This window comes from Oratosquilla oratoria, chromosome 12 (genome assembly GCF_046742065.1).
Source record: "Oratosquilla oratoria isolate Oo_2021 chromosome 12, ASM4674206v1, whole genome shotgun sequence".
Lineage (NCBI taxonomy): Eukaryota > Metazoa > Arthropoda > Malacostraca > Stomatopoda > Squillidae > Oratosquilla > Oratosquilla oratoria.
The window spans coordinates 30,686,092-30,758,180 of NC_134788.1; the positions used below are offsets into that span (position 1 = coordinate 30,686,092).

General features: G+C 36.7%; 3 protein-coding genes and 1 non-coding gene across 9 annotated transcripts; 3 read left to right on the top strand and 1 right to left on the bottom strand.

Annotated features, from left to right (window-relative positions):
* The first annotated feature begins 2,471 nt into the window (after positions 1-2,471).
* Positions 2,472-18,847, top strand: LOC143031213 (uncharacterized). 5 transcript variants are annotated; one of them, XM_076194780.1, is made up of 7 exons: positions 2,533-2,557; positions 2,713-2,822; positions 5,357-5,760; positions 6,787-6,984; positions 12,738-13,091; positions 15,379-15,633; positions 16,153-18,845. In XM_076194780.1, exons 3-7 carry the CDS (start codon positions 5,412-5,414, stop codon positions 16,581-16,583), a joined length of 1,587 nt encoding a protein of 528 aa, XP_076050895.1. In that variant the 5' UTR covers positions 2,533-2,557; positions 2,713-2,822; positions 5,357-5,411; the 3' UTR covers positions 16,584-18,845. The 5 variants fall into 5 exon arrangements, with proteins under 5 accessions (XP_076050898.1, XP_076050895.1, XP_076050896.1 ...); XM_076194783.1 differs by lacking the exon at positions 2,713-2,822 and having other exon boundaries at positions 2,472-2,557; positions 16,153-18,847; XM_076194781.1 differs by lacking the exon at positions 2,533-2,557 and having other exon boundaries at positions 2,636-2,879; positions 16,153-18,847.
* LOC143030648 (uncharacterized) lies at positions 7,337-9,038 on the top strand. Its single transcript, XM_076193822.1, has one exon. It carries the CDS (start codon positions 8,502-8,504, stop codon positions 9,036-9,038), a length of 537 nt encoding a protein of 178 aa, XP_076049937.1. The 5' UTR covers positions 7,337-8,501.
* A 6,770-nt stretch (positions 18,848-25,617) lies between the features above and the next one.
* On the bottom strand, positions 25,618-59,139 carry LOC143031215 (uncharacterized). Of its 2 annotated transcripts, XM_076194785.1 has the most exons (4): positions 58,909-59,139; positions 37,917-37,982; positions 30,560-31,223; positions 25,618-28,954 (listed from the first exon to the last, which is right to left on the bottom strand). In XM_076194785.1, exons 3-4 carry the CDS (start codon positions 30,915-30,917, stop codon positions 28,134-28,136), a joined length of 1,179 nt encoding a protein of 392 aa, XP_076050900.1. In that variant the 5' UTR covers positions 30,918-31,223; positions 37,917-37,982; positions 58,909-59,139; the 3' UTR covers positions 25,618-28,133. The 2 variants fall into 2 exon arrangements, with proteins under 2 accessions (XP_076050900.1, XP_076050899.1); XM_076194784.1 differs by lacking the exon at positions 37,917-37,982.
* Positions 32,940-33,132, top strand: LOC143032084 (U2 spliceosomal RNA). The gene has a single exon (XR_012967069.1). It is a non-coding gene; the product is annotated as a U2 spliceosomal RNA (small nuclear RNA).
* Positions 59,140-72,089: the final 12,950 nt, after the last annotated feature.

Below are 72,089 nucleotides of genomic sequence, written 5' to 3' on the forward strand. Positions count from 1 at the left end.
TTAGTTCAGTTTGAATGAGTATATGGTCACTCTTTCCAATTGGTGTTTTGTATTGAATTTTGTCCACAATTTCTGGTTCTGTTGTAAATATTAAATCTAGTTTCGACGGTTCTTCGTTGTTTCTGTGTGTCTGGTATTTTCACTGACCCACTGAGTCATTGTGTATTCCATGGTCATATCTAGTGGTACATTACCCCACAAGTCGTCTCCTCCTCGCACTGTCATGTTTTCCCAATAAATTTCTTTGCAATTGAAGTCCCCCATAATTACCAGGTTACCCCCGCCCATTAGTATCTCGTTTAATGATTGCCTTGTATCCTCTAACATTTTCGTATGCTCGTACTCTTTCCAAGCGTTCATTTTTGGGGCACATAAGTCACCACAAACTTTCTACTTTTCATAATCTTGTCTTCGACTTTTATCATGATCAGTTCTACATTACCTTTGCCCTCCGCTATTTTTGTCACATTCAAGTTTTTCTTGGCCAAGAACATGATTCCTCCTCCCTGTTTCTTGTCTCTGTTTTTAATCCAGTAATTATATAGTCCATTTCCAACATCGATGGATGGTATTTCGCCCCTTAGTTTAGTCTCCACAATTCCCATTATGTCTGGCTTTTCTTCTAGCAGGTAATCATTAAGTTCGTTCAGTCCTGAAATTAATCCGTCGATGTTGGTATAGGCCACTTTCAATTTTTTTCTGTCTTTGGTTCGCCCATTCTGATGTACCATTTCCTCAGTCTCATGTCGATTACTCTCCAATGGAATTCCTTGCTTTCTGTCTCCGTTCTTTTCGCGTTTTCCCCCCTTTTACTTCATCTCTTAGTGTCTTTTCTTTTTCTAATTCCTCAGTACTCATTCCCCTTTTTTATTCATAACTTATTGTATTTTTCGCTCCTTGCCAAGTTACCTACTTTTTCAAATATGACTTCTACTGCCATTTGTGATCTTAGTTTTATCTTTAGGGGTCGATTTCTATCCTTAGAATAGCGACCGATCCTATATGTTTCTTCAAAGTCTTTACCTGCATCTTGCGCTTCCTCATGAACTTCTTTTAAGATTTCTATTGCCGTCTCTTTTTCTTCTTTTTCTCTCATGAATCTCGTCAAACCATGTTTTTCTTTTGGTCCATATACCACAATACATTTTTCCTGTCCACTGTGTCTCTGACCTAATTTGCTTTTTCATTAATTGGATAATTGTGTCTTTTGCATTATCCTGCATTTGTTGTAGGAGTATTTCTTAGATTTTTTTTTTCAATGTTTTCCTTCCATTTCTTAATCTTGTGTGTGTGTGTGTGTGTGTGCGTGTGTTTACCTAATTGTATCTTACGGGAAGGGGACCTACGATCGTGGTGTCCCGTCTTTGTATATCGCAGTGTCTAGTTTGCACACATTATTGTTTAGTCCAGTTTGTTGCAGACATCCACCACTGTGTGTGGAAAGCAGTTTTTATCTCTTGTGTAACTGTCATTTTTGAGTTTCTTTTTATGTCCCCTTGTATTGATCTTATCCATGTCTTTATCAAGGACTTCCACGCTTTTTATGATTCTATAGAAAGCTAGCAAGTCACCTCTTTCTGTGTGTGTGTATTTACCTAGTTGTATTTTACGGGAAGGGGAGCTATGCACCGTGGTGTCCCGTCTTCATATCTCATTTTATCTAAACTGTTTTTAAATTCATGTATTATTTTTGCACACACCACTTTCTCATCTAACTTGTTCCAAATGTCTATTACTCTGTATGTGTGTGTGTGTGTGTGTGTGTGTGTGTGTGTGTGTGTGTGTGTGTGTGTGTGTGTGTGTGTGTGTGTGTGTGATTTACCATGGTCTTGGATCACGTGTTGGACTCGTGATCGACAGCTATCACCCTTCCGAATGAGAGCTCAGAGCTCATAAATGACCGCTCCATAGGTAATGCTGTAACCTTGCACATACCTACTCTCTGCACACAAGAGTTGGAGTAACAACTTGCACCGCAGCGATGCTGAAATTATTTCAGCCCTGGGCGGGATTCGAACTCGGATCGCTGGAGTAGCAGTTTCGAACGGTGCCACTTTGCCGTCGAGCCGTATGTGTGATTCACTATGGTCTCATGATCGGCAGCTGTTACCCTCCCGAATGAGATCTCAGAGCTCATATGTGTATGTGTAGGTACATTTTTGTGTAAATGTACTAAATTACAGCGTACAGATTATATAATCATATAAATTGACTACTTTCGCACTGGGTTCAGGGTACTAGTAAGGAATAAATTCCGGCCAGTACCAATGTGTCATGTTTTTCTTCAGCTTGTCTTAATGTTTCAAAATAGTACTACCTTTGACTTATATTTTCTAGCAAAGCCACTTCAACTCATAATTTCAAATCACCGATTATGCATTATAATGAGGATCTAGTTTTGAGTAAGACAGACGACCTAATTTTTTATGGTTGAATGTTTGATAAAAAAAAAAAAATGAAAAACAATCATATAAATCTTTGGCGTACTGGAAACTCAAACATCTGATTATGAGCCCAAACCTGCTTACCTCAGGAAGTGAAACAATATTTTTGAAAAGTAACCCTGTTTAATGTTTTATGTTGTTACTTAATTAACAAAAAATAAATGATTCAAACTATGTTTTTTCGTCATACTCGCATTTGCACTTACGGGTTTTATCATTAGTAGAAAAATATACATTGCCTAAGGCCCCCATTATTTGTTTTTTATAGTTAGCGATTGTTAAACCTTCGAAATAAGAAATCATCGGAAGTAATGTCACAAGTGACCAAAAAGGACTCGGTTCAAAAGGAGTATTCTAAGCCTTCCACCAACCAGTCTGGTAACGTAAACAGTGACAACAATTTGTAGTGAATTATTGTTGATTCAATCGAAAATGGTAAAATTACTTCACTTTGTGTATGTGTGTGTGCAAAGAGTGTAATTCCAATAAAGAACTATATTAGGTTATCTGACGTAACCAGACTCCTAATGACCTATTTTAACACACCTATCCTAACCAAATCTTGATGACCCTCACAGTTTTAATATATTCTTATTTCGCAGTAGAAGAAATGCCGAGAGTGAATGTGAAAATGCATATAGCACAGCTTGCAGTCTTATAAATTATAATATCACATTTTTTCTTGGAAACGAGACAGTAGTTTCAAATAATTAGTACAAGTGCTTTGATAGCAGTAATTTTCCATAGGATTTTTTCCTCCAAAACCTAGGCTATATTGCAGATTTTTATATGGTAGGGTCATGAATGTCACCTAATTGCAATATATATTTACTAGTTTATTTGTTGTATATGTGGTTGGAGATGTATTCACAGGGTTTCTTGGCCTCCAGTCATCAAAATTTACCTTGAATTCATTTATGTTATTGGTTTGGATTACATTTTTATCCAACTTTTTCTATGCATCCCTGCATCAAATGGAAAACTGCACTTTATAACATCTTTCTGATAAACTTTCTCTTTCAACTCTTTATTACGACCTCTTGTTGATCTTTCATCCTAAATCTACAGATTGTCTTAATCCAGTTTATCTATACCTTTGTATGATCTTGATAACATTATTTATCATCTCGTATCTCTTGAGTCATTCGAGTGCAGGAAGTCCCAGTTTTCTCAGTCATTCTTCCTATGTCTTGTCATTTAGACTTCAAACCATCTTGGCTGCTGCTCATTGTATTTTCCCAGTTTTTTCTTTTCGCTTTCTATGTGGTTACTACACCAGTAGTGCATAGTCCAGTTTTTGAGGTTGGAGGTCATGGGGTTATGTTTCTTCTTCTTCCATCTATTAGATATTGTGTTTATTCATTTATGGGTCCTATCTGAATTATTATTAGTAGTAGTAGTATTATCGTTATCATTGTTATTATTATTATCATTATTATTATTATTATTATTATTATTATTATTATTATTATTATTATTATTATTATTATTATTATTGTTTCACATCCATATGGAAACTTCTTCCAGACATCAGTTAAACACTGACTTATATACTAATTCTTTTTTGCTATATTTTCTTAATGTTCCTTCATCCCATGCCGATAGGTCCTCTGTTTTTTTTTTTTTCTCTTTCCATTCCTTTCCCTGTTCTAAATAAAACTTTCATATTAACTTTTCTAATCTCTCATTATGTCTTATCAGCCCAGCTTCCAGTTGCTGTCATGTATTTTTTTTTTTTTTCATCTTTCAATCTAAGATGGATCATATTTTCAATTAACTATTTCATCATATCCTCATCCTTATTATGAAATATCACTTTACGTTCATTAGTTTATCCTCTTTTGTTATATCGTATATCTGTACAATTTATTTTCAAAGATCATCCCCTATTAAGGCTGCCAGTTCCTCTTCTCCCTTGCTGTTGCAATTATTTCATCTATTATATAGTTCTACAATGGTCTCTTCTTGTTTTGGCCCCTTTCCAAACTTTTGCAATTCTGCGTTGAATTTCATCTTCCACTCCTGATACCATTGACCTTAGCAAGATTTCCTTGCAGCAATTTGCAACCCTCTTCACTTTTGTATCATCAGTGATTAAGTTGATACAGCTGTCTCTATCATTCATCATGTTGTTGATGTATATCTTTAACATTACTGGTGCCAGCACCAATCCTTGTGATACTCTTATTGTCACCTTTCTCCAGTATAACATCTCATCCTTCACTATTGTTCAAATGTACTTATCCTTTCAAGGAGTCCTTTATTCATTCCAGTATGCTCCACATAAGTTCAAGTCCAATCTGACATCACATCCTTTACTATTGTTCAAATATACTTACCCTTTTAGGATAAGTCCAAGTCTATTAACATTCTCCAACTTTCATATTGTTTTATTTTATTCTATTATATGAAACTTAGTCAAAAACCTTCACATCCAATTCTACACAATCCCAACACTTCTTTTACTATCAATTCTTATAGCACATTAAACATTTTCAAATAAAGACTTGACAGGTTCAGCACACAGAACCTTCCTTTTCTGAAATCAAATTAAGTATTTACCTTCCCTAAGTACAGTATTTCATTTATTTGTCTTTCACAATTCATTAACATATTTTGGTTAAGGATATTAGTCTATAATTCAGAGCTTCCTCTCTTGTCGATTACTACTGCATTTGCAACTTTTCAGTCCCGCGGCACCTTTCCCTCTTCTAAGGAGAATACAATCAATTTGTATTATTGTCCACCAGTGTTCTCATTCTTTTAGTATCCAATATTATACTTATGAGAGTTACTTTAATTCTTCATTTATAGAATTTTCCTTTGCTGAATGAAATGCTTATACATGTTTGTACTCCTACCCTAAAGGATTAATCTCTAATAATATAATACTCTCTACTCTTTTTCCTCAGGTGGCATCTGCTAACAACTGTCTTGGAAAATACCTAGATTTAGAATAGCCACAACATGGCAGGGATCACTCCTGGATCTCTGCCAGGTCCAGCTGATAGAATTAAGGAAGAATTTGAAGCACAAGAAGAGTCCTTAGACCCAGAAGGGAGTAGTTCAACTTTCAACACAGTTTACATAAAGGAAGAACCTAATATTAAGGAAGAACCTGAAGGGTATGGTCAAGTAAATGAATCAGTTCCTGTAGATACTGGACAGTATTGCTCTGAAAGAGGATTGGAACTTCATCCTTCAAAGAGAAGATACAATATCAAAGTGGAACCTGAAGAGCACAATCACAACCTTAACTTTACTCAGATAGACACTGGACAGAATTACTCTGGAAGATTGCAACATGATTCATCCAGTAAGGATAGGCGTTTATTTATTTTTGTGAATTTAAATTTGAACAGTTGAAGTTATCAGGTAAGGCCTTTATTCTGTATAGGCAAAGGTGTTTTAGGTAGATATTTGAAACTTTATTTTAAAACTTCTTTATTTTCTGCAGTTTTGTTGGAGAAGTGGGGTGCTATCTGTGTCTGGTTTGATTATTCATTTCTAGTCATTTTCCTCTTTTCTGGAACTGTGGGTTTCAAACTTTTGAAGAAGTGTTTGTTAATGAAATTTTATTCTTGTTAAATTGAATAGCCGCTGATGTTGTGACGATCTGTGTAGCTGATCACTCAAAATTGCGGAAGACTTTTTTTTCCTCATTGTTCAATGTGGAACAGATGTTTCCGATATTCATCTGAATATCGGAAACTTCTGTTCTACATTGAACAATGAGGAAAAAAAGGTCTTCCACAATTTTGAGCGATCAGCTACACAGATCGTCACAACGTCAGCGGCTATTCAATTTAACAAGAATTGTATCAGAGAGATGATATTGCATTGCTATTTTGGTGATGGAATTTTTCCCTGGGTTGCTTCAACCACTGTTGTTTGTTACTCTCCTAAATCTCTTCTTTACCACATATATGACAACACATCTACAAGTATTCAGTGCAGTATTCCCTGAGGATAATTTCACTGCATATTACTGAGAAAAAAAAGAATAAATATTAGCATTGACCATATCTTTATATTTATTGTAGTTATTTAAGTCTTTGTGCCATTATGACATATGGAATTAAACTCTCCCACTGGGGTTTATTCCCTTGCCTGAGCGGCTTGCTTATTGTGGGACAAAAGCCATACCATTGTGTCACGATGACCCTTAGGAAATGCAGGAATGACACGTCATCCAGAAGGAGCCAAGATAAGAGGGAGGGAGGGGGTGGATGGGGATGGAATGGGTGGGAGTGGATTTTATGCCATTGTGTTTTGGCTACCTTTTTTGTAAGGGGGGAAAAAGTCTTTGGTATATGTAATGTCTTTGATATTTTTCTTCCAGACTGTGGTGATGAGACCACACCTTCAACTTTCAGTGATGATACCAGTCTGCCTTATGGCCACAGACACCCTACAGAGACCTCTGGCTCTGGCATACTTCCCACACCAAAGCAGCTACCTGCTAATGCCATAGACTCTCACTGCCTTCTCCGTCTTCAACCTGCCAGTGGTCATCCAAACCTCATTCAAGGACAGCAGTGTATGTTATATATTTAATACTCATTTGATTCATCTATAAAGATTTATTTTCCCCCAAATTTTAAAAGGTATATCATAACACTGGCCTGTGTTTATTTATTTATTTTTTCAAAGGTTAAAGGTTTTCCAACTGATTTACAATAATTTTTGCATGTTGAATTATAAATATATATATATATATATATATATATATATATATATATGTATATATATATATATATATATATATATATATATATATATATGTATATATATATATAATTTTTTTCTGGTCAGATCTGGTTTTTAAGATATGCTCAATTTTCTATTATGACATTTTCTTTATATGATAATAATAATAATAATAAATTTATTTGGCAAAGAATCAATATACGTGAAGTGTAGATAATGACATGAACACATAGTTTGAAATTATAATTGCAATTGCCAAGGATAACACAAAAAAGCATGTGCTATCATCCAAGGATTTTATGCTACTTTAAGCCCCCATTTTCAAGCGCTTACTTTCATTTCATGTGTCTCTTAAATTTTTCACCACTGCCTTTAATCATTTTCCCTTTCTTCACTTTCACCCACTTATTTTTCTGTATCTATAGATTTTTAATCGGTAGGCCCTGTGTCCACAAGTATTCCTTTTTTCAATTTATATTATACTTAAGACAAACGCGGAATTAAATGTTTGTAGATTTTCTTTTTTTGGATATTGGTTACACTGCATCCTTCTCCAGGTACAATTTTGGAATCCCCTGTGAACACGCATTGTTATATCCCAGGTAGGTTCTGCAGTGACGTCATGATTTCTTTAGTCCAATGATCTTTTACTTTATATTTAAGATCCTCCCCTAAAGGCATAATCTTACAATTGTGAACCAATTAAATTTTCTCCACCCTTTCTCCAATCAGATTATTTGTTACAAGTCTATATGCAATATTGTTTACTTAACCTCTTCACTACGGGGCACATCGCACATCTGGCAGCATTAGCTGCCCGACGTGTGATGTTGCATCATAATAATCGCATTATAAAAAATAAAGTCAGTGCTCAATCGTTCGTTCTCTTTCACCCGTGTATTTTGATAACCATAGAAAACTGATGAAGCCAGTTTAGAGAGAATGAAAATTACGTAGGTACGACTACAATAAATATAATCAAGATGGTGACGTCGGCAACATCGAGTACCCATTTGCTCCTCATGCCGCCTACGTAGGCGTCACCGTATGGAAGTGGTTAAGCAATCTTGAATCTCTGCATAACTTACTTAGGTTACATGTCAGCAAATCATATACATGTCATCAATGGGTATCAGGCCCCTGGCCATTTTTATTACTCCATGCAAACTTATACAACTGCTCGCTTATGAACTGTTGTTTACCAAACATCCAACTCACAAAAATGAAACCCTCACCATCTTCTCCACTTTCTACCATCTCTCTACCAGCCTCTTACAGCTACACTTGGTCATGGGTAACCTTTATTAATACATTTCTTTGATCTTTTCAGGTTTGAATTTCGTTACAATGGATCCTAAGTGCAAGAACCATTCTAATAGGTTTTGCTACATCTGTGGACATGTTGCTCTTCCAAAGTATCAAGCAAAAACCACAGATGTTGTGAAGAAGGCATATCATGCTTACTTTGGAGTCAAATTAGGAGACCAGGATAAGGCATTCGCTCCTCATATCTGCTGTAAAACTTGTGTGGAAAACTTATGGGATTGGAGGAATAAGAAAAGGAAGAGTATGCCATTTGGTGTCCCAATGGTGTGGAGGGAAGGGAAAGATCACATCACCAGCTGCTACTTCTGCATGACAAATCTAAAAGGCATCAATCACAAGAACAAGTACCATGTTCAATACCCTGATGTTCCTTCTTCCATAAAACCAGTCCCTCATGGCCCCAATCTTCATGTTCCTGAGCCTGATGTCACCATGGGATCTAGTTCTGATCCTGATTCTAGTGAAACGACAGATACAATTGAGTTTGGTGCCAACAAGTCAAAAGAGGACGATGGACCAGTGGTGTTGACACAGGCTGAACTCAATTATCTGACATGAGACCTGAACCTTTCCATGGAATCTGCTCAGCTATTGGGTTCATGTCTTCTGGCACCAGGGACAACATTGTATTAGTGTTGCAACCATGAGAAGGAATTTAGAAAATTCTTCATGTTTGAAGAAGCTACTTCACTGGTCTACTGCAACAATATTGCTGACCTGATGAAATCATTGGGTCTGAAATATGATGCCATGGAATGGAGAATTTTCATTGACTCATCTAACACAAGTCTTAAGGCAGTTCTTCTGAATAATGGAAATAAGTTTTCATCGATTCCTGTTGGACATTCAGTTGAAATGAAAGAAACCCACAACAGCATGGACTGTCTGTTATCTGTTCTCAACTTCAAGGAACACAAATGGTTGATCTGTGGAGATCTCACAGTTGTTGGGCTTGTCCTTGAACTTAAAGGTAGATACTCAAAATACCCATGCATTCTGTGGTTGTGGGACAGCCAAGCTGATGACCAGCATTATGTCAGACAAGAGTGGCTATCAAGACAAGTATTAGAATCTGGGTCACACATTTTGTTCCACCCTTTGGTTGAGCTGTGCAAGATATTGCTTCCACCTCTACACATCAAGCTTGCTCTAATGAAGAACTTTGTAAAGACATTGGACAGGGAAGGTGGAGGATTTGCTTTCCTCCATGAGAAGTTTCCATGAGTGAGCATGTAGAAACTTAAGGGAGCTTATCAGTGATGCTAGTTTTGATGAAGCTGTGAATCCTGCTGAACTCTCTGCCTGCTGCTGTCCCGTAAGTCAGTCATTGCAAACTTCCTTGACAACCATAGAAGTCCTCATTACTAGAAGAGTGTTGACAAGTTAATGGAGAATTTCTGCCAACTTGGTGCACACATGTCAGAAAAAATGCACTTCCTTTGGTCCTATCTGGACTATTTTTCTGAGAATTGTGGAGTCCAGTGAAGAACAAGGTGAAGACTTTCATGAAGATATCTGGTTGATGGAAAAATTCTATCAAGGACAATGGGATGCTAATTTTCTGGCTGACTACTGCTGGTGCCTGAAGAGGCATGTGCTGTCTGCTCAGTACAAACAGAAGTCCCTGAAGAGACCATTCATCCATGAATTATTTTTTGTGTATTCTATCTACTCCTCTTGCTATCAAGTAGAAATATTCTGTTAAAACCTGTGAATAAATCAGTAAAAAATTTGCTATTATGCGTTTCATTCACCCACAAGTAGATAGGAATTTTTGGTATGTGCTTCTACCTTAAAATCTTAATCTGATTAGGTAAAAAGCATGATTTTTGGATTCAGGGCAAAACACTGGCATTAAATCAGGTATTCTATGTTAGACCTGGAAAGCCATGCAGACCAGTGTAATCAGTCTATTATTAATTATCATTATTGTTAACCCATTCAACTCCGATGACAAGATGTCTTGTCATTTGGTCAAATAAAACAAAAAATCATAATAAAACAACAAAATGTTTGATGATCAAACAGCACCAGAAAAATATGACGTCATCAGTCCTCCTCCTCCTCGAGGAGGACTGATGACGTCATATTTTTCTGGTGCTGTTTGATCATCAAACATTTTGTTGTTTTATTATGATTTTTTGTTTTATTTGACCAAATGACAAGACATCTTGTCATCGGAGTTGAATGGGTTAATGCAATGTTGTCAGGTCCATTTGCGGAATAACTGTTTTATGCTACTGCATTTGATCCAAATAAGATATTTATGTAGCTATACAGGGTTTGAGCTGTAATCATGGGGTTATGTCACCAATTATCAAACTTTGTATAATATGTTGTTGGCCTAGATTCAATTTTCATCCAATTTGTTCCATAGATCTAAACATATGTGTAGAAAATTATGCTTTCTAACATCTTGTAAGCAATTTTTTTTTTCTTTTATATGTACATGACTTCTTGTTAATTTTCCCATACTAGTAGGTCATTTTCCATTCTTTTCTCCAATGTCCTTTATTTTTATCTGAACTTTATTATGTTGCCTCTCTGCTTTTCTAATGTGGGAAGTCCCAGTTTCCCCCGTCCTTCCTCATGTGTCTTGTCATTAAGGCTCAGTAACATCTTGTATTCTTTGTTATTGTCATACATCCTTTTGTATTTGTGGTGACCACATCACTCCTCTATATTCCAGCCTGGGAAAAATCAGGCTTAAGGATTATTATTATTATCATTATTTAATAATAATACAAACATACACCAAGGGCTTTTTCCCCCTGACAAGGGAGGTAGCCAAAGTCAAAAGGCATCAAATCCACTCCCATCCATTTCATCCCCACACACTCCACTCCCATTCACCACCCCTCCCTCCCTCCCTTCATATTTTCGTGGCTTCCCCATCTGGGGTATCGGCTGCATGTTATTGTGAGGTAAAAATCTGTAGCATGTGGCTGATACTTTAGAGACTATATGGAACAACCCTATGGACCAGAGCCACACATCATTTTCTCTGTACTAGAGGAAATGTCTATTCAGAAAATGTTGCTACTTTTGTGACTGTCCCTCCAACTCTTAACCCCTTCAATACAGGACAAAATCTTCTGGGTAGCATTAGCTGCCAGACGTGTGATGTTGCGTCATAATTCTCGCATCATGAAAAATAAAGTTACTGCTGTATTCCTCGTTCTCTTTCACCCGTGAATTTTGATAACCATAGAAAATATGATGAAGCCAGTTTACAGAGTATGGGGGTCATGCAGGTACAACTACAACATATATAATCAAGACGCCAACATCGGCATCCTCGCGTACCCACTTGCTCCTCATGACACCTATGTAGGCGTCTTCGTATTGAAGGGGTTAACCCATTAAATTCCGATGACAAGATTCTTGTCATTTGGTCAAATAAAACAAAAAATCATAAAACACCAAAATGTTTGATCAAACACCAGAAAAATATGACGTCAGTCCTCGCTTCGCGAAGCGAGGACTGACGTCATATTTTTCTGGTGTTTGATCAAACATTTTGGTGTTTTATGATTTTTTGTTTTATTTGACCAAATGACAAGGAATCTTGTCATCGGAGATTAATGGGTTAATACTGTCCTATACCACTTCTCTGAAAATACATTCCAAATTTTGCTAAACCCTGTGATAGGGGAAAAAGAATACTGCCACCAAGTGTTCCCACTTGAGTCGTAAAAGTTGACAGGATAGAACTAGGCATCCTACTCTCTGTAACCCAAAGGGGTACATTCCTAAAAAAATCTAGGCAGTAATAATAATAATAGTAACAATAATAATGATAATAATAATTTGAAAACCTGATTTGTGATGGTAAGGGGGAAAGAGCCCTCGATATATGTATATATTTTTATTACTATTATTATTATCATCATTGTTAACATTATTGTATTATCGTTATTATTATTATCATCATTATTATTATTATTATTGGTGAAGATAAGAGGAAGGTAAGGGGTGAATGGGAGGGGAGTATGTGGGGATGGAATTGGTGGGAGTGGATTTTGTGCCTTTGTTTTTTTGGCTACCTCCCATGTAAGGGGGAAATAGCCATTGGTTGTATCATTATTCTTAATTTTCATTGCCTCATTAGTGAAATGTAACTCTTATATTCATCAGCTGTTTATAAATCTCTTGTTATTTTCTTTATATAAATTGATAAGAGTATGGGCCACATATATGTTCAGCAGCTGGACAAAAACTTTTGGTGATAAATTCCAGTTGATATTATTTTTACAGGTATTGTGGACCCTAGAAACTTATACACAAGAAAGGACAAGAGAGAAGAGGCACTAGTACCTGTTAATTCCACTGAGTCAGATGAAGATTATAGTGATGATGATGAATATGAAGAGTCCGATGATGAACATGAAATTCTAATCACTGATTCCGATTCTGATGATATTGAAGTTCTTGGAACCCATTACCCCATAGATTCACAACATTTTACCACAGAACCTCCTTACAAAAAGCTCCGAGAGGCAGAATTGGTCACCCTTGATTATAGTGATGACAGTCCAGATGAGCTTCCTGATGGAAGTTTTGTACCAACCACTATATGGAAACGTAGAAAAAATTCTTGTGTACCACAAAGTAAGTATACTACTAGTAATAATAATTGTTGCCATGTGTTTCACTAACTGGAACCCCACAGCCCACTTAGTTGTTGTTGTTGTTGTTGTTCCCTAGACTGTCTGTCCGAGCAGTCCTGTCTCCCCAAAGAATGCCATGGTTGAAATGGGGTTTTCCCACAAACCCTTTATGGAGTGTATGTTGTACTGTTTGTGTGCATGATTGTGTATAATGCAGTCTTCCATGATGTGTTGAATAGTATGAGGTGAAGTGTTACATCCTGGGCATTTGTCCATGATGCAGTCATCCAGTCTCTTCTGGTAGCTTAGAAGGGCTGCTGGGTGGTGGCCTCATCACAGTCTGGCCCACACAGTAGTCGGCAACGGTCCTCAGGTCCTGACATAGATCTCTGGAAAAAAAGATTAACTGTTATTATGTAGTATTGGTGTACTTGTTTCTATGTCACTGGATGTTGATGGAAAGAGTAGAGAGCAGTCACTAGTTGTTCTCTCTCTTTTATGTGAAAAATTGAGGAAAGAGCGTAAATTGATGGGAGATCATTAACTTAACCCGCAAGATGTCAAGGAAGAAGAAAAGATGGAGTCATAGGGTTGTATGGGGCAGGTTTAACCACTCCAGTATGACTCATACTCTCACGTGCAGCATTGGCTGCCATACGTATGATTCATCACACTACTCACATTATAAAATATAAAGTCACCGCTGTAGTACTCATTCTCTTTTACTCTGAGTAATGATAAACACAGAAAATGTGATCAAACCAGTTCACAGAATCCAGGGGTAATTCATGTACAACTACAAAAAATATATATATGTATTCAAGATGCTGACGCCAGCATCCTCACGTACCCACTCGCTCCTCATAATATCATCGTACTGAGGTGGTTAAGGAGGGTTACTGAAAGGAGAAGTTAAAAATCATTAATATTATTACATTTGAATCTCCAATTATAAGAGAAACCTCCATTGCTCTGGTCCATAGGAGTGTCATTAATAAAGACAAGTTTTACTGACTGGAAACCTCTAGCTTCACAGTGGTTCACACTGGTCCTCAGACACTCCCATAGATCACTGAGGAGAGACTTTGCACTGTTGTGTGTTAATATGGGACCATTTCTGTATCAGTTAAATGTAGTAGGAGAGGAGCCGTCTAGTTATCAGTTCCCTGTATGTGAAAGGATGAAAGAGTGTTGAAGTTGGTAGATCTCGGGCCTAGTGGGAAGGCCAAACGACCCATGGAACTGCACCTTCAGATGGAAGTGAAGGTGTTGACAGGTTTTGGAAATGGGCAATAGGGAAAGGACCATCTTGTAGGACCAACACAATGAGGTATCCATCATTGTTATCAATGAACTTCCTTAAGTACAGTGAGATCTCTCATTAACGGATGTTAATTAGCTGTGTTTGCTGTGTTTTCGCTGTGTTTTTGGCGCTGATGTTTAGTGCATGCAATCACTATGCCACCCAAAAACCACTCCAAATCAACGGTTTATTCACATTAACGGACACCGTTACCCCCCCTTTTAGTCCGTTAATGAGAGGTAGTACTGTATTGAATAAAAAAATTTGTCAATATTCCATATAGGGAATATAGAATTTTGCTACTTTTTTTATTATCAGTACATACAAAAATGCATACACTCTTAGATCACAAAATGAATACTCCACAATAGACCACCTAGTACTATACATTACCAAACTCCTCTAGAAATCAACTAAACAGAAATAACACCCAAGACAGATCTGAATTGCACTGACATACTGCATTTAGGTCACCATCCTGTATTAAAACAGTATCAACACAGAATCAGCCTCACTCGTTCACCCAGATGCAACCACCATACAGAGGTTACAGAGCACTTTATACTACACTGACCTACATTCACTTCTGTTTGACAGCAACAAAATAGCACTTAACCCATTCAACTCCGATGACAAGATGTCTTGTCATTTGGTCAAATAAAACAAAAAATCATAATAAAACAACAAAATGTTTGATGATCAAACAGCACCAGAAAAATATGACGTCATCAGTCCTCCTCCTCCTCGAGGAGGAGGAGGACTGATGACGTCATATTTTTCTGGTGCTGTTCGATCATCAAACATTTTGTTGTTTTATTATGATTTTTTGTTTTATTTGACCAAATGACAAGACATCTTGTCATCGGAGTTGAATGGGTTAATTGAGTGACACATGAGCTGAGCAAGTGACTGTGGCCAGTTTCCTGGAGACCACAGGAGTCCAACAAGACTTGGAACAGGGATTGATTAATTTTGGTGTTCACAGGTCTGAAGGCCCTATCATTCAAGCACCCTCATCATAAGGAAGGTAAAAATGCTGATGGCGAAATCTCAAAGGAAACACGAGGTGCAATTATTGCTCTTCATTATGAAGGTCTTAGTAATGGCGAAGTGGCTCGGTGGACTGGTATGACTAAACCTACAGTAGTGAAGTGGATAAAATACTATGAAGAGAATGGAACCACAGAGGATGAATATGATTTGCCAATTCCTAAACGTAGTGAAGAAAACCAACAGAAAGGTAACTCACTCCCTGTATTTCATTTTCTATTTACTGTATGTCCTTTATGCATTTTTTTTACAGGTAGTTATGTTTTTATGTCCTAGATTATGACCTTACTGTACAATAGCATAAGTGAGTGACATAGTGTAGATGCTTACTTAGGCGTATTCCAACCTACATCCAAAAATTGATTCATGATGTAGGAATTGAACTCCATAATTTGAGGACCTGTATAGGGTTGAAGCCATGCTCATTGGGTCTCAGGTCTTTATTTGGACTTATCAAACTTTGCCATAAATTCATTGATGTTGTTGGACTGGATTGTTTCTTCTGGTGGATTCTACAAGTCGATACATTTATGTGGAAAGGTGTGTTTCCTAACATCTTTAATTTTTTGTGAGCTTTTGTTCTTTCATCCCAAATGAACAGATCTTCTTTGTCCATTTCTCCTATTCCTTTCTTTGCTCTTATTATTATCATATTCTCTTCATTTCATTGTGAGTAGTATACAAAATTTAATTGGTCATATTGTTGCAGGTATCAGTAATATGTCAGATGAAAACAAGCAGTCAGACACCATGCAAGGCAAAAACAACAATGAAACTTCCTTGGAAACACGAGGTGCAATTATTGCTCTCCACCACTTTGGTCTCACAAATGCTGAGGTGGCCCGCCGTACAGGTGTAACTAAACCCACAGTGGCAAACTGGATAAAACGCTATAAAACCACTGGCACTACGGTGGACCAGCCCAGGATGGGCCGTCCCCGCTGTACAACATCTCAACAGGATGAGGCCATAGCAGCTGCCGTAGAAGCTAACCCTTTCTCCAGTGCAGTTGAAATCCAGAAGCAACTTAATATACCATGTGCTCTCCAAACCATCAGGAACCGACTAATGGCAAAACAGAGGCAAGGCTGCACTACAGCAGAAAAACAAGAACAAAACAATCAGATTGCAGAGCAATGAGTGGCATTGTCCCAGAATATACAGGAAGGCAGTGCCACTTCTAGGGACATATAAGATGTTTGGTGAAAATGTGGTCTGTGATCAGATGAAAAGATTTGGTTTAGAAATAAGATATAGTAATTGTTGATACTTCTGTCTGAACTTTATGAATAAATAAATGCAACACTTAATTAGATAATAATTTAAGTTGTACATATTCCTTTGAAATATGTGGGGAGATATGTAAAATCAAAAGAGAAAACATAGTGAAACACTTCATATTCTTTATCCAAAACCATGTGCAAGGTCGTGTTTAAAGTGGCAGGAATCTTTAGGTATAATTTCAGGGAAATATTTTCCATTTGTTTCAGGAAGAGCATTTCTGTTCCCCAAACTGTTTTCATTCTCCTAGTTCAGGACAATTGCTCTATCTGTACAATATAAGTTATCAGTGTCCTTTATCGAGCCTAATGCCAGTTCCATAGTATGAACATACTCAGTATTAAGCTCCCATACAACCAGTGCACAGGACCTCACAGTATATGTCTCATATGGAGAACTAGTATACAGGACTGATCTGCAACTAAATTGCAGGAGAGAGTAAGAGAGCTTGGTGAAAACTGGAAATCCTAGAAAGCCAGAATTTAATAAAGTATCACTGCCGAGTTGGTTTGCCCTGATAGTGTTATTGATGCTTGTAGTATCTGATAAATGCAAAGGTTAATGTTAAATGCAAATGTTAGAAAAATATATTTCTATGATGTAATCATATCGTCATGTATATATAATGTGAAAAGTTCCCCTCAAGGTATTGAGTACAAATTCATGAACGGATGAAAACACTTTAGCATATAGCTTATAAGATGACCTTTGATTATACAAGATGTGTAGCTACATGTGGACAAAATGGTGCATGGGTTACAGGTAATTATTTTTGCAAATACTGGTAACTGGAGAATTTTTTTAGGTAATTATATAAAATGATGGTAACTAATTGTTGTGGAATTGTTACCTTTTTTAAATCTTGACCACGGCTAACATCATAATGTATTTTCTCAATGACCAACTTTTTTCTGTATGGTTACTCACAATTACTTGGTGCCCCAAGTTTCATATGTGTGTAGTGGTGAGTCATATTCCATTGTGGTAAAAAATATATATATAAGAATAATGAATTTTTTATTAATAAAATAGTAATAATACAAAACTGGTGACTGATCAGAAACACTTGCTATGCTATCAAAATAGTTATTTAGAAATAAATTACCTCTACTTCTAGTTAAAAAAAATATATATCAATTTATGTTGACAAAGTGCAGATTTATTATCTGACAGAAGATAACATATGATTAACTAAATTTTAAGCCCATACCAGGTGTGAATATGAACTGTGTTAAAAATTGTGAGTGAATTTTATATTCTAAAAAAAATTAATTATGTTTTTGATCGAGTTCCAGTATGTGTGAATAAAGTGGTGGAAACATGTAATTTGACATCTATATCATATACCTGCCTTTGAACTGATGACAGCTATAGCTCTTGAAGTACCCAAATCAGTGGCGGTGCCAGGGGGGGGCTTGGAGGGGCTTTACCCCCCTAAAAAAGTGGCCAGCCCCCCCAACTGAAATGAGCAAATTGAAAATTTAAAACACTCATTGAAATAATTTCATTAAGTGGAATTTTTAATTGCCAGGGCTAAAGATTTGTCAGCCATCAGTGCTAGCCCAACCATTAACCCCCTCCCCTTCTGAAATGAGGATAATATATGTGTATTATCATATTACTATTAGCCCCCCCAAAAAATTTGCTCAGCCCCCCCTTAGCCTCCCCAACTAAAAATTCCTGGTGCCGCCGCTGACACAAATTCAGGATGGTTGGGATCACTGCCAAACCAAGTAATAAATTTTGCAGACTTCTGGTCGTACCCTCATCCTCCATTTAAAATATCCTTTTCAAAATGTGTGTATTTACCTTGTAATACACCTAGGAGGTCCCTTAATCCAACACTCGCCAACCACCACTTGTGTGTACGTTTGAACCCAGGACAAAAACCCACTTTGGGAATTGGCCCAGGACATGATGAATACCATGACAGACAACTACCGGTAATCTGGTTTTGGAAATGAAAGGTTGTATGTACCCTATCTGTTAAGCTTTCAAGGGTGGTTGATGTAATTCAAGAATGGCCATGTAGATTGTGTGTATATAGACTTTGAGGAAGCCTTTGAGGAATTTGAATGTATTGGAGAACTTAAGGAAGGCTTCCCTGAATGGATGAAAGATATCCTGACTGATACTTAACCCATTCAACTCCGATGACAAGATGTCTTGTCATTTGGTCAAATAAAACAAAAAATCATAATAAAACAACAAAATGTTTGATGATCAAACAGCACCAGAAAAATATGACGTCATCAGTCCTCCTCCTCCTCGAGGAGGACTGATGACGTCATATTTTTCTGGTGCTGTTTGATCATCAAACATTTTGTTGTTTTATTATGATTTTTTGTTTTATTTGACCAAATGACAAGACATCTTGTCATCGGAGTTGAATGTTACTTAAGGGTATGGTGTGAGTATGGAGGTAATGAACTAGTGGAGACACACAAAGGTCAAAACTGATACCCATAATGTTTTTGATTTAAACAAATGGCATAATAGAAAGGAATGATAAGCTACACTACTGGAGAAGATTGAGACTGCAAGTTGTTAAAAAAGAAAAGAAAAAAGTAAACAAAACATACTGATACACTGTAAAAGATAAATGTGGGAAATTAGTTTGTCATCATCATATACCAAGGGTTTTTCCCCCTTACAACGGAGGTAGCCAAAGTCAAAAGGCATAAATCCACTCCTCCCACCCATTTCATCCCCACCCACTCCACTCCCTTTTACCACCCCTCTTTTCTTGGCTCCTGGATGACGGGTCATCCTTGCATCTTGCCCATTCCCCTCACTCAGAAGCAATGCAGCAAAACAGTGTTGTGTGAATGTGAGGATGGGGGGTCAAAGGGTACGAACATTGGTACCCCCCGAGGGAGAGTACCCGCGGATCGGCATGGGTTGACAGTACCAAGGAAGGACTGCATGTGTGTGGAGGTGCGAATGTGAATATGAGAGAGACTCACCCTAGGGGGAGGGGCTAGTATTAGAAGGTACGAAGGGATGGACACTAGAACGGAAGGGACCTTGCTGCGAGTGTTCCGAGGAGATGTAAGGACCAACCCAGAAGCAGCCGAAGGAATGGGATCGTCGACAACAAACCCAAGTACCTCATATATAGAATTATGAAAGGGAAGGAAATCCTTGACAGGGATGATCTACTTAAATGGGACAATAGAAATACAAGGGGACACAAGAAGAAACTTAAGAAGGATAGTTACAGAAGAGATCTGAAAAAGAACAGCTTTCCACATAGAGTGATAAGATACATAGAATAAATTAAAAGAGAAAACAGCGTGCTAAAACTATACACGACTTTAAGAAAGAACTGGATGCGGAAATTTACAACTGTGGGTCCCTATGAGCATAGCTCTTCTCTCGCAAAATACAACTAGGTAAATACACACAGAACATCTACAGCAAAGCTGCTTCATTTAATTGACAACTCCCCTCTCTATCCCCTCATGCTGAGAAAGAGATGATGGGGATAAATCCCTTCAGGCCTTGTCAAAATATCATTCACACATAACCACTCCCTGATGCCCCACACCCACTCCCTTCCATGCATCACAGCATCATCCATACACAACCATTCTCCACTCACCCCTATCCTCTGTCTTCTCCCTTCCTTGCTCAACAGACATCCCCCTCTTTCTCAACATTCCCTTTACCCCATCCATCCACCTCATCCTTGGCTGTCCCCTTATATTCCCTCCATCCACCTCTGCCTTCCACACTTCTTTTACTAATCTTTCTACACTTGTTCTTTCCATGTGTCCAAACCATCCCAATACTCTTTCGCCAACCATATCTCCCAACTCCTTTTCCAAACCCGCTCTCCTCCTCACCTCCTCATTTCTCACTCTATCCAGCCTAGTAACCCTTGCCATACTTCTCAGACATTTCATCTCACATTTAAACTCTTCTTCCTCTCTTATATTTTATGTTTCTGCCTGATACAGTGCTGTCTGCACAATCACCCCTTCACACTCTCCTAACAGTGAAGTTAGAGAGAATTATCCCCAGCAATGAAAGAAATAAATGTAACACAAAAAGAAATCAGTGATCAAATTAAAACCCTGGATGTCAGAAAATCACATGGCCCAGACGGAATAGCAAACTGGATACTGAAAGAATGCATGGAAGAATTAACTGACAAAATATATGATATAATTAAATCATCAATTAAAGAAGGAAATGTACCATTGGACTGGAAAAAAGCAAACATTGTACCAATTTATAAGGGAGGTGATAAGGAAAATCTATCTAACTACAGACCGGTCTCACTAACAAGCACAATAGCAAAAATTTGTGAAAGAGTGATCAAAAACAGGTGGGTTAAGTACCTGGAAGAAAAATCTATACTGAACCCAAATCAATTTGGATTTAGACAAGGGAGATCCTGTACAACAAATCTGATTTGCTTTTACTCAAGATTAATAGACATAATAGAAGAAAGAGATGGATGGGCAGACTGTGCTTTTTTGGACCTGCAAAAGGCATTCGATAAGGTACCTCATAGGAAACTAATAAATAAGATAGAGTCAAAAGGTGGCATCAGAGGAAAATTATTGGAATGGATGAAAGACTTTCTGATTGGGAGGAAAATGAGAGTTGTAATTAGAGAAAAATTCTCCAACTGGGAAGAAGTAAAAAGCGGTGTCCCGCAAGGATCAGTACTGGCACCGATCATGTTCGCTGTATTAGTTAATGACATGAATGAAGTAGTGGAGTGCTATATAATTTTTTTTTGCAGATGATGCAAAATTACTTAAGAAGGTAAAAACGGAAGAGGACTGCAACTCATTGCAACAAGATCTGGACACAATATGGAATTGGACTCAAAAATGGGAAGTAAAATTCAATATTAAGAAATGCAGCATAATGGAATTTGGAAAGAGTAAAAATAGAATATCAAAAGATTACAGAATTGGGGAAGAAAAAATAAATAAAACAAACTATGAAAAAGATCTTGGAGTGATGATTGGAAAGGACATGAAACCAGATAAGCATATAAACAAGATGTTCGGAGAAACCTACAACTTATTGAGAGCAATCAAAGTGGCATTTACCTATATGGACGAAGAAATGATAAGGAAAATACTACACTAATAAGACCAAAACTCGAGTACGCAGCATCACTTTGGACACCCAGTACCAAAAAGAATATTAAGAAACTAGAAAGATTACAAAGAGCGACAACAAAACTAGCACCGACACTCGCCGAACTAACATATGAGCAAAGACTATCCAAATTGAACCTACCAACTCTGGAACAAAGAAGAGAAAGAGGAGATTTGCTAACTATCTACAGAATAATGAAAGGAATGGAAGTTTTAGACAGGAACGACCTATTAATGTGGGACAACGGTAAAACAAGAGGACACGGAAAAAAATTGAAAAAGGATAGTTATAGAAAAAACTTGAAAAGGAACAGTTTCCCACACAGAGCGATAAATACATGGAACAAATTAGACAACAAAACAGTATGTGCTAACACTATACAAGATTTTAAGATAAAACTTGATGCGGAGAGATACAAAGACGGGTCACCACGAGCATAGCTCCCCTCCCGTATATTACAACTAGGTAAATAAATACACAATCCCCTCTTTGCATCCATTCCCAAATGTCTATTTCTCACTACATTTTTTATTCCCCCAAGGCATTTACTTGCTTCTCTCAGTCTACAAACTATCTCCACTTGCACTCCTTTTCATGCCAGATGTGACCCCAAGTATCTAAAGCTATCCACTTCCTCCAGCCTCTCTCCTTTAGTACTTCCAAATTGCTGCCATCATCTCCCCATATATATCTCATCACCTTTTACTCATATTCATCAACTTTCTTTCACACATCTTCCTAAATTGTCACAAAATTCCTTAATCCCTCCTCTGATCCTGCTACAAGTACAGCATTGTCAGCAAACAACAACTGGCTTACCTTGCATTTTTCTCCATTTTCTTTAACCATCTCCAATCCTTGCCCATTACCCTTACATTTACCTCCTGCACCAACCCATCCATATACACATTGAACAGTCATGGTGACATGACACATCCCTGAAGTCCTTTACTTCAAACCACTCACTCTCCATTTCTGATTCTAACACAGGCTCTACTACTTTCATAAAAACTCTTGACTGCTCTTAACAGCTTTTCTTCTATCCCATATATCTGCAAAACCTCCCACAGTGCCTTCCTGTCTACCCTGTCATAAGCCTTTTCCAAATCCATAAATGCCTAAAAACATCCTTACCCTTTGCTAAAGCTTTCTCACATATCTGTCTTACCACAAAAATCTGATCCATGCAACCCCTACCTTTCCTAAACCCACACTGTTCCTCACCAATTACTCCCTCTGTTCCTCTCCTAATCCTCTCAATCAAAACCCTCCCATAAGCCTTCCCAACTACACTTGACAAACTGATCTCTCGAAAACTACTACACTCACATTTGTCCCACTTTTTCCTTGCAAAGCAGAGCTATACAGGCACTGTTTCAGTCCTCTGGGATTCTACCCTCTTTTAGACAAACAACCAGTCCACCATCACTGCATGACACCAATCTAACAGAGGTACCTTGCCTGGTGGGGTCATCTTTTTGATAACTGCTTTCACCTCATCTTTTCTTATTTCTCCTCAATTTCCCTCACCCATCTCTGTCATTTTCTTAGCACCTCCCACTGCTACCACCTTTCCCTCCCTATCCTCCTCCACATTTAGCAACTCCCTAAAATACTCTGCCCATCTTCCTCTTATTGTCTACTCTTCCATTATCATCTCTCCATCTGCACCTTTTATCTTCTCTACTTGATTTGCCTCCCCTTCTTCTCTTAATTTTTTTCCAAAACATCTTTTTATTACTTTCAAAATTTTGTTATACTCTTCCCTCATTTTACATCTATTCTCCTTTTTGCCTCTTTTATGTTTTTTTTTTTTTATCTCATCCTATTTTTCAATCAGTCTGAATGTTCGCTTCTCTTCTATAACCTTTATTGCTTCATCATCCCACCATTCACTACCCTTCTATTTCCTCCCATCCTCCTTGTTCCACACACCTTTTTTGTGCACCTTATGACTCTCTCCTTGAAACATCCATTCCTCTTCCTTCCTCCCACTCTTTTCTCAGTTTCTTCTTATACCCCTCCTTTTCCTTTTCATTTAAGTAGTTTACTCTAAGCACTTCCCAACCTTCTGTCCTTTTCCTCTTTTTCCACATATTCTTAACTCTCAACTTACCTTCCACCAAAAAATGATCTGATATTCCTCCACTCTCTCCCCTAAGAACATGTACATTCAAAACTCTACCTACTCTTCTCCTAGACGCCACTATATAGTCAATTAAAGCCATATCTACCCTTCCATCCACCACCCTCTCCCATGTGTACTTAGCTTCACTTTCTTTCTAAACACTGTATGTGCTATCAACTCTCTAAACACATAAACTCTCCACTATTTTTATTCTGGCACTCCACACTTCCCAACCATTCCATCTATTGGTCCATCTCCTATTCTAGCATTGTGATGTCCAAATACCACTATATTGACATTTCTCCCTAAACCCTCTATACACTCATTTAAATCTATCCAAAACCCTTCCTTTCCTCTCACTACCAGGCCCATATGCACGTACAAAGACCCATATCTCCCCAGTTTCACTTTCATCCACATTAACCTTGAAGAAACCTCCTTATACTCCACCACATGCTTACCTATCTCTTCACTCCCAACACCCTTCCCACTATACTTCAAAACTCAAACTCACCCCTCTGTTTCAACTTATACTCAATGCCAACACATCCATCTTCTCATATACTGCCTATCTCTTACCTTTTTCTCTAATTTGTACTACACCCATGCACATTAAAAGACGCAAACCTTAGGGTTCTAGTTGGAAAATTCCCAGATCTTCTTATACCTTGACTTTTTTTAAGAATATACTCTTTAGGGCTACAGAAAGTAGGATGCCTAATCCTATCCTCCGTCCCATTTTAGTTGCCTTTTATGGCTCAAGTGGGAACACTTGGTGGCAGTATTCTTTCTTCCATACCACAAGATTTGGCAAAAATGGAAATGTATATTCAGAGAAGTGGTACAGGACAGTATTAAGAGTGAGGGAGACAGTATAACGGAGGGACAGTCACAGTATAATAAAGTAGCATAATTTCTCTGACACAGACAAAATCATGTGTGGCTCTGATCAATAGGAACACCCTATATAGACTCTAAGTGTCAGCTGCATGGTACCAAGCTGATCTTTACTTCACATTAACATGCAGCCAACACTTCAGACAGGGTATTTTGTACCCCCAAAAATTGCAAATTATTGGAGATGGGCAAAAATATAGTCTATCAGTGATTTGAAAGGAAAATTAGATAACTACAAAACCAAAAGAAAAGGACCTGAAAAGACCTAGTAAGGATGAAATGTCAATGTGAATAAAACGCCTACTGTTTTCTATGTTCACTTCACCACCCCATCTTGATATATTTATATCTTTTTACTGACATTTACTGTTAGGTCTTTGATGTGTGGGCTACAGGACATGTGGGTATCAGGAGTGAGACCCAGGATTTCAGCATTCCTGTTTGACAGGAGTCTGCCATTCAATATTATTATTACATATTTCTCTGATTCACAGCTGTCTTGGTTTGGCAAAGTCACAAATGACTTCTGAAGGGAGACTTTCCTTCTATTTTGTATAAGCCACTTTTCTAGTTTATGTTTGGGTGTTCTTAGCAGTTGTTTTGTAGTTGCTGTGCTCAGAAATTCTATCATTAGTTCTTCAGCACATCCTTACCCCTGTTAGATGTGCAGCTACAAAAGGGCAGTACCTGGTTTCTGGATCTGGCCCAGAAACAGATAGAAAATTCAGTAATTAAAAGAACTCATAAGACTTAGCACATTTAATCTGTTATCATGGAGGAACCAATGAGAAATCCCTGCAATTGGTGGTCCTGAAAGATGGAAATTAGAGAATGATCTCCCTGCCATCCATCTTACAAATCCATCAACATCCTCGCTTACATCTGGAGGTACAGCGCAGGGGTTGGCGCTTGGTCCAGGCTTATGATCTCTATCAAATTGTATTTCTTACACTTTTCCACATAGGGAGAGTTGGCATGGACGACTGCTCACCTCCCCATTCTACTACTAGCCCATGACACAAAGAGTCCAGCACTAATACAATACAGGCCAGAGATCAAGGTTTTCCCCAGAGATCTATGGGATGATCTAAAGACATCAACCACTGTGGGGCTGTGGGGTTCCGGTCACTGAAATTCAATGCAACAATCATTATAACAAAGAATACATATTTTTTGTCAGCCATTTTATCATTTTTTCTGTATATTTACATTTTAAGTAGTAGTCTTGTAATTACAAAGTTATGTCATTGTTATATTTTGGGTTTGGGATGGTGAGCTCATGTATGAGGAGGCTGAACAATGTTGATGATAATACTGTACTTTCTGGAATGTCCTTTGAAGTTCGACCCCGTTAGTGATAATAATGACATCTTGTGGGATGACACTTAATCTAAAGAAAATACATACTTAGATTCTGTCTTCAGTTAATAGAAAATTATATTGTTTTCTATACTGTAAAACAAATCTCAAAAATTTTGGATCCTCCAACCCCACTTCTAAGATCACTAACCTGGGGGCACTGACACAGCATATCTTCAGCTTCTGGGTGACAAAATCATCTGGCCATCTGACAACTTACAATGTTAGTTACAGGAATAAGGTATTCAAATAATATGGTACCTGGAATTTATTCAATTCAAAATAACTCCTTCCTATGCATCAATAAAATTATCTTTGACTAATTTAATGCTTATTTTGCTTTTACAATAGTTTTTCATACAATATCATCACATTAAGAAAATATAAAATGGTTTCACATAATGAGTGGCTCTTCCAAATAATGTGGTTACCAAATAGCACCTATATCAAGACATTCACCATGTAGTAAGTTGATCACAGGTACCTTCTCCCATTAGATTCATAAAAATCAACACAAATAACTTAATAAATAAGTCATGTTTCTGAATTCTATATTTTCTTAATTATAATACAAACGCGATGAGGAAATCAAGTTGAAAAGTTCACCGAGATTATGCCACAGAAAAATGAAGTTACTCAACACCATTAACAAAAGCTAAATTTTTTTCACAAGTGTATACAGTGACTGGAGTCAGCCCCATTATACCCATTCATCAAATTCATAGCCTCGGATTTTTCTTGCAGTAGACCTACAACCCCCCAGGAATTCAGCTGTAGCCGAGGTTGGTCCATAGGCAGTGGTGTGCAGGGAGGAGGGGGGGGGGACAGTGGCCCTGGTCATCCAAATGAGGAGGGGCATTCAATCAGATCATTTGGGGGAAAAGGATATACTTGGTTGGTTTACATTCAAACTGAAGAAAGTGTTTATGTTTCATCTATGTTTATTCAAAATATCTTTCTCATAATATTTCTTAGTACTTGGCTTTATACTTGAAACTTTGGGGCATACAATCAAGGATTTGGCCCCAGTTATCACCAAACCTCTGCATGCCATTGTCCATAGGTTACCCATATAATAATCACTTTCAATAGAATCCAACTACTATCAATTATACCCGGTGCAAACTCTTTACCCGACTGATATACCAAATTGTACTCAATGTTTTACTTTCATACAATGTTACTCCACCCTAAGGAAAGTTTTTTAAATACATTACCATACTCCAGTCTACAACACTAGATTCTCTACATTTCTTTTTTTACATAATGATCACAATAAAAAGGTAAGGAGCTCATAACAATAGGTGCTTGGCTGCAATCAAAGCCACTGTCTCTCCCCATTTTTATGGGGCAGCCATGTTAGGTGGCATCTATTGGTTTCTATATACAGTAGTTAATTCGAAATTTGAAGGTCACAGTGGCACGCATACAAAGACTGTCATAATTTCCCTGTTTGTTATGCTCCTTCATTCTACTGCATGGACAACATATTAGTATAATAAAATGAAATTAACACAAGATGAAGAAGAAACACTTTATTTTTCTTACATTTCAACTATTGGCTTAAAAGAAAGAAGAAAAAAAAGAGAGAAATAAAGTACTTCTACTTTATCTTGTAATTTCCTGGCCACTACTTCCATATCAACTCTCCCTTTACCCTTTCTTTGTAAGTTATAACATTACTACTGTGCATTATTTACTTCAAAAGATTACATGAACCACAAAGAACATTAATACAATCTCAACTATGAGAATTTTACATGGCCTCTTCACAACATTATGATCTGCATACTGTTTACGCTTTGCTTCAGGAAAATGTAAACTTAAAGGAATTTAAATTTACATGTTCACTGGAATGCACAAGTACCAGGGACTCTCCCTAGAGAAAGTTTTTGATTACTTTATTCATGTGCCTCTTCTGCCTGGGAGTATTCCTTTGACTGGGTGTTCTCAATTATTGTAAGGTTATCCTCTACCTGGATGTTATCATCTACTTCGACATGTTCCTCTGCTGTGATGTGTTCCTCTGTAATGATGTATACCTCTGCCTGCACATGTTTCTCTATGTCGATGGGTTCTTCTTTGATGTATTCTGTGTTGATGAGGTTCTCTCCCAGGGTGTGTGACTTGACATGAAGCTTGAGAGACCTTGTATCGGCATATGCTATGTCACAGAACGAACACTTGAAGGGCTTTTCTCCCGTATGCTTTCTGACGTGTCTCTTGAGGCTTGCTCCACTCGAGAACCCCACATTACAAAAGGAACAAGTGTGTGGCTTTTCCCCCGTGTGTGTTCGCATGTGGCTCTTGAGGTGAGAGGCCCGGGGAAAAGCGGCAACACATTGGGTGCATTTGTGCGGTTTCTCACCCGTATGCGACCTGTTGTGCACTCGGAGGTACGAAGCCTGAGCAAAGGCAGACCCACAGACTTCGCACTTGTACGGCTTTTCTCCCGTGTGTGTTCGTATATGCCTCTTCAAATCCGAGGACCAAGCGAACGAAGAATCGCACAGTGAACAGTGATAAATTTTCCCTTTTTTGGGTTTCCTGACAGGCTCATAGGACTCAGAAAGTGCTGTGTTATAGTTAGAAACTTCTCGAGACAAAAATCGACTCTCGTCATCAGATATATCACACTCACGGGATCCATTATTCATGTTCTTCATACCAAAATACATAGCATTATATCTTGTTGATTTTGTTCTTCTTCTTCTTCTACCATCTGAAAAGAAAAGGAAATATTCAATGTTAAATGATCAAGACAAGAAAATTCTTAAACTTTCTTTATGCTGCATATCTGTTGTATAACTTTTTTTCATGATCACTGTTTTTCTGAACCTGGAGTGTGGTTCCCATATTTTAACCCTTAGCTACAGTCATCCTACAAAAACAAAACATAGCCTCAACCCATTCAACTCCGATGACAAGATGTCTTGTCATTTGGTCAAATAAAACAAAAAATCATAAAACACCAAAATGTTTGATCAAACACCAGAAAAATATGACGTCAATCCTCGCTAACAAAATAATAAACCCCAAACAATTTGGTTTTAGAAGTGGAAGATCGAACACCACAAATCTAATCTGCTTTTACTCGAGATTGAGATAATACAAGAAAGGGATGGATGGGCAGATTGTGCCTTCTTGGATTTGCAGAAAGCATTTGACACAAAAAATAAGTAAAATTGAAAAAAAAAATAGGAATTCAAGGCAAACTGTTGAAATGGGTGATGGATTCCTTAACTGGGAGAAAAATGAGAGTGGTACTTAGAGACAAAAAATTTGAAATGGGAAGATGTGAAAAGTGGCATCCCATAAGGCTCTGTTTTGGCTCCTTTAATGTTTGCCATATACATAAATGATATGGATGAAGGAGTTAATTGTTATATGAACATTTTTGTTGATGATGCCAAATTACTCTAGAGAGTAAGAACAGAAGATTGCAGACTGCTGCAAGATGACCTGGATAAGATATAGGAATGGAGCTGGAGATATAAGATGAACTTCAACATCAAAATATGTAGCATAATGGAATTTGGAAAAGGTAGAAATAGAGTTTCGGGACAATATAAGATTGGAAACAAAGAAGTCAAAAAAATAAACTCAGAGAGGGACCTAGGAGTAATCATCTCAAGTGACTTGACACCTGACAAACGTAAAAAAAATTATTTGGAGAGAGTTACAACTTATTAAGATCAATGAAAGTGGCCTTCAATTACATAGATGAGGAGATGGTTAAAAAAAATAATTGTTACACTGATAAGACCGAAATTAGAATATGCTGTATCAATGTGGGCACCAAGCACAAAAAAGAACATAAGAAAATTAGAAAGAATTCAAAGAGCAGTGACAAAAATGGCATCCACACTGTCAAATCTGACATATGAACAAAGATTGGAGAAATTACAGTTGTCAACACTAGAACAGAGAAGGGAAAGAGGAGATTTGTTAACCATTTTCAGAATTATGAAAGGGATGGAAGTTCTTGACAGAGATGACCTATTAAAGTGGGACAGAAGAGAAACAAGAGGACACGAAAAGAAACTAAAGAAAGAGTTACAGAAGAGACCTGAAAAAATAGCTTCCCACATAGAGTGATTGATGTCTGGAAGAAACTGAACAGAGAAACAGTAAATGCCAGAACTATACACGATTTTAAGAACAAACTGGATGTGGAGAGATATGAAAACGGGTCACTACAAGCATAGATCTCATCCCATAAAATACAACTAGGTAGATACAGAGATAAGCACATAGCATCTGGCATACCATCTAACATTAAACTGTAACATACTCTCACCGTCTTATAATTTTTCATAAAACTTACCATCATAAATAGTTCTTCGTGATTCAGACTGTTCTCTCCTTTTAAGTTTACTGATGTCACAAAAGCGTTTATAGCATTCATAATGATATCCAACATTAGTATTACTTGGTACATTATCTATGCATGAATCTAAATTAACTAGGTCAAGACACAGTCTGATTTCAGCTTGTGAGACTGCATCACCTTCTCTACAGTCATATTTCCTCCATTCAGCTGCACAATTCACGTACTTTCTCCATGATGTCCTTTTGAATGGAACAAAACGACTTTCTGTGAAAGGGACAACGTGCATCACACAATATTCTGATGAAAAATCATCAAGTGTGGCAACAGTGTACAAATGACTGGGTGAATCCATACTGACTTCTGTCTTCTACATATATGAAAATCTATCATTCACATAGAATTTTCCTAGGGTGAACAAAGTTCATTGATGCACTGCTTTGATAGGAGAGGATACAGAATGAAATCTAGAGTGATGTGTTGTCCTTGTTCCACAGTGGTGTGTCATTCTGGTTGGAGATGGTGTTCAGATCAGTGACAACATGTATAAAGGGTTTCCCTCACATAATACATGTTAAAGAACACTGTGAATTGTTTCATGTCTGCACTGCATTATGATTCACGAGAAACTGCCCAGCACTGGTTCAAGCCATCTTGTTCTCTGTGGAAAAATAAAATAATGAAGACTTATGTTACTATTTTCTCCCAAAGATTTTAGGTGTTTGTAATAAAATACAATATAGTATTCCTAATAATCCTATACAATCACAACATATAAGCTTTAAAGTGTTTCCCATGTTCTTAATCATCGAGCTTATGTTTCAAGGATTATGATTTGCTAATTATCATGAAAGACAAAGAATTAAATAAATACCATTATATATATATATGTATGTATATATAAATATATATATATTAAACATTTACACACACATACATACATATATATATATATATATATATATATATATATATATATATATATACCGGGTGCAGCAGAAATACCTCCCACATGTTAAACTTTCGACTATATGTTGCTAATGAACTTATGCAAGTGCCAATGATGTTTTCATTTAGCTAATAACTTGCCATTTTTTTTCAGGTACCCTCATCAAATAATATGATTTGGACTGGTGCACATCGTGCTTTTGCTGTAGAAATGTTTTTGAAGAATGGTGAATCTGTAATTGCAACACAGAAAGCTTTCCGAGCTCATTACAAGTTAGGACGGCATGATGCTGTTCCAGATAGAAAATCAATACAGCTATGGGTTGCAAATTTCAGAGCTACAGGTTCGGCACTTAAAAGAAAGCCACCTAGAAGGCCACGAAGCGCTCGAACGCCAGACAGTGTTCAAGCTGTGAGATTTTCTGTTACTCAGTCTCCTACACGTTCAGCTCGCAAACATGCTTCAGCCTTGGGTCTGATTGAACAGTCAGGAGAATTCTACACACTGATATGCAGTTCCATCCATACAAATTAATGATTGCTCAGAAACTGCACGAGCGCGACTGGGAAGATCGCATGTCATGTTGTACCGATGTCCTTCAAAATGTTCCTGTAAATGATGTTCTCCTCACAACTGATGAAGCTCACTTTCATCTCTCAGGCTGTGTGAATAAGCAAAATTTTCGTTATTGGGCTGAAAATAACCCCAGACAGCTTCATGAAAGACCTATACACAGTGAAAGAGTGACTGCAGGGTGCGCAGTTTCGACATTAGGTGTACGGGGTCCTTATTTTTTTGAGGAGAGACACCACTCGGTTACAGTAACATCTGGCTGATATGTGGAGATGTTGTAGACATTTCTGGAACCAAAAGTAAACTACCTTCACAAACAGAATGTGTGGTTTCTACAGGATGGAGCCACTGCACACACAGCAAGAAGAACAATGGAAGCTCTGAGAGAAATGTTTCCTGGATGTTTGATTTCCTTACGTGGTTGACATTCAATAGCCAGCACGCTCGCCCGATCTCAACCCTTGCGATTTTTTTCTCTGGGGTTACTTGAAAGCTAAGGTCTACAAACATCGACCGGGTACAATTGAAGAATTAAAGAATGCTATTCGTCTAGAGATTGCAAAAATACAGCTTGAAATGACTATTCGAGTTATGGAGAACTTCAGAAATCGTCTTCAACAGTGTATAGCGGATAGAGGTCACCATTTAGAGGATGTACATTTTAAAACCAAATGAATAAAAACTGCAACTCTTTGTTTAAACAATATAATTAAGTTTTCATAAACGTTTTTTATTCCTTTTGTCAACCTTTAAAATGTGGGAGATATTTCTGCTGCACCCTGTATATATATATACATATATATATACAGTATATATATATATATATATATATATATATATATATATATATATACATATGCTTCTTGGCCTTTTGGCTAAGATCAAAGTATAGTATCTGTTCTTATCAGCTTAATATCTGATACGGTCCCCATGTGGAGCCTATGATATTAATCTGATGTTTGTGCTTAGGCAAAGTGCTCGGGGCTTGCTCCACCTTTGCCATGGATTGGCCCGGTATTGTAGTACCTCTGGGATCGATCCACTAGACTGCAACTCATTACAACAAGACTTAGACAAGATCTGGAAATGGGCTCAAAAGTGGGAAGTAGAATTCAATATCAAGAAATATACTATAATGGAATTTGGAAAAAGTAAAAACAGAATATCGAAAGATTACAAAATTGGTGAAAAAGAGGTCAAAAAAGTAAACTCGGAGAAAGATCTTGGAGTTATAATCAGCAAGGAAATGACACTGGATAAACATATTAATAAAATAGTTGGAGAAACCTACAATTTATTGAGGTCAATAAAAATGGCATTTGCTTATTTGGATGAGGAAATGATAAAAAAAATTCTAACTACACTAATAAGACCAAAACTTGAGTATGCAGCAACACTATGGACACCCAGTACCAAAAAATATATAAAGAAATTAGAAAGAATACAAAGAGCAACAACAAAACTAGCACCAACTCTTTCCGAAATGACATACGAGCAAAGACTGTCCAAATTAGAATTACCAACTCTGGAACAAAGAAGGGAAAGAGGAGACTTACTAACTATAGAATAATGAAAGGAATGGAAATCTTGGATAAGAATGACTTATTGAAATGGGATAATGGAAAAACAAGAGGACACAAAAAGAAACTAAAAAAAGATAATCACAGAAAAGATCTAAAAAAGAACAGCTTCCCACACAGAGTGATAGATATTTGGAACAAATTAGATAAAGAAACAGTGTGTGCAAACACTATTCAAGATTATAAGAAAAAACTTGATGCTGAGATATACAAAGATGGGTCACCACGAGCATAGCTCCCTTCCTGTATAATACAACTAGGTAAATACACACACACACACATATACATATATATATATATATATAAATACACACAGTAACTGTTACACTTGTTGGACAGTGTGTATTAAGCTTCCATCTGATAAAACCTTTGGATATATTTATCTTTTAGCTACAACAACCAAGCCTTACCTCCAATCAGTTCAATATATCATTGGTCTACTGTATTTACCTAGTTGTATATACAGGAAGGGAGATATGCTCGTGGTGACCCGTCTTTGTATCTTTCAGCATCGAGTTTTTTCTTAAAATCTTGAATAATGTTTGCACACACTGTTTCTTTATCTAAATTATTCCAGGTATCCAGCACTCTGTGTGGGAAGCTATTCTTTTTCTGATCTCTTCTATAGTTATCCTTTTTGAGTTTCTTTTTGTGTCCTCTTGTTTTTCCATTGTCCCATTTTAGTAAATCATTCCTATCAAGGATTTCCATTCCTTTCATGATTCTATAGTCAGTAGATCTCCTCTTTCTCTTCTCTGCTCCAGTGTTGGTAATTCCAATTTGGATAATCTTTGTTCGTATGTTAATTTGGAAAGAGCTGGTGCCAACTTTGTCGTTGCTCTCTGTATTCTTTCTAATTTCTTTATATTCTTTTTAGTACTGGGTGTCCATAGTGTTGCTGTGTATTCCAGTTTTGGTCTTATTAATGTAACTAATATTTTTTCAATAATGTCTTCATCCAAATAGTCAAATGCCACTTCCATTGACCTTAGTAGGTTAAAGGTCTCTCTGACTATTTTGTTGATATGTTTGTCCGGTGTCATATCTTTGCTGATTATTACTCCAGGGTCTCTTTCTGAGTTCACTTTTTTTACTTCTTCACCAATTTTATAATTTTTTGATATTCTGTTTCTACTTTTTCCAAACTCCATTATACTACATTTCTTGATATTGAAGTTCACTTCCTACTTTTGAGTCCATTTCCAGATTGTGTCCAGGTCTAATTGTAATGATTCACAATCCTCCTCTGTTTTTACTTTCCTTAGTATTTTTGCATCATCTGCGAAGAAATTCATATAACACTCTACTCTTTCATCCATGTCGTTTATATATATGGCAAACATGATTGGAGCCAGCATTGAACTTTGCTGGACACCACTTATCCTTTCTTCCCATTTCAAGTATTTATCTCTAATTACTACCCTCATTTTTCTCCCAGTGAGGAAGTCTTCCATCCATTCAAATAATTTTCCTCCTATTCCACCTATTAATTCTATTTTTCTTATCAATTTCTTGTGTGGTACCTTATCAAATGCTTTTTGTAGGTCTAGATAGGCACAGTCTGCCCATCTATCCCTCTCTTGTATTATTTCTATTAGTCTCAAATAGAAGCAGATCAGGTTTGTTGTACATGATCTTCCTTGTCTAAATCCAAATCTATTTGGATTCTGTATAGTTTTTTCTTCCAGATGTTTAAACCCATCTACTTCTGATAAATTTTTCACATATTTTTGTATTTTTGCTACTGTTTTTGTTAGGGAAACCAGTCTGTAGTTAGTTGGATTTTCTTTGTTTCCTCCTTTATATATTGGTACAATGTTTGCATTTTTCCAGTATTGTGGTGCCTTTCCTTCTTTGAGCGAGCATTTGATTATGTTGTATATTTTATCTATTAACTCCTCTATGCATTCTTTCAGTATCCAATTTGCGATTCCATCCGGACCCTGCACTTTTCTAACATCAAAGTTTTTTATTTGGTCACCGATTTACTTCTGTGTTACAGTTATTTCCTGCATTGGGGGGATTTCTGTCTCTCTATTCCCTCACAGTTAGGCAAGATCTCAATTGAGAATATCGATTTGAAATGATTGCTCATAATTTCTGCCATTTCTTGTTCTTCTGTATATTCATAATTTCCCTGGTGCAGCTTTTCTATTTCTTGTTTGTTTTTTAGTTTACCATTCACATATCTGTAAAATAGTTTAGGTTGTTCCTTGCATTTTTCTATTATTTCTTTTTCATAGTTTCTCTTTTCATCTCTGCATATTTTTACATAATCATTTCTTAGTTTGATGTATGTTTGCCATTTGCTCATTTTTTGTCTTTTTTCCATTTTTTCCAAGCTTTGTCTCTTTTATCCTTATCTTCACTATATTATTTGTTGTACCAGTTCTTTATGTATACTTTTTCTTGCTTTTGTTGTGGTACACATTTATTCACTTCCTCATTATAAATTTCTTTTAGTATAAAATATATTCCATTTCTCTTCCATCCTTGTTTCTTCCTTTAGGAATTTTTCCCAATTTCCCAGAATTTTTTAAGTTACTCAAAATTCGTTTTGTTGTACATTGGTCTTCCTATTCTATGCTTGTCATTTCTTTTTAGGTCTATTTGCTCTTTAAGTATGAATTCTATTAGTACATGGTCACTCTTTCCTATTGATGTTTTGTAATCCATTCTGTCCACAATTTCAGGTTCTGATGTATTAAATCCAGTCTCGATGGTTCCTCATTGTGTATTCAATGGTCATATCGAGCAGCATGTTGCCCCAGATGTCTTCTCCACCCTTTACTCCCATAATTACTATATTTCCTATTTCCTTCAGTATATCAAATCATACTTTGTATCTTCTAACAGTATGGAATGATCGCTTTCTGTCCAGGACTGTGTTTTGGGGGGGGACATACACTACTTGAGTTTCTACTTTTCATGTGCTTGCTTTCAACTTTTATCATTGATTCTACATGGTTTTTTCTGTTATCTTTGTCACATTTAAGTCTTTCCTAGTCAAAAATAATACTCCCCACCCTGTTTTTCCATTCTATTCTTTGTCCAAGAGTTGTGTAGACCTTGTCCCACAGTATTTGGTGGTAGATTACTTTTTAATTTAGTTTCTACTATTCCCATTGTCTGGTTCTTCTAATGCCAGATAGTCATTTAGTTGATTCAATCCTGAAATTATTCCATCTACCGTATGTTGGTGTAGGTTAACTTTTTTTTTTTTCTCATATTTTTTCTGTCTGCTTTGTTTCCTTTTTCCTGACATACCATTTTCTCAGCCTCAGGTCCACCACTTAAAAAAAAAAAAAAAAAAAAAAACTCTTTTCAGTCTTGGTTCTTTTTTCATTTGGTTCATTTCTAAGTTCTTTCTTTCTTCATTGCGCATTTCTTTTTTTATCCGTACATTTTTGTGTTGTTCATTGTTTGCTAGTTTTGTTGTTCTAGGTAGTACTTCCTCTGCAATCATTTGTGACCTAAGTTTTACTTTTAGTGTCCTATATTGTTTTTCTTTCAATTATCTACCTATTCTATATGTTTCTTCAATTTCTTTATCTAAACTTTGTCCCTCTTCTTGAATCTCTTTCAGAATTTCTTTAGCAATCTTTTTTTCTCTCTGATATCTAGGAACATCATGCTTTTCTTTAATATCATAGATTACAATGCATCTTTTTTTGTCCGGTGTCCCCAACCAAATTACCTTTCTCTTTAATCCATTTCTTTAGCACTCTTTACCTGCTCCTCCTCTATTTCTTTAAAAGATAATTTTTGACTTTCCTGTTCTACTTTCCACTGTTTAATTCTTGGAAGTCATTTTCTTTGATCCTTTCTTCCACTTTCTCAGTCACTGCCTGCATTTGATCCTTCATCTCTTTCTTTAATGCCTCATTCCTATTCATATCTTCATTTTTTCAATCTTTCATTTTCTCCCTTTATCCTATTTAGTTCCATTTTCAACTCATCTATTTCCCATTTCATTTTCTTCATTGGCCTTTCTTAATAGGGGTACTTCTTTGTTTATACTTTTGCATTCACTTTTAAGTTCGATTATTTTATCTAACAATTCGTTCAGTTCCCCATTTTGTATTACATTTTTAAACCTGGGTTCTTTTTTCATACCTATCCCTCAATACATATTGTTATCCCTATCAAATCCCAAAAATACATTTCTTTCAAACCTTTGATATGTCTTTGGTGTCTCATTCAGGCACTTCCTTTTTGGTATAACCCAAAGCAGCGACTCAATTCTACTTACATCTAGGCATCTATTTGCAGGTTCCTTGTCCCTATGTCCTTCGTTTTTTCCTTCCATGTTTAGTAACTGATCGTGAAAAGAAAAAAATAAATAAATAAAGATACAAAGACGGTTACATTGTCGGTCACTCGAATTATATATCTTCCTTCTTGTTTTGTGTAAACAACTAGGTAGGGGCTGGTTGGTTGGTTTCAAATTTGTCCATTGGTGAATTGCTAGTTAGCAGTCCGGAACATGTTTTCGATATGTCCTGCTTCAATCGCTACTTGTGTGTGTGTTTACCTAGTTATATTATATGGAAAGGGGAGCTATGCTCGTAGTGACCCGTCTTTGTATCTCACAATATCTAGTTTGTTCTTAAATTCTTGTATGGTGTTTGCAAACACTATTGTTTCATCCAATTTGTTCCAGACATCCACCACTCAGTGTGGAAAACCTTTTTTTTTTTTTTTTTTTTTCAATCTTTTCTATCCATTTTGAGTTTCTTTTCATGTCCCCTCATTTTTCTTTTATCCCACTCTAATAAGTCTTCTCTGTCAAGGACTTCCATGCCTTTCATGATTCTGTAAATGGCCAATAGATTGCCTCTTTCTCTTCTTTGTTCCAGGGTTGGTAGTTCCAGTTTAGACAATCTTTGCTCATATATCAATTCTGAAAGTGTTGGGGCCATCTTTGTCATTGCTCTTTGGATTCTTTCTATTTTCCATACACTTTTTTTTTTTTTTTTTGTACTGGGAGTCCATAGTGTTGCAGTGTACTCCAATCTTGGTCTTATCAGTGTGACTACTATTTTTTTTTTTTTTTACCATTTACTCATCCAAGTAATTAAAAACATTTCTTGATCTCAATAAATTGTAGGTTTCTTTGATTGTTTTGTTTATATGCTTGTCTGGGGACATGTCTTTGGTGATAATTACTCATAGGTCCTTTTTTTGGAACTTTCTTTACTTCCTTTGCATCAATTTTATATTGTCCTGATATATATATATATTTTTTTTTTACTTTTTCCAAATTTCATTATACTACATTTCTTAATGTTGAAGTTCACTTCCTACTTTTGACTCCATTCCCAGACCTTGTCCAGGTCTCTCTGTAGCAATTCAGTCTTTTTCCATACTTTTTTAGTAGTTTTGCATCATCTGCAAAGAAGTTCATGTAGCATTCTACACTCTCATCCATGTCATTTACATATATAGCAAACATTATTGGAGCCAATACTGAACCCTGTGGGACTCCACTTATCATTTCTTCCCAGGCAGAGTTTTTATCTCTGAGCATCACTCTTGTTTTTCTCCCATTCAAGAAATCTTCCATCTATTTCAGTAATTTTCCATGTACACTTCCTATTGTTCCAAGTTTTCTTAATAGTTTTTTGTGTGGTACTTTATCAAATGCTTTTTGTAAATCCAAGAAAGCACAGTCTACCCATCCATCCCTTTCTTGCATTTTTTATATCAACCTTGAATAAAAACAAATCAAGTTTAAGGCACATGATCTTCCCTGTCTAAAACTGAATTGTTTTGGATTTAGTATACTGTTCTTTTCCAGATGTTTAGTCCATCTACTTTTGATGACTTTTTCACAGATTTTAGCTACTGTACTTGTAAGGGAGACCAGTCTATAGTTTGTTGGGTCTTCCTTGTCTCCCCCTTTGTATACTGGCACGATATTGTCATTTTTCCAGCTTGCGCTATTTTTCCTTCTTTGAGTGACCAATCTATTATCTTATATATTTTGTCCATTAGTTCATCTATACATTCTTTTAGTATCCAGTTTGCAATTCCATCTGGGCCGTGTGATTTTCCATCATCAAGATTCATTATTTGGTCCCTTATTTCTTTCTGTGTCACAATTATTTCTTTCATTGGTGGAGGGGGGGGATCTTTCTTCCCTTCATCCCATTTCTGTGTATTTTCTTTTGTGAATAGAGATTTAAAATGTTCATAATTTTAGCCATTTCCATATCTTCTATATAATCCATATTCCCTTGACTTAGTTTCACTATTTCCTGGTTATTTTTTAATTTACCATTGACACATCTGTAGAATAATTTTGGTTGATCCTTAAATTTAACTATTATGTCTTCTTCATAGTTTCTTTTTTCTTCCCTGTATATTCTTACATATTTCTTAGTTTGATATATGTTTGCCACTTAGCCTTTTTTTCCCATCTTTTCCAAGCTTTGTCTCTTCTATCTTTTGCCTCAGTACATTTTTTGTTGTACCAGCACTTAACCCCTTCAATACGATGACACCTACGTAGGCGTCACGAAGAGCAAGTGGGTACGCGAGGATGCCGATGTCGGTGTCTTGATTATATATATTGTAGTACCTGTGTGACCCCCATACTTTGTAAACTGGCTTCATCATATTTTCTATGGTTATCAAAATTCACGGGTGAAAGAGAAAGAGCAATACAGCGGTAACTTTATTTTTTATAATGCGAGTATTATGACGCAACATCGCACGTCTGGCAGCTAATGCTGCCCGGGAGATTTTGGCCCGTATTGAAGGGGTTAATGTATACCTTTTCCCGTTTTTGTTTTGGTATGTACTTACCTAGCTATATTTTATGGGAAGGGGAACTTTGCTCATGGTGTCCCATCTTTGTATCTTGCAACATCTAGTTTGTTTTTAAACTCATGTATGGTGTTTGCACACACTATTGTTTCATCCAATTTGTTCCAGACATTCACCACTCTGTGTGGAAAGCGTTCTTTTTTTCAGATCTCTTCTACAACTGTCCTTTTTGAGTTTCTTTTCGTGTCTTCTTGTTTTTTTTCTATCCCAACTTAATAAGTCTTCTCTATGAAGTACTTCCATGCCTTTTGTAATTCTATAAATGGCCACAGATCACCTCTTTCTTTTCTTTGTTCCAGGGTTGGTAATTCCAGTTTAATCTTTGCTCATATGTTAGTTTTGAAAGTGTTGAGGACATCTTTGTCGTTGCTCTTTGGATTCTTTCTCTTTTCCTTATATTCTTTTTTTTGTACTGGGTGTCCATAGTGTCACTGTGTATACCAATCTTGGTCTTATCAGTGTAACTAGTGTTTTCTTTACCATTTCCTCATCCAAGTAATTAAGAGCCACCTTTACTGATCTTAACAAATTGTAGATTTCTCTATTTTGTTTATCTGCTTGTCTAGGAACATATCTTTGGTGATGATTACTCCTAGGTTCTTTTTGGAACCTTTCTTTACTTCCTTTGCACCAATTCTATATTGGCCTGATATTGTTGTTTTTTTTCCTACTTTTTCCAAATTCTCTTATATTTCTTAATGTTGAAGTCCATTTCATATACAGATAATATTCAGGTGGCCAGGCCATCTCAATCATTTCAGAATGATAACTCAGTAGACTGTTATCTTTCCCTTGATATTCAGTCTCTCTCCCATGTTTCATGCTCCATGTCCAAAGCATGTAAATAAATCATGTAGATCTAAAAGTTTCAAGTATGGCACAAAGATATCTTTGGCTCCTGTAGACGTCTCTTCTTCAGGTGACATCTCCTTACCTCTATTAGATGAATTCTCATTGAACTTTGGCCCTATTCTCAGGTGAGGCCAACAAGTACAATTATAACATGTGGTTATATCAAAACACTTCACTGTATCCCCTCATGAGTACTGTAAAGCATACCTTCGTGTCTTTAAAGCTACGGAACCTGATGTAGTCTGTCTTCCGGAATCAAGTCATGTAAATGGCATATCACTTTATGCAGCCTTATGCTCATCTACAAAGAAGGGTCATATTCAGTTAATCATTGCAAATCATTCACATGCCCCAATCACTATCATCACTGGTACAAAATTGTGTGATTTTCTTGTGTATCCTTCTCATGTCAGTCATAGATGAACAATGCCCTTCTGATCAGTCTCTACCACATCATCCAAAATAATTGATCCACAAGAACCCACTGTAGGCTCCCAACATTCTTGACTTCCCTGATGCACAAGATGAACTAATTTCATTATGTACTCAATTTAGGCATGTTATTGTATTAGATGGTGAACCACTTGGTGCTACAAACCTCATTCATCACCACATTCCAATTAGAGGAAATTCAAAAATATGCTATATATCTGCTTATAGACTACCTCAGAGTAAGAGACAAGTAGCTTATAAACTTATTTACAAAGTCTTTGATGGACTGATAGGGCACAGTATCTTCATATACCTTGATGACACTATCATTGCATCTAAGTCTATAAATGAACATTTACAAACTCTTCAACTAGTTTTTTTTTGTCTTGCACAAGCAAGCAATTGAAGCTATTCAAATATTTTTTCCTTAAGAATGAAATACACTTTCTAGGACATGTACTCAATTACCAAGGAATTACAACATCCCAAGACAAAGTTAAAGGTTTTATAGAAGGTTCATAAAGAGCTACTCAAAAGTAGCAAAACCCCTTACTTCCTGACTTAAAAAGGATGTTAAATTCTTTTGGACTTCTGAACAAGAAACTTATTTCCTTGATCTAAAACATTACATTAACTACTGCTCCGATACTTGCCTTTATGGACTTTACACTCCCTCTCATTCTATACACTGATGCATCCTCAAAAGAATTAGGTGCTGTATTCATACAGAAACATGATAAACCTCAAAGGCCTATTGCTTATGCTAGTCGCCTACTGAACAAAGCAGAATTAGAGGCATTAGCAGTAATCTATGTTCTTAGACATTTTAAAAAAATTATTCTTAATATGAGATTACAATCCATACAGACCATCAAGCACTTTTACAATTGTTCAAAGACAAAAGCCTCTCAAGAAAATGTGCTTATTACTTTCATACAATTCAAGAGTTTGGACCCAGTTTCACTTATGGTCCAGGCAAAACAATTGTTGTTGCTGATCCATTGAGTAGAAATGTAGCAACCATCTATAACATTCCTCAGTTAGTAAATCTTACTACTCGTGAGTGCCTTTATACAGCTCAATGCTCCGATTCTCCATGGAAGCATGTGATATATTTTCTCAAATCAGGTGACACCACAGATGAGACCTTACTTTCACACTATGAGAATTACACTCTTCTCGGTGACATCTTGTATCATCAGCCAACACTTGAAAACAGACACATGCCAAACAGACTGGTAAATCAAATTCTAGTATCAGATGAATTAATTCCTGATGTAGTCCATCTTTTTCCTGATTCCATTATAGCAGCTCACCCAGGCAAAGACAAATGTTTTGCCCAATCCAAAATCCAGTATTTTTGGATCACTATGAGGAAAGATATTCATGCTTGCATTGACAAATGCCATTCTTGTGCATCTCACAAAGATTAGATTAGCAGTCATGTTCCTATGTTAAATTAACTGCCCTTAAGTAAACCTTTTGAAAATATAGCAATCGACCTTCTCAAACTTCACCTTGCCCCCAATGCAAACTAATGCCTGCTTGTTTGCAAAGATTATTTTGTTAAATTTTGTATTCTTGTTCCTCTGACAGACAAATCACCCAAGAATGTGGCTCAGGCACTTCTTCACAGAGTAATTTGTCCTTTCACAACCCCCAAAGTGCTACTGTTTGACAATGGAAAAGAATTTAATAATGAAATTCTCTCTCACCTTGACATTTCAATATCACTAAAACAAATACTGTAGCTTACCACCTGAGTTGGACTCGTGGAATGTCAGAATCATAAGATTCTCAACATTCTAATACCTTGCTTCAGACATTCATAGCTCATGGGATGAACATATACCTATAGTTCAAGCTTGCCTTAACAGTGCAATAAACAGGTCTACATTGGAATCACCACATTTTGTAATATTGGATTAGACAAGAGATTTCCATATGATTTGTTTACTTCAGATGTAGGTCCATCTTACAATTCTGAAGATCATGTAAAAGTTAACCCCTTCCATATGGTGACGCCTACGTAGGCGTCATGAGGAGCAAGTGGGTACACGAGGATGCCAATGTCGGCGTCTTGATTATATTTATTGTAGTTGTACCTGCATGACCCCCATACTCAGTAAACTGGCTTTATCATATTTTCTATGGTTATCAAAATTCACGGGTGAAAGAGAGAACAAGCAATACAGCGATGATTTTATTTTTTATAATGTGAATATTATGATGCAACATTGCACGTCTGGCAGCTAATGCTGCCTGCGAGATTTTGGCCCGGAGTGAGGGGGTTAAGGTATCTATTTCTTAACCTCTTCACTCCGGGGCACATCGCACGTCTGGCAGCATTACCTGTCCGATGTGCGATGTTGCGTCATAATAATTGCATTATAAAAAATAAAGTCAGTGCTCAATCGTTCGTTCTCTTTCACCCGTGTATTCTGATAACCATAGAAAATTGATGAAGCCAGTTTAGAGAGAATGGAAATTACGTAGGTATGACTACAATAAATATAATCAAGATGGCAACGTCGGCATCATCGAGTACCCACTTGCTCCTCATGACACCTACGTAGGCATCACCGTATGGAAGTGGTTACAATCTCTATGAGAATTCAAGATATTCTTGCATTATTCAAGGAAGATATGGTTCATCTTCACAATAAATCTGCAAGAAAAAGTAACATTGCTGTATGAGACACTGTATATTCTCTAAATCACACTTCTACTTCCAAACTGTCACCCAAGTTTCTTGGACCATACAGAGCTTAGTCTGTTTTAAGGTCAAAGTTAAAAACTTAGCTGATGATCTTGACACTTTGTTGTATCTAGATCACCTGAAGAAAGTTACTCGCGGTCTCAATAAGGAAAATGAAGGAATGACTCAGTCTATTCTTTCTGCTATAGAAGAGTTCTTCTGTTTCTTCTAAACAAGAAATCCCTATTCCTTTCGTAACTCACTCAGAATCTAAGGAATAAAACCATTAGTTTCTAAACATTCTTCTTTCTCTCAGTGCAACCATAGTGTCTATTGATCAGTAATATGTATTATTAGGTTAAGAATGCATTATACATGTTCTTTATGTTTGTACATGTATTTTTACTTATGTAACTTGCACATTTGATATTGCATATTGTAATTATATTAAGTTGTCATAGTCTTAGGTTTTGCTCCTGTCTTTATAAAACTATTAGGAATTATGTTTAGGATTGAAAAGTTCACTGAGGACAGCAGTGGCAGCATCATCAAACAATATTGTATTGCACTGTCTTACACTGTAGGAAAAATAAAGTAGCCTGCACTCAGAAATTTGGGTCCGAGAGATAAAAAAAAAAATGTGTTAAGGAACAAGTCATATCACAAGTGATGACATTTTTAATGTGTCATTCAGTAAAAGGATAAGACATGATGACATACAAATATGGAAGACACAAAACTCAGAATCCTAAAATCAGAAGTTAGAATAGAATTAATTTTAAGGTATACCAAAGGTCAGATAAACTAATCAGAAATAAGATATCAGAGATCATGTTATGATAATGTCATTGGTGATAAAGTAGAAGGTACAAAGTCATTTAGGAAGTAGAAGAAATAGAAGAACTTATAGAAATGGGTAATTCAATGAGTCTGCTTATTCGTAGGTCTGACAGGAGAGATGAACAGAAAGGGTCAGATATAGAGATGTGTACAGGGCTTGTATTTAGTATAGTAGCGTTCCAATTTTAGTATATGTACCGCCGTGTGACTAAATTGTATTTCTACAAGAACGTGTCTGAGTGTGGTTTAAAATTGTGTAAATTGTATTTACTCCAAAGTGTTTGAAAAACTTATGTTCAAAATATACAGAAAAAGAAACACAATATTTTATTTGGCACATTACATTTCCAACACATATATGTATATATATATATATACCATGAGCTTTTCCTCCTTATAAGGGAGGTAGCTAAGTCAAAGGCACCTATTCCCACCCATTCCACTCCCCTCCACCCTTTCCCCCTCTCATCTTAGCTCCTCATGGATGATGGGTTGTTTCTGTATCCCACCCACTGCCCTGGGTCAGAAGCAATGTAGCAAAACACAATACATCTACAGCAAGGCCACTTCACTTAATCGGTAATCCCCTCTCTACGTTCCCTCATGCAGAAAAAGAGAAGGTGGGGAGAAACTCCTTTGGGATGTTGGATGGTACCATGGCAACAGAGATATTTGATTTAGTTTTTCTATGTATTTCCTACATAAGTTTTTAAACACTTCGTCTTAATTACATCGCTGTTCTTACACAAATGTAAACACACTGAAACACCAATGATATTACAGTAGTTCATAAGCCCAAGGTCACGGGTTCTCAACCCTCTTTCCCATGTACCCCTTACTTATGAATCACTGTTCTGTAGCCTCCTGGAGATCACTTTAACACTGAATAAAATAGGTACTCATTTACTAAATACCACTGTTTGTTAGATTGTGGGTCTCGACCGTATAACTCTGTGGTTCCGCGGGGGTTCATGGACCCCAGGTTGAGAACCATTGCCATAGGTCAACATCCTTTTTCTCTGATTGACTTTTTCTCTCCTTTTCTGATCTGTTTCTCCTGTCTGACCTATGATTGAATAGACCCATTGAGATGCCCAATTTCATATATTCTTCTATTCTTTCTACTTCCTGACTTTGTGCATCCTATGTTGTCACCAATGTCTTTCTCATAATATGAACTAGGATATTCTATTTCTGATTAGTTTACCTGACCTTTGATATACTTTAAACTTAATCTTATTCTAACTTCTGATTTTGGCATTCTGAGCTCTGCATCTTCTGAAGTTGTTTCTATCAATGGCTTACCCTTCTGGTGAGTGATTAATCTAACCTGTCATCAGTCTTGATGACTTATTTCTTCAAACATCTAAGACCTGTATCTCTGAGTGCTTGGCTAATATATTTTTCTTACATTTATGGAGTTGAATGTTATATGAATTTCTTTGCAGATGATGCAGAAATATTAAAGTATCAACAAATGAGGACTGTGACTCATTACAATCAGACCTGAACATAATCTGGAAATGGACTCAAAAGTAGGAGGTGAACTTTAATATCAAGTGTAGCATAATGGACTTTGGTTTAAAGTAAAAACAGAATTTTAAAAAATTACAAAATTGGTGAAAATGAAATAAAAAAAGTGCACTCAGAAAGGGACCTTGGAGTGATAATCAGGAATGACATGACACCGGACAGACATATAAACAAAATAGTAGGTGAAACATACAACCTACTAAGGTAAATGAAAATGGCATTTGAATACTTGGATGAAGAAATGATAAAAAAAAAATATTAGTCACACTGATTAGACCAAAACTGGAATATGAAGTGACACTATGGACACCCAGTACTAAAAAGAATATAAGGAAACTAGAGAGCAACAACAAAATTGGCACCAGCTCTTTCCAAATTAACATACAAACAAAGATTAGTGAAACTAGAACTACCAACACTAGAGCAAAGAAGAGAAAGAGGTGATCTACTGACTATATATACTGTAGAATCATGAAAGGAATGGAAATCCTTGACAGAAAAGATTTACTAAAAAATGACAATGGAAAAACAAGAGGTCATGAAAAGAAACTCAAAAAGGGCAACTATAGAAGAAATAGGAAAAAGAATAGCTTCCCACACAGAATGCTGGATATATGGAATAACTTATATGAAAAAACAGTGTGTGCAAATACTATTCACAATTTTAAGAATAAACTTGATGCTGAAAGATACAAAGATGGGTCACCACGAGCATAGCTCCCTTCCTGTATGATACAACTAGGTAAATACACTACAATGCAATACAATATAGCTCAGTGATACTGCCATCACTGTCTTCCGCAAACTTTTCAGTCCTAAACCTAATTCTTAATATATAAAGACAGGAACAAAACCTAATACTATGACAACTTAATATAATTATAATTTGTGACTGTACTTGTGCAAGTTACAAAGTAAAAACACACATATAAATATAAACATGTATAATGCATTCTTAATAGTACATAACACTAATAAAAAGGGACACAATGGTTGCAGTGGGAGAAAGAAGAATGTTTAAGTACTGGTAAGTGTGGTTTGATTCCTTAGATTATAAGAGTTACGAAAGGTGTAGAGATGTCAAGTTTTGAAGAAACAGAAGGTTCTTCCATGGCAGAAAGAATGGACTGAGTTGTTCCTTCATTTTCGATGTTGAGACCATAAGTAACTTTCTTCAAGTGACCCAGATACAACCAGGTGTCAAGACCATCATCTAAGTTTTTAACTTTGACCTTATTGTTTGAGACTGAGATAACTCTGTATGGTCCGAGAAACTTAGGTGACAGTTTGGATGTAAGAGTGTGATTCAGAGAATATACAAAGTCTCATACAGCAATGTTACTTTTTCTTGCAGATTTATTGTGAAGACGAACTATGTCTTCCTTGAATAGTGCAAGAGCATCTTGAATTCTCTTATAGAGATTTTGAAAATTTGCTAACTTTATATAATCTTCAAAATTATAAATAGGACCTACATCTGAAGTAAGCAAATCATATGGGAGTCTCTTTTCTGATCCAAAAATTACAAAATGTGGGATTCTGATATAGACCTGTTTATTGCACCGTTAAGGCAAGCTTGAACCATAGGGTTCATCCCATGAGCTATGAATGTCTGAAGCAAGATGTCTTAGAATGTTAAGAATCTTATGATTCTGACATTCCACAAGTCCATTTAAACTCGGGTGGTAAGCTACAGTATCTGTTTCAGAGATATTGAAATGTTTACAAAAGTGTGAATTTTATTATTAAATTCTGTTCCACTGGGGGTTGTGAAAGGACAAATTACATTGTTAACCCCTTCCATACGGTGCCGCACACGTAGGCGTCATGGAATAAGATCTCGGTGGCAGCAGCCAATGCCAGCCATACGACATGTCGTAATAATACTCGCATCATAAAATATAGTCACCGCTTATATCGATCGTTCTCTCTTCACCCGTGAATTTTGATAACCATAGAAAATGCAATTACAAAAGAATTAGAAAGAATGTCATTATGGAGGGGCGACTACAATAAATATAATCAAGACGCCGATATGGCAGCCTCGCGAATACACTCGCTCCCCATGACTCCTACGTGTGCGGCACCGTATGGAAGGGGTTAAGAAGTGCCTGAGCCACATTCTTGGTTGATTTGTCTGTCAGAGGGGCAAGAATACAAAATCTAGAGAAATCTATGTTAACAAGCAGGTATTAGTTTCCATTGGGGGCAAGGTGAAATTTGAGAAGGTCGATCACTATAGTTTCAAAAGGTTTACTTGAGGGCAGGTAATTTAACATAGGAACGTGACCACTAATATGACCTTTGTGAGATGCACATGAATGACACTTTTCAATGTAAGCATTAGTATCTTTCCTTGTAGTGATCCAAAAATGCTGGATTTTGGATTGAGCAAAACATGTCTTTGCCTGGGTGAGCTGCTATAATGGAATCATGAAGGAGATGGACTACATCAGGAATGAGTTCATCTGGTATTACAATCTGATTTGCCAATCTGTTTGTTTTCAAGTGATGACTGATGATACAAGATGTCATTGAGAAGAGTGCAATTCTTATAGTGTGGAAGTAAGGTCTCACTCTCTGTAGTGTCACCTGATTCAAGGAAATATATCACATGCTTCCATAGAGGATCTGAATGTTGAGCTGCATAAAAGTGCTCATGAGTAAGATTGAGGAATATTATAGATAGTCACTACATCTCGACTCAATGCACCAGCAACATTTGCTTTGCCTGGAACATAATCAAACCTGGGTCCAAACTCTTGAATTATAAGCAACCAATGAGCAAGTTTACCTGAGAGGTTTTTGCCTTTGAACAGTTGTAAGAGCTTGATGATCTGTATGGATTGTAATCTCATATCCTCGAATGATTTCTTTAAAATGTCTAAGAGCAAAGATGATTGCTAACATGTTTTGACCATAAGTGTCTGAGTCAGCAACTCTGAGTGGCAATAACAACTGGCTGCATAAGAGAGGAATGGTCATTTGACCCCAATGATTTGCTTCAGTAGTGAGTGGTGCATATAGGAAGGTCTACCTGCAGCCAAATCCAGCAGCCTGGGTGTATCTATAGAGAGGTTACCCCACCAGTATGACATATAGGGAATCATAGAACTGCAACTTGATCCAAGGGTGCAAGAGGAACAGCTGGAAGGGTGCTTGTAGAGTAGTTGATGTGGGGCTAAAGTTTGTGACATGCAGGATAAAACGTCTTGGAGCTCTCATGCGAGCTCATACACAGAGAAGTCAAACAATTTTCCTCGCTGACGCGTGAACCTTGTAGCCAGGTGGGAACTAAGACGAGCAATTACATCTGAGTCAAGGATGTGAAGCAAAGTTGTAATGTATGAAACATGTTGAAAGGTTTGGGTGGGGAACAAAGTTCTCTCATATTGTAAATGTACACAGAAGTAACACTAACACTGTTACGTGCTTCACTGGTTGTAGAATGTTGTAAGTCACAAAGTCACTTTGTAGAATTCTAACACTGCACCACCACGTATGTTAGAAAGATAGCATGCCAAATAAAATATTGTTTATTTCTCTGTATATTTCCGACATAAGTTTTTCAAACACTTCGGAGTAAATACAATTTACACAATTTTAAACCATGCTCAGACACCTTATCTGTTTGTCTCTCCTATCTGACCTATGATTAAGTAGACTCATTGAGTTACTCATTTCTATATGTTCTATTCTTTCTATTTCTACTTTGTCACTAATGACTTTATCATAACATGATCTATGATATTTTGTTTCTGATTAGTTTACCGGTATCTGACCTTTTGTATACTTTGAAATTAATTCTACTTTAACTTCTGATTTTTGCACTCTGAGTTCAGCGTCTTCCATATATGTATGTCATCATGGCTTATCCTTTCACTGAATGACATGCTAAAAACATCATCACTTGTGATATGATTTGTTCCTTCATACATTTTTTGTATCTCTGGGACCCATATTTCTGAATGCAGGCTACTCTAATTTTCCTACAATAAACTACAATGCAATACTATATACATATAAATATATAATATACACACACATTTGAATATATTTATATATATGTACACACATATACATATTTATGAAATATATATTTATAAATATATTGGGTGGAGGCCATTCTGAATGCAGGCTTTGTTGTTTACAGCAGTGGCACTGTTCAATTTGTATGAAATACTCTCAATATGTCTTATGAGAGAGAAAAGGTTGAAGCCCTGGGTATTGATAAATTCTCCAAGGTACATCTTCCTTTACTTGAGACATCTTTTGACCTAATCAGGGGTCATCTTCAGGAGCTACAACTGTCAGAGAGAAAAGCTATCCCTCTAAAATTTTGGATGTACAGTACTTAGAAATTGATTCATCATCCAGCTCTAATATCTTTAAATTACTATTGTAATATTTAACATTAATTATAATGAAATCCATAAAAAAGGACTGTATTCATCAACAAACACATGTAAAAATGTTACTATGTCAAAATTATATTCCTACTCGCTATCGGAAAGAAGGGATCAAAATGTTTTCGATGTTTTGATCAGACTCACGTGGTCTGAGAGAGAGATGCCACATAGGCACTCCAAGACAGCCAACCCAGGCTATTAATATCTTCGTCAAATTACCCCTTTTTAAAAGGTAAGAGTTAAAGTCAGAACCAGTTCTTAAAATAATTAAAGATCCCACGACCGATATAGAGAAAGGAAATGAGACGTAAAAGAGGAATGCAAGTTACACGGATGCTGGCAATAACCCCCCTTGCCTTGTGTTGTTGCTACGTGTTTGGATAACCCTTTTCGGTTCTCATAAATAGGTTATACTCTGTTGTAGGAAAAGTAAAATTTTCTTTTTGTGTGTGAAGGGGTCACGAAATGGCTTCCGTATAGGGGGTTAGCCTCACCTAACCTAGTATAGAATAACCTATAATCAATTGTAAACTTTAAGTAGGGTAATTTAAAGATTTCTGAAGAGGCCTATCCTATGTTATATTACAGGAAGAGGCATATTAACCTCCTGTTACCTCACTTTAGTCTTCTAAGGATTTCTTCTGCCTCACGAATCTTTCAGATACCCTACTCCATTTTCCTACTGATGTGGTATTTTTTCTGAGGAAATTGTAATCTTACAGGGAACCAGTCTGGGAAACCAGAACTAGTCTAGGAACTGGTCTTGCAAACCAGTGAACTGGTCTGGAAGACCGAATGGGACGCAAGTTCTCAATTTCCTCCCTTCCCCGGTTTTGGAAGCTTTTGGAAGAATGTTGAAAGAATAAATGCAGTAAAGAAGGTCGAGTTTCCTTTCAACCAAGAATGGAAGCTGGAGTAGGACCCACATACCCACATTTCCCATGTTCTACCAGACGACTAATCTGGAGCCCAGTACAACGCCTCATCCTTCGGTTTGTGTCATTGGATACCAAGGAGTAGCGGAATAATGATCGCTTACTCCAGAAGATGGGTGGCAATTTGTAGCATCTGAATTGTTGATCTATATATATATATACGACAATTTTTTTCTCTTTTTTTTTTCTGTCGTGGTTCGCCGTGACACAACAGTTATAACATGAATACAAAAACAGGAATATGAAGTATGACAGGTGGGATTTTGTACTCAAAGAATCCCTGGGAATAGATGAAGGCTGTGTGTATACATATATATATATATATATCACTGTGATGAAATGTATTAGAACATTTGTGAAACACATGAAGAACCCACAGTTGGAATTAAAGAGAATACTAAGCAAGTTTCAACTTCCATATTTTGGCTAATAGCTATAGCCCTCTTCAGGAAAGTACATGATATAAGTTGTTTGGGACTTACATACTGTTAAGATGAAAAAGGGGCAAGTGTCTGTGTTTACAAACATAAGGCTACAGCCATTCGTGGAACGGTTTGAAACGTTTGTTTACGTAAGGTTGCCGGGTCGGTAATGAAGGGGTTAACATCAATGTTGAAGATGTTCTCATATTTTTAGAATTTATAATGCAGCCATTTCTGGACAATTTCCCACTTCCAGTCAACAAAATTATTGATTTGGTTTGCCTTTGTGCTTCTTCAAGCGTCTTTTCTTTCCTGGACCAATTCTTCAGGCAGAAATTCAGTTGCAGTATGGGTTCTAATTTATCTCCTGTTTTGGCCAACTTGTATGTGGAGTACTTTGAGTGTACTTTGTTACCCATTATAAAACTGTCCAAGATAATTTGGTACTGCCATGTCAATAACATTTTCTCAGCACAGGATAACAGATGGGTTGTGTTTGAAGTATTCCTGGACAAGTTGAACCAATTGCCCCATAACATTAAATTTAAAACCGAATGGGAAGTAGGTTACCAGATCCCATTCTTAGGGATTTTTATTAGAAGGATTTATCGTAATTTATCTTTCAGTTTACAGAAAACCCATCCATTCAGGTAGTTACCTCCTCTTGTTTAGTAACCACTCTGACAAAATCAAGAAGTTAATTCTGTTCTTTTTCTGAGAGTTTTTAGGTAAATTACCATCAGTCCTTCTAATTAAAATGTCTAAGAATGGATCTTTTGTGTTCTGATAATTTGGCGTTCAGGTCCCTGCCAGTTTGACCAAGGTACACTATATCACATTCCCAACAGGGTAAGATAAACTCCTGGAGCCTCAGGTCCCTTAAATCTTTGGTAGACATTGACGGTTTATGTACAATGTTGAGGTAATTGTTAATTGTTGATTACAGTTACTGGCAAATCTGCTCAATTACCGCTTCATAAATTCACGTATAACTTAGCTCGCTTCTTTATAAACTTCTGCCTGGCCAGCTCATATATTTTTCTTGTAATTCATTGTAATGTCCCAAGTTCACACTATCTCTTTCCACTTCCAATCCTCGCTCGTTCATAACTCCTTCTTTTCCATTTTCAGTGTTGCCAATTCGCTTATTCGCCGATTCAAAACTGATTCACTTTGCATCATCAACATTCCTATGTCTCGATACGTTTTTGACTCCAATATTTATTTTCATTTCATTACCCTTTTTCCTCCATGATACATATCACAAATATGCATATATTTATTTATAATCTTAATAGTAATAGTAGACAAGTGTGAGGCAGTTACTGGGGATTAGATTAACCCATTATCAGTTCTTGGACCAGGAGATTAACCTCATCAAAAGTCAATTAATGAAGTTGGCATATCTGTCCTGGTTCCTGAACCAAGCCCTCAATGAGGCTAGAGCCAGCTATTATAAAAACTCATCTCCCACACCACAATCCTTTTATAAAGAACGCCAAATTATCAGAACACAAAAGATCCATTTGATATACTCAAGAAAGTTTGGCTGTGTTCCAACATGTAAGCACAAAAATCATTGTTTTGACTGGGATAAGGCTAAATTGATGTTTAAGTCTAATTGCAGTTTTAGGAGGAAAATTGTTGAATCCACCTTGATTGAAGATGTCTCAACCTTAATATCTCCAAAGGACAATAGTCTCTGGACATAATCTCACATCTAGCTGTGTGTCATTTGATTAACCCCTTCACTCCGGGCCAAAATCTCGTGGGCAGCATTAGCTGCCAGACATGCAATGTTGCGTCATAATACTCGCATTATAGAAAATAAAGTCACCGCTGTATTGCTCGTTCTCTCTTTCACCCATGAATTTTGATAACCATAGAAAATATGATGAAGCCAGTTTACAGAGTATGGGGGTCACACAGGTACAACTACAATAAATATAATCAAGACGCCGACATCGGCATCCTCGTGTACCCACTTGCTCATGATGCCTACGTAGGTGTCATCGTATCGAAGGGGTTAAGAATCTTCACCCTCCTAACCTCACATCCCCCCTTCTGACCCTGCTTTCCTCCTCTCTCTGACCTTACACCCCTACCCCTTCAGACCTCGCACCCCTCTTCCTTCTGACCCTACCCTGAATGCCAGGATGTTGTTCATCCTTTACCCATGTTCCTGTCCCTCTTTCATCTTAACATTAAGTTCCAAACAACTCTTGTATCTTGTACATTCCTGAAGAGGGCTATAGCTATTAGCATTTGTGTGCATGTACATACACACACACACACATATATATATATATATATATATATATATATATATATATGTATATATATATTTTGGTAGGAGGCCATGTTGTATACATGATTTCAAGAAGACTACAGCAGCAAAGGGCGTTGTTGAGCTTATATTGAAGCTTTAATTTGTCTCGTGCAACGAGTTTCTGTGCCAAATGTCTTTTGGACACCTTCTCAGCTATTTGGAACCAGCACAGAAACTCGTTGCCCGAGACAAATTAAAGCTTCAATACAAGCTCAACAATGCCATTGTCACTGTAGACTTCTTGAAATCATGTATATAGATGTATATATATATATATATATGTACATCAATCAATTGGTCAGCCATCCCAAGTCCACTGCTTAACAAAGGTCTCTTTCATAGCATTCCATGACTCGGAAGATTGTGCCAACCTCTGCCACATCACTCCCACAAATCTCTCTCTCCTCTCTGATCTCCCTCTTACACACTTTCCATCTTGCAGTGTCCACTCAGTAACACACTTGCTCCATCACTTATCAGTCATTCATGCTAACTTACCTCCCCAATTTCACTTCCTCTCTTTTACCACCTCCACAACATCTTTCACTCCAATCTGCTCTCTTACCTAACTTGCTCTCTTTTGGTCTCTCAGCATTATTCCCACCAATGATCTCTCCATTCTCCTCTGTACATTCCTTAGTTTTGTTCTCCATTGCCTTCTTCAGTTTCTAAGTCTTATAGCCATAGAATGCATTGATCATAAAACTTACATTTCAAACATAAAGGTAGAGAGGCTCTCATAATTTTATTTTATCACTTTCCAATCAATTGTAATACACCTTTTTATTTCATTATCTTGATCTTTAGTCACTTTCAACATCTGGCCTAAATAATTATACTCTTTAACTTCTTCAAGACTGTCACCATCAATTATAATCTCCTTACTTTCAACTTTAATGTTGAACATTACTTTGGTTTTACTCTTATTAATTTTCAAACCTACACTGAATGGTCCCCAGTGCAGATCTTAATCTTTTTTCAACCACATTAACTTTTTACTTTTAATTCCATGTCATCACAAACGAGACAGACAATGTTCGTTTGTGATGACATGGAATTAAAAGTAAAAAGTTAATGTGGTTAAAAAAAAATATATATATATATATATATATATATATATATATATATATATATATATATATATATATATATATATATATATATATATGGTAGGGTGGTGAGATAAACACCGAGAATCATCAAAGTTTTAATTACTGACATTTCGATCTTAACAGAGCTTCTTCAGAGTGTGTTTATTTCACCACCCTACCACTCATTTTGTCTTGCATTCTTTAAAATATATATATATATATATATATATATACATATGTATATATACACACACACATATATATATATGTATATACAGCACTTGTCAAAAGTGTGCAGCTCCTGCTCCTTGTGGCAGCATAATTATGGTGACAATAGGATGGCATTTTATATAAAATGATATAAATAGAAAGTATTTGGTAACACCCTGTTGTCATGCTGGGCTGGCAGTGCAGAGCATGACAGAGAACCCAGCCAGTTTCTCCTGTGCTGCCATGGGAAAAGCATGCACAGGTACCCCTCTTCAATACCTTGCCTTATTTCACACTTTGCTTCATTCCCCTAGGGGCTGTATTATTACCATAACATCTACAAAGGAATTAACTAAGATTGCCCAAATCATAAGACCAAAGAAAAAAAGCTCATGGAACTAAAGAAATCAGTAAATTGTTAAAGGTTGTCAAGTCTACACTCGAGAAATACATGGTAAGAATATGAGCCTATGGTACTTACAATGCAGAATTTATGTACCCTCACCATAGTTTGCTCATATACTATGACAGATAAAAGATGACGAGGGTACACAATACACAATACAATAATACAATACACAATACACAAGAACCCTACACAATATTCTTATGTCATCACTGTTAGAAAATGAATCATTTATATTTCTAATCATTGTTACTGACGTAATTCCTGAAGATGTTCCCTTGAGGATGAAATGTCAATAAAACACATGGATATATTAAGGATCCCTCTAATGCAGTGGTTCATGTTTTTCAGCCCTGACGCCCCAAAATTCAACTCCAAGTTAATCTGATACCCCCTACTACTCTTGATTTCCAATTTTTACTTTACTTAACCACTTTCGTATGATGATGCCTACGTAAGCGTCATGAGGTATGGGTGGGTACACAAGGATGCCGGCATCGGCATCTTGATTATATATTTTTTGTAGTTGTACATGGATTACCCCCAGATTATGTGAACTGGTTTGGTCATGTTTTCTGTGTTTATCATTACTCAGAGTAAAAGAGAATGACTAATACAGCAGTGACTTTATATCTTATAATGCGGGTATTGTGTTGCATTGTACATATGGCAGCCGATGCTGCAAGCAAGAATTTGACATGTACTTTAGTGGTTGATAAGAAAGAGAAAACAAATACCTGAAATCTAGGAACTCTTTCTTTATTTTTTATTTTCAGTAAGGAGAGGACTGAAATATAATTTGAAATGAAGCTGACTAACATTTCTTCCATGATACCTCTTTAAATAACCCCAAAAACCAGTTTTAATAACCCTTTGGTACTATTCTATGAACGCCAGCCCTAATGCAAGGAAGTTAATCAGAACTTTAGGAAAAAAAACCTGTAATAATGCTGTTATTTTCAATTCTATGTGCATACAAGAGAATCTGCTCCCTTACTTCTCTGTTATATACATGTATATATATATATATATATATATATATATATATATATATATATATCTATCTTTATATATATATTATATATATGCATATATATATATATATATATATATATCTATATGTCTATATATATATATATATATACATGTATATATATATATATGTGTATATATATATATATATATATATATATATATATATATATATATATGTGTGTGTGTGTGTGTGTGATATATATATATATATATATATATATATATATATATATATATATATATATATATATATATATCCACACACACACACACATATATATATATATATACATATATATATATATATATATATAGGTACATATATTTATATATATATATATATATATATAAAAATATATATATATATATATATATATATATTATATAGATATATACATTATATATATATATCCATATATATATGCATATACATACATACATATGTATATATATATATATATGTATATATGTATATAATATATATATATACATTATATGTATATATATAATATATATATATATACATTATATGTATATATATAATATATATATATATATATATATATATATATATATATAAATATATATATATATATATATATATATATATATATATATATTTTATATATATATATATATATATATATATATATATATATATATAAATTTATATTTATATAATGAGATCATGATTGTCATACTATGATACTGGTGTTATAACTGCATACAGCTCAATGAGCTTATAAAGTTAGGTAAGGTAGATTTGGTCTAACTACATTTAATAACCAGGAGCGAATACAAGTTTAAACTTATGAATAAATTGTACAAATTTCGAGTTAAATTCCGAAAGAGGGAATTATCTGAAATATATCAGTACATCTGATTTTGTAATTGTTCCCATACTTAACTTTCCACAAATTTCATGATTTTCCTACGTCTTCCACTATCAATATATGAAAATGTAGCTGTTTTTTCCATGTATTTTAGCTACTGGTTTGACAAATAAAGTCTATCCAAGAAAGTTAATTTAAAATAATAGATACGGAAATCACATCAATGGTACATCTCTTCAGTATTGCCACTTTTGAGTTAGTATTAATGCCTAGATGGACGCTTAACTTAGTTTTCCTATTTTTTACACAGTACATATAAGAAAAATTGTATAGTATCCACAGCGGGTACGGAAACGTAGATATTAACCTACTCCATAAAGGGACATACCTTAATCAAATCAAAATATTGTTTGGCATCCTTGTTATTCCAAAGCAATTTCTCAAGAACACAGAAGTGTCAAAATTCACTCATAATTTGTAGTGCTCAAAACCCAATATACGATGGCATTTGCCTGTATTGACATTTTTACTCGAGTAGATTTTATGATTCTATTACTGAAAAAATATCGGATTCCTTTTTGGAAACTACGGAATTCTTTCACGCCGGGTAGAATAGGACAAGGACAAAGAAGTATCGAAGAGTAATTGAAAATCTAATTCACTGCAGAGTTTTAAATCAATGCTTGGAATTAATTAATTCTAAGAGAAAATCTAACGATAACAGAAAAAGGGAAGAACGATTTTTACCGTAAACCTCACTTATATGTGTGGGTCTTTTCAATTATTATCTTATTGGTCCCTAACCATTAGGAAGTCTATGGGAGAATTAAAATCAAGTCAAGTTCATGAAGATATTGCACGCTTAATTAAGAATGACTGGACCAATAATCCTCAATCAACGTAAATAAAGCACAACCAAATACTTCAGATAATCTTATGTATTTGTATTGATTTATTTTGCCGAGCCTGCGCGGACCGTGCTTGGTAAAAATTGTTCCTTATCCATTCGAACTAATACTATTCTAAAGGAGTAGCGTAAAGTCGGATGTTTTTACCATTGATTGATAGGGTTTTTTAAAGAACAATTGATATATTCTAATTCGTTGTTAGTGTTTTCCTGTCATGCGGCATTATATGGGCGAGACAAATTTTAATTATTATCCCGTCTCTCTACGTTTTTCTTAGTCCTGTCCATCCATTCTCTAAGCTTTGAGAGCATCTTGAACCTTACATGTGTAAATGGTTTGTGTTTGACATCGCTTGAATGTCTCTAATTTGTAGCTTTTAGTGCTACACAGATATAATGATAACATATCTGAACTTTTATTCTCCAGATACATAATCAGCTGTGGGTTTGTTAGACATTTGGTGGAGGGGAAGACACCAAAACACAGGACAAATACTAAGTATATTTAGTACAATGGGAGTCCCATCTACGCAAGTGTCTGTATGCTAGAGGGGAAGACCATCCCGCTAGAACTCCAGCGCTTGTACTACTGGCGAGCAAAGCAAGACGGGTGGAGGTTCCTGCATCCAGTCCCAAGTGGGTGTGGGGTCCCACGGAGTCCCTACCGCAGATGGCGGGGGGTTCTTCGGCGAGTCCTCTGTCCAGTGGGTGTGGCGGGCGATCTGCAGCTGTAGCACTGGGTGGGTGAGCGTCCGCCACGATGTCTCACTCTGGGACGTCGTCACGCAGTTCCTCATTGGGAACTTGGGGGTATCCACGGTCGGCACTATACTATATCTTGAAGACGATAGCTCTGGCCCGGCAGCTACACAGGACTTACAAGACAGGGGGCCTTGTTCGGCAACAGAAGGGGAATTGTAGACAGTGGAGGAGAGGTCAGGCTATGCGGCAGCTCTTGTATGGACTCTTAGCCCATTAGACTGCGATGACAAGATTCTTGTCATTTGGTCAAATAAAACAAAAAATCATAAAACACCAAAATGTTTGATCAAACACCAGAAAAATATGACGTCAGTCCTGCGAGCGAAGCGAGGAGGACTGACGTCATATTTTTCTGGTGTTTGATCAAACATTTTGGTGTTTTATGATTTTTTGTTTTATTTGACCAAATGACAAGAATCTTGTCATCGCAGTTTAATGGGCTAAAGGCCGTTTTTTTTATATGGACTGCGGCGGGAGGTGGCTGGTGGGTGGGGTGTTTTGCATCCGGCACACTCTGGGCCGGGCGTATATGCTGACCTCTCCGCCTGCTGGATGAATCGTTCAACCACGGCACAGGGTTCTTGGTTCGATTTGTATGGAAGGACATTATCAAGTCTGTCAGTCCTACTCTGGTATGCAACTTTGCTGGCTTCAAGGGAGATGCAAGTAAAAACAGAGCTATTGGTCCTTCCGGACTGTAAACAAGAAAACGTTATTACCAATTAAACGCTTCTTTGGGTAGGACATGTGAAGATTTACGTTGTAATGATCATCTTTATTAGAACTTTTGATCATCACAAATCTCACTCGCTAAGCGGGTCTCGTGTTTTTTTGTTTTTTTTTTCATTTGGAATGGATGTGTCGTTTAAGTACTACTAATATCCTTGCTAGGATCTTCAAGGCTGTTCACTTCATAGTATGGAACTTGTGTAGTTTGTGATCGATCACAGTAATTTTGCTGTACTAATGTTCCCAACGAACGCAGCTTCTTCCTGTGTACCAAGAATGAACATTTGCATCTAATATGGTTTACTGAATACCTAGGTTTTATGGAGCCAATATTTTAGTGAGGATCAAGTGACAGGTACCTATCCATCCCGGAAGATGAACTCTGGAATTGCCCATTTTTCAAAACCCGTCGACTCCATCAGAGGTTGCAATCCTGAGAGGCTGACATACGGTCTATAGAGTGGGCCCTAAACCTTCCTACTAACGCTTTCACATATGGAAAGCTGACAGGTAATAATAGTTTCCTTCATACCACACCATTACAATAGAGACAACTAGTTGAGGTCTGGACTGGTACGACCCCCGCAGGAAGAAACAAAAATAAATAAATGAATAAATAAATAAATAAATAAATAAATAAATAAATAAATAAATAAATAAATAAATAAATAAATAAATAAATCAAAATAAAAAATAAAACACACACACGCGCGCGCACGCACACACACACACATGTATATATATATATATATATATATATATATATATGTATATATATGTATATATATATACATATATATATATCTATATATATATATATATATCTATATATATATATATATATAAATATATATATATATATATACATATATATATTAGAAAACTGTAAACACTAGACTCAATTGAAGGGTTTATTTGCCCGTTTCGATTCCCGTCCAGGAATTGTCCTAAGGGGTCAAATGGTTACAAGATTGTGAACTCCTTATAAATCGTCAAAGTGGTAAGCCTGGAAAAGGTTCACCTTCTCAATCACATGTAGAAGCATACCTGTTTACATTATTAAATGCACTAAAATTGAAATTAAATACTAGTACATGGTGTTTAGTTTTCCAGTATGGATCCTAGACTCCCAATCTTCACTTATATATATATTTCTCACCTTTTTCTCACCATACACCAGGTAGGGCCAGTGCCCTGTCAGTTGTGTTGCCTCACGAAACTTCTCCACCAGGTACGATCCTCGTAAAGTTCCTCTTCTTCCACACTCTCTATTGTTGATCCTCTCGCTTCAATTGCTTCCCTCACTCCATCTCTCCATCTCTTTCTGGGTCTTCCTACCGGCCTCTTCCCTCTTGGATTCCATCGATAATATTTAGCAGGGTACCTTTCTTGACTCATCCTCATGATGTGTCCATACCATCTCAGTTTACTTCTTTCTACAAATTCTAATATTGATTCGATGTCCAGTTCATCTCTGATATCTTCATTCCTTAAGCGATCTCTTCTTGTTACTCCCTTTATTAATCGCAACATTCTCATCTCTGCTGCCTGTATCTTGCTCTTTAATCTCATTGTTAGTGTCCAGGTCTCTGAGCCATATGTTAATACTGGTCTTAGTATCGTCTTGTATATGATGACTTTAACTTTTGATGGTATGAGTCTGTCTTTTAGTAGTGGATACATTAATCTTAGATTATTTGTATATTTTTCGATTCTGCTTGTTATTTCTTTCTCCATATAACACCTCTCATGTATTTGAACTCCCAAGTACTGAAAGTCTTCCACTTGTTTCAATTGTATTCCATCTATTTCTATCTCAATATCATTTCTCTCTCTCGCCACCATCATTACTTTAGTTTTATTTGCATTTATTATCATTCTTGACTTTTTCAATTCTTCATTCCATGCATTCGGGGTATTCTGTAATTTTGTACGAGACTTTGTGATTATCGCAATATCATCTGCATATGCCAATGTAGTCACCTCTCCCCCAAGTCTCAGCCTCTTCATGCTCCTGTCCATGCACAGCACAAACAGTAAAGGAGATATCACACCACCCTGTCTTACACCCTCAGTTACGTCAAACCAATTATACTCTCTTAGCTGGGTCCTTACCGCACTGACATTATTTCTGTAAAGACTCTTTATAGCTCTAATTAATGAGAGGTCTATCATATATGTTGGGTCTTCTAAAGTACACCATATTTCATTCCTTGGTAACCTGTCAAATGCTTTTTCTAGATCTACAAAAGCGATGTACACATGTTGGTCCCACTCCCAGTTCTTTTCTATTATCATCTTCAGTGTGAATATTGCATCCGTTGTTCCTCTCTGGGGTCTAAATCCATATTGTCCTTCTTCCAGCTTGTCCTCAACTATTATTCTTAATCTCTTCTCTAGTACTCTTTCATATATCTTCCCCACTTGTGACAGCAGTGATACTCCTCTATAGTTCCTACATTCGGTGCGATCACCTTTCTTAATTTTTTTTTACAAATAATTGCCTTTCCCCAATCAGCTGGCACTCTACCTTCATTCCAGGCAACGTTAAAAACTCTGGTTAGCCACTTAACTATATCATCATTTCCCTTCAGTAGTTCGACTGGTATACTGTCACTTCCAGGGCTTTTTCCATTTTTCATAGCTTTAATAGCATCTTTAATTTCATTTGTTGTTATTATACTATTTTGTTCTGTTCTCTGAATAACTTCTTCATCTGTTGGTCTCTCCACTTCTGCTGGATTTAGAAGCTCTGAGAAGTATTCCTTCCATCTTCCATATATATATATATATATATATATATATATATATATATATATATATATATATATATATATATATATGTGTGTGTGTGTGTGTGTATTTACCTAGTTGTACCTAGTTGTATTTTACGGGAAGGGGAGCTATGCTCGTGAGGTCCCGTCTTCATATCTCATTTTATCTAAACTATTTTTAAATTCATGTATTGTTTTTGCACACACCACTTTCTCATCTAACTTGTTCCAACTGTCTATTGCTCTGTGAGGAAAGCTGTTCTTTTTCAAATCTCTTCTATAGTTGTCTTTTTTTATTTTCTTTCCGTGTCCTCTTGTATTTCTGTCCTCCCATTTTATCAGATTCTCTCTATCAGTAATTTCTATGCCTTTCATGATTCTGTAAATAGCTATCAAATCTCCTCTCTCTCTTCTTTGCTCTAGTGTCTGTAGTTTAAGTTTTTGTAGTCTCTCTTCATATGATAGTTTTGAGAGTGTTGGTGCCAGTTTAGTAATTGCTCTTTGTATTCTTTCAAGTTTTTTTATACATTTTTTTGTACTTGGTGACCATATCGTTGCTGCATATTCCAATCTTGGTCTTATCAGGGTGATTAGGATTTTCCTCACCATTTCTTCATCCAGGTATGTAAATGCCACTTTGATTGTTCTTATTAAATTATAAGTTTCTCCAAAAATCTTATTTATATGTTTCTCAGGTGACATATTATTCTGTGTGTGTGTGTGTGTGTGTGTATTCACTTGGTCTTTGGATCACGTGTTGGACTCGTGATCGACAGCTATTTCCCTCCTGGAAGAGAGCTCAGAGCTCGTAGGTCCGATCTATGGGTAATGCTATGACCTTGCACACACACACACACCCAACTCCCCGCCCACGAGAGTCAGAGTACGACCCGAGGTACAGCGATACCGAAATAATTTCGGCCCTGGGCAGGATTCGAACTGGGTACTAGGAGCACTTCTGCTTCCCATTTCAGCGCTCTACCAACTGTACCACCGAGTCGGTGTGTGTGTGTGTGTGTGTGTGTGTGTGTGTGTGTGTGTGTGTGTGTGTGTGTGTGTGTGTGTGTGTGTGTGTATCCAGATTGTAGAAGGACTTGCGGACCTTTGCCATCTGCTGTGGGGCTGTGAGTCTTCCAGACAGTGAAACTCGAGGCAAAAATTTAATGTTAACCCATTAAACTCCGATGACAAGATGTCTTGTCATTTGGTCAAATAAAACAAAAAATCATAAAACACCAAAATGTTTGAGTTTAATGGGTTAATATTCTAATTGTTTAACCTGGATCCCTTTGGCCCATACTTATGCAACATTCATTTAAAAATTGATAGAGGAGGGACAGAGGATTGTAATTCTTGAGGTCTCGCGATGACATCTACCTACTAAGTATTTCAGCGGCTTTGACCCATCGTTTTTCGCTCATATTTCCGAAATAATCATTCACATCAGCATGGTATATTAGCACAGCCTAATTCACACCCTGCCATAATTTTTGACGTTATAGTGCATTTACAAGTGTATTTAATTACTGCGTTTACTCTTGATATTAAGTGTGTCGTAGCCGACACCCGTGAAGTAAATCGAACAAGTGAATTTGGGATACACGAGGTAGTTTGTGATGACGTCACGACTTCACCTGTTCGATTTACTTCACGGGTGTCGGCTATGACACACTTAATATCAAGAGTAAACGCCGTAATTAAATACACTTGTGAATGCACTATAACGTCAAAAATTATGGCAGGGTGTGAATTAGGCTGTGCTAATATATCATACTGATGTGAATGGTTATTTCGGAAATATGAGCGAAAAACGATGGGTCAAAGCCGCTGAAAAACTTAGTAGGCGTCATGTGGCATGAGTGGGTATATATACGAGGATTCCGATGTCGGCGTATTGATTATATTTATTTTGTAGTTGTAGCTGAGTAACTCTCGTTTTCTGTGTTTATTATAACTCAGTGAAAGAGAATGAGTGATAAAGCAGACTTTCTATTTTATAACACAGGTATTGTGATGCATCAATCATCGTACCTCAGGCATCCGATGCTGCGTGTGAGAAATTGACTTGTAATGAAGAGGTTATCCTATCCTTCATCATTTCTACTGTATACCTCCGCTTTGGTGTGGTATTTCCCTGAATAAAAGCGTTTGGTTTTCTACCAACACGTCCTATAACTTCCAGTGCCCTCAAAGAAGAGTGTGTGTGTGCAATTATAGCCTGAATTTGCTGCCCACACGGGTGACAAAATATTAAAAAGAGGTCAGAGCCCTGAATATTTTACCATAATTGACGATTTATACTTTATAACCAATAGAATATGATATAGCTTCCTTTACCACAACCACATTGCGGTCTGAGCAATGCTTTATTCCATTATATATGAAAAAAATGCTCTTTTCACTCAATAATTATACGGCACACACAGCAAATGCATCTTTTGTTGCGTATATCGGTATTGTAGAATTACGTGACAGTAATTAACCCATTAAACTCCGATGACAAGATGTCTTGTCATTTGGTCAAATAAAACAAAAAATCATAAAACACCAAAATGTTTGATCAAACACCAGAAAAATATGACGTCAGTCCTCCTCGCTTCGCTCGCAAGCGAGCGAAGCGAGGACTACTGACGTCATATTTTTCTGGTGTTTGATCAAACATTTTGGTGTTTTATGATTTTTTGTTTTATTTGACCAAATGACAAGACATCTTGTCATCGGAGTTTAATGGGTTAAGGCCATAGGCAGTTCGGGATGGTGGTGGTAAGAGCTGGGGGCGTCACTATGAACTTTGCTCCGGGGGCGGCACTAAGGCATGTAAGGACTTTGACAACTTGAAGATAGCTCATTTGTTTTGGAAATCAGAGTTGAAGTCCCGTCCATTACTGAAAATTTCAACATCTCTGCACTGCTAGCCGCCATTCTAACCCTAGGTCCTCACATAGGGTTTGTGTGTGATTCACCGTGGTCTATGGATCACGTGTTGGGCTCGTGATCGACAGCTATTTCCCTCTCGGAAGAGAGCTCAGAGCTCGTATGACCGATCTATGGGTAGTGCTGTGACCTTACACGCACACACATCCCCAACTCCCCGTCCACGAGAGTTGGAGTAACGACTCAAAGCGCAGCGATACTGAAATAATTTCAGCCCTGGGCAGGATTCGAACCAGGTACCGCCGTACTGACAGTCTGGGACTCTACCAACCGCGCCACCGAGTCGCATATGCCCTGGGGCAGCAATTCTAATATGGACATGCCGCCCACAAGGCTGAAAAACAATAATAAAAAAAGTCAAATAAACCCTGAATATCTTACCGTAACATACGAATTTTGCGTTAGAATCAACAGAATATGAAATATTTCTCTCCTTTCTGCAATAGGGACATTAAATAATATTGTTAAAATATCAGATAATTTTTATGACTGTTGCGCAGAGGATTCGAACCTACTGCTCTGGCGCCGAAGAGGCTCCCAAGTCAGTGCCTTAGACCGCTCAGCTATCGATGGTTAAAATTCTTCCAACTCGAAGCGCTACTGGCTTCCGAGATTTAGGAAAGACCACTCTCTGCGGCCCCAAATTCTCATTTTTCACAGAAGAGCCAACCACACTCGTAGCAGTGGGTAAGGACCGGAAAAAATCCCTTTCACGCTTTCATCATTGTAACGCAACGATCATATTATCTGATTGATGTCGCTGTCCACTAGCGAATTATTCATATTTTCTTTAAATATATTTCGCAAGCCAATAGCTATAATAGGCAGTAAGGTTTGGTGGAGATGGGAAGTGGAGATGGGGGGGAGGGGGGAGGTGTCGGGACGTCACTGAGAGCTTTGCCCCAGGGCGACCCACTTAGGCACGTATAGGATCTGTATTTACCTATATAGAATCAATTATAGTATACAGGAAAAGAGCAACGCTCAATGGAACTCAACTCCTAGTTATCAATTTCATTACATCTAGCCTCTAATTCATGTACAATTCAACTAAACCTATATAATTAATTTCCAATTATACATATCTAGATTTTAATTCTTGTATTATTCGAGCCCGGACTATATTACCCATTAGCGTATTTCAAGTATTTACGCGTATACATGGAAAACTTGTGTGCTGTAGGTGTGTGTTTTAAGGTCACATTACCTGCAGACTGGGCCACATAACTCTGAGTTCTCATCTGGGAGGGTAAGAGCTGTCAATCACGAGTCCAACACGTGATTCATTGAGGTCTGTGCATATGACCTTAGTGAACACCAAACCTCAAGGCGTTATCACATTGGGCTAATTTTCCTTCAACTGTTGCAGATTTCGTAGCTTTCGGGAGTAAGTGTATGTTGGCAGCGGGTGCGCCAGGAATTTTTAGTTGGGGAGGCCAAGGGGGCGCTGAGCAAATTTTTGGGGTGGCTGATAGTACTATAATTTCCGCGTTAGCGACAATCCGAAAGGCGTAGTCCAAGGTCCGCCATGGGGTCAAAGGGGCCGGCCTAGGGTCCTTGGTGGGGTCCAGGGGCACCGCCCTGACGGGAGCTCTGCTAGGATTTTTTGTTGGGGGCTGAGGAGGGACTCAACATGTTGACGAGGGGGGGGGGTCTCAGAAAATAAACTCAGATGATGATCATTCACGAACATCTGAACATGGGAGGCATACCATGCTGTTTTGATTCCGGTAAAAAAAAGTTGATTTTTTAACCTCACTTATCTATTGTTCGAGTGAGGTATATCGAGTTTCCAAACCCACTGCTGGAGGTCTATTATTATCACTTCACCGAGCTGCTATTCCACTTAGGTTGCAAAAAATGACACGGTACTTTGGGCAGGATTGTAATCAAAACCCCCTCTACATGCTCTGCATGCTGTGACTAGGGTTTCTTGAGCTGGAATTAAATGTCTATGAATGGGGTATTATTGTGGTACAGCTCGAAAGACACGAAAAGACATGCCTCCGCTTTTCGAGGCACACAAATCTAGAAGTGGGGACCACAACATTCAGAAGTGGGGAAAGGTCATGGCAATGCAGTGGCATGGCAAGCGTCAAGTCATTATGCTGTCAACTCTGCATACCGGAAAAATGATGACTACAGGGAAGGTGAATTACAGGATAGGTGAAGTAATAAAGAAACCAGACCTTGTGATTGACTACACGGTAAATATGCGTCTTGTTGACAAGGCCGACATGATGGTCAGCTTTGTGGAATGTGTGAGGAAAACTGTGCTCAATGCCTACAACTTCAGGCTGATAAGGAGTGGCAACAGACCAACGTCTCTGAAGAAATTCACGTATGCAGTGTCGTACCAATTGCTGGACAAGTTCGGAGAACAAAGTTCACCACACCCAGGTCGCCACTCGCTACTTCAAAACATCCCCGATCGTCTGGCCTGTGCAGCGTGGGTACAGAGGCACTACCTGCAAATCTCTCTCACCCCCAGCACCTACTGCTGCCTCAATAAAACGTACAAAAAGACAAAGGGATTGCCACGTTTGTATGAACACCATCCTGCGACCAAAGAAAAGAAAATCAAAATCTTACCATTGTAAAGAGTGCAATGCAGCACTCTGCCCAGGAAAATGCTATACGCAGTACCACACTCTTCGAACCTATTGAGTGCTAGAGTACTGAAAAAGAAATATGCCTTGTGGCTACACGCCAAACGACGCATCATTCCATTTGTAAAATGTGTACTTTTATTGAATGTGGTGCTGACTAAAGTATATTCCCCCCTTTCTCCACACTAGCTTTCCTTCCTAAATGTATTGTTGCATTTCTTTTCTTCAGACATTTACGCCTGTCCTTCCTTTACTTTCCTCTCCTCACCCCTTTACTATCCTCTCCCTTCACTTCTCTTTCCTTTCTCATCTCATTCCGCATTATTTATGAGGAATTATATATTCCTGCTGTCCACTTGCTATATGATCTTATGGTCTAAATGAAAAGGTCTAAAAGAGTTATCGCTATAACGAAAATTATTTGTTTGGTCTATTATCATATTTTCATTCTAGGTTTCACTCATTTGTCATCAGTTTTGATGTATTGGAAATTGTTAATTTCTCGTCTGTCTGTATTATTTCCTTCATGATATAGTGTTGCATTGTTATGAATTGGCAGTAGTTATTACTGTATTGGAAGTTATCATTTTCAACTTTTACTAATTCTTATTGTATTGGAAATCATATATTCTAAAGGTGTATTTCTTTATATTTATATTTTGAAAATGAAAAATCAATTCATGAATCTATACGTCACCATCTAGCATCTCTTTAGCTCCAATCATTTGTCGTTGAAATGTGAGCTAGAGACAGATGCGCTTTCTCCTCTCTTTCCAGATGGTAGGTACTGAATCCAAGGTTGAGGGAGATAGTGCTGTAGTCGCTGAAAGCCGATCCTCCTTTCACCCCCTCATTTCGTTTCGTTTCCTCTCTTTACTTTTCCGTCTAATATTCCATTATTATTTCTTCGTCGTATTCTGCAGTATCATAACGTATTACAGGAAAATACTTTATTTGATGGAAAGGTATTTATATGAATTTTTATTCATGAATATCGGGTCCTGACGTTTCATTTTCACAATTTATCATTATTTCGGGAGAATAGGGATGATATATGTATATATATATATATATATATTATATATATATATATATATACATATATATATATATATATATACATAGTTTTGCAGAAACCACCTGGAAATTGAAAAAAAACAGATACCAAACGTTTTCGTCTATTTAGACATTTTCAAAGGTACATATACATATACATACATACATATATATATATATATATATATATATATATATGTATGTATATATATATATATATATACATTATCATTATCATTCAAAAGAGGCATGTTCGTTTTTCAACGGCATATTCCCCTCGAAATTAGTCAAGATCTAAATTCAGTATGACGACATAATATAGCCAATCATATTCCAGCACTGCCGTCGAGTTGCCAATAGCCCATTTTCACTCAAATTATTCCAATATTTTGCATTATTTCTCCAAAACAACAGTATGCATAAGCATGGCAATTTTTTACTATATCAATTAGATAGTAAGCATCATTTTGGCAAGACAAAAACTGAATGAAGTAATGATTATGCTTTTACCCTAAGCTAGAAAAAAATATGTAACAATGCGCAAGAATACGGGAGTGTAGGGTTAAAAGTTTTTGTTTAATAATTTCATTGATCTATTTATTTATCTATTTATTTACTTATTTACATATTGCGTTTTATGTGATTTAATTTCTATTTGTTCCTTTTTTTTTCCTTATCAATTTTATTTGTAATTTTATGTTTTTTTATTTATCTATTTACATTCTCAAGGGACAAAAACACCTTAACGGGTTTTTGGGAAAAAATATCGACTATTTTTGTCATGTGTGAAGGAAGTCCATATGAGGAAATTTTGACGGTATTTCTGTCACGTTGAAGGATTTTTTCTGCGAATAAATATATAAAAGGAATATACGATTTTTCTGCCAAATGTGACATAGAAAACCAAAATCGACGGCATTTTTGCTTAGTGTGAACATGGAAATCGACGTCATTTTTGCCTAGTATGAAGGAGAAAATTGACGGTATTTTTGCCTAGTGTGAAGATGGAAATCAACGGTAGTTTTGCCTAGTGTGAACATAGAAATCAACGTTATTTTTGCCTAGTGTGAGGATGAAAATCGACGGTATTTTTGCCTAGTGTGAAGATGGAAATCGACGGCAGTTTTGCCTAGTATGAAGGAGGAAATCGACGGTATTTTTGCCTAGTGTGAAGATGAAAATCGACGGTATTTTTGCCTAGTGTGAAGATGGAAATCGACGGCAGTTTTGCCTAGTATGAAGGAGGAAATCGACGGTATTTTTGCCTAGTGTGAAGATGGAAATCGACGGCAGTTTTGCCTAGTGTGTACATGAAAATCAACGGTAATTTTTCTTAGTGTGTATATGTAAATCGACGTCATTTTTGCCTAGTATGAAGGAGGATATCGTAGGTATTTTTGCCTTGTGTGAAGATGGAAATCAACGCTATTTTTGCCTAATGTGTAGATAAAAATCGACGGTATTTTGCCTTGTGTGAAGATGGAAATCGACGGCAGTTTTGCCTAGTGTGAAGATGGAAATCGACGGTATTTTTGCCCAGTGTGAAGATGGAAAACGACGGTATATTTGCCCAGTGTGAAGATGAAAATCGACGGTGTTTTTACCTAGTTTGAAGATGGAAATCGACGATGTTTTTGCCTAGTGACGACGTGAAAGGGAAATCAAGATGTCATGGTATCATGGACCGAAAATTTTAGTTCAGCACGTGGCTTTACGTAACACTGAACGAAAAATTCTGAGAAAGCACACGTGCAGAGAATAATGTTTTAAGAATATAGAAAAGACGATGAATTTTGAC

Bases quoted from the DNA above. Each gene is read 5' to 3' on its own strand.
- LOC143031213 (XM_076194783.1), top strand. From the start codon at position 5,412: ATGGCAGGGATCACTCCTGGATCTCTGCCAGGTCCAGCTGATAGAATT. The intron at 6,985-12,737 runs GTATGTTATATA...TTATTTTTACAG, and splicing joins CCTCATTCAAGGACAGCAGT to GTATTGTGGACCCTAGAAAC. The intron at 15,634-16,152 runs GTAACTCACTCC...ATATTGTTGCAG, and splicing joins TGAAGAAAACCAACAGAAAG to GTATCAGTAATATGTCAGAT.
- LOC143030648 (XM_076193822.1), top strand. From the start codon at position 8,502: ATGGATCCTAAGTGCAAGAACCATTCTAATAGGTTTTGCTACATCTGT.
- LOC143031215 (XM_076194784.1), bottom strand. From the start codon at position 30,917: ATGGATTCACCCAGTCATTTGTACACTGTTGCCACACTTGATGATTTT. The intron at 28,955-30,559 runs GTAAGTTTTATG...TTTTCTTTTCAG, and splicing joins ACGAAGAACTATTTATGATG to ATGGTAGAAGAAGAAGAAGA.